This window comes from Coffea eugenioides, chromosome 6, assembly GCF_003713205.1.
Source record: "Coffea eugenioides isolate CCC68of chromosome 6, Ceug_1.0, whole genome shotgun sequence".
Classification (NCBI taxonomy): Eukaryota; Viridiplantae; Streptophyta; class Magnoliopsida; order Gentianales; family Rubiaceae; genus Coffea; species Coffea eugenioides.
This window is the reverse complement of record NC_040040.1, coordinates 43,003,591-43,075,679: the sequence shown is the minus strand read 5'-3', so window position 1 is coordinate 43,075,679 and position 72,089 is coordinate 43,003,591. Positions and strand designations below refer to the sequence as shown.

The following is a 72,089-nucleotide window of genomic DNA, read 5'->3' as shown; positions in this document are numbered from 1 at the left end:
TCATGCTAGAAGCTATATTATGGTTAGTGTTTGGTAAGTTTTGGGATTAATTTGGGAAAGGAATTTCGATTTTCTTGTAGGGAAAATAGGAGGTGGTTTATGTGTGTTTGGTTGGTATGAAGTTGGTTAGAAAACTTGCATGAGAACCATAGCAACGGACCATGCGTTTGCGATGTGCGAAACCGGTTAAACTGGAAAACAAGGCAGCCCAGAATCTGAACTTTGGCTACGTTTTTCTTTGTGCTACATACTGATTCAGGATTGTAGCTTCTTAAGTGCTTGTTGTGCCTACAAAATTTTAGGGCAAACGGATCTGTGTAGCCTGAGTTATGGCCAAAACCCTTGCTTCTATTCTAAACTCTGAATTGTGCTACGTTTCTTGATTTTGCTTCTGCCGTGCTCAGTTCACATTGATAACGAATGAACTGGGCATTGAGGTCTTCATAAGACTTGTAGATCTTTGTCTCAGTTTCAAAACGGTATAAAGTGCGTCCAAATCCGAGTTCCGTAGCTCTAGTTATATCCAAAACAAGATCGGGTGTCAGAACTGCCTTTGAAGTTGGACAGTTCTGACAGGAATTTTGGACCCATTTTTCCCTATGCTCTATACTGATTCAGCTTTTGGTCAAAACATAAAAGTTATAGCCTTATAAATGAGCTTTCCAATGCCTCTAGAATTTCTTGATTCTGATCTCTGAGTTATGAGTTATAGTCGTTCAAACAGGGCCTGCTCGGTAACCTGAATTGAAACGGCTGGGACTGTCTTGTGCATTTTTGTCCTAGTTTCATTGAGATCTGACTTGAGGTATCTTCATGAAAGTTGTAGCCGTTCTTCTTGGCCTCGCAACGGTACCTCATGCACTTCGATCCGATAATCGTAGCCTGAAATTTGATCAAAATAGTTCTAGGTGCCAAATCCGCCCGTTTCCGTTTGCCGACCGTTTCCGTTTTTGTTTGCCGTTTCCGCGTGTGCATGTGCCCGTTTTGCCGTTTTGCTTGATTTATGCATTTTAGTAGTCGTTTGTGTAGTAATGTGATGCAATCTTTTATTTCATATGGTGACGGGCTAGACGGTGCCAGTGGGTCCTACTACCTGTTACGTGACGTGATCTTCGCACTTTTGCTATACTTGCTCTCTGTGTAAGTATTCAGGTCGTTTTTTTGTGTAACTTGCTTATGTGCTTTGGTGTGGATAAGAGGGTACTTAGGCGAGAGTGTATTTGATCACACTCGACCTAAACCCCACTTTGCACCTGTGCTTCTTAATGAGATGTGTATATATGAATTATTTTGGTATTGAACCCTTGAGCTTGTAGTTCGGGGTGACTTTTGTGGGGCCCGATCTCAAGACTTAGACGGACTATTCGAGCCAGCGGGGGATTGGTCGAAACCAGTCCAACCTAGTCTTAAGGTCACCAAGTTTGTGGTTCTGTGAACCAAGTTTGTGAACAAAATTTGTGAACCGAGCTTGTGAATCAAGTTCAATTTCGTTTCGTTTGCTCGAAACATTTCGTGAGGTGACTGGCCAGTGAGGGTGATAAGGTGTTAGGTGGGAGTACAAGTGGAGTTTTACGGACCCTTACCGGTGGTCGACGGAATGTCGACAGGAGGTCACACATGACACATGACGTGGCTTTGGAGCCAACCTGTATCCTTAACTTGTATTGTTACTTTTATATTTTCGATTGGACATCTTTGTGACGTAATTGTTCGTCTTAATGTAAAATTTACGTTTTTATCCCTGTTTACTTACTAAGCATATAGCTTACCCCTCTCCTTTTGTTTTCCTTAATAGGGGTCGACGCGGGAAACTTTTGGCACTATCACTAGAATAGTTAGGCTTGATTTGTAATAGCCGGACAACTAAGATGCTTCTTCTTGTTTTGGTGATCTGTATAAGAACCCCTCTTTGGGTCTACTTTCTACTTTTGACTACTAGCATAGGATAATGTAGTAGTTTGGATAACTCCTTTTGAGGATGTAAATAGAACTCTTTTGGGGTTGTATATATTGTGAATAGTATGCTTTTGGGTTTATCTAGTTTTTATTACTTTGTGTTTTTGAGTCCTGGCGCGAGTTAGGCAGGCGTTCCGTCGATATCCTCGGGTTCGCCCTTGGGAGAAGTGGGGGCGTCACAGAATACCATTCTTTTCGCTATTAGAAGTTTGCAAAGGAATCCTTGGAATAAAGACCTTTTTTCCTTTATAGGGACCGGAGACAATTTCGGCAAAAATAGTGTGCTCACCCAATTCTCTACAATTAACCTTGTGACATTGCAAAGATCATCTGTTGGGTTCACATTTCTTAGAAGCATTATAAGACAATTTTCTTTCAACAAAAGTTCATGAGAATGTAGACCTTTTGGGTTCAAAGAATTTAGCAAGTCCTTATAATCTGCTTGATATCTCCTATCAATTGTTCTATCACAGCTTATATATCTATGAAGATTTTTATAAAATTTTTCAATCATCATCCCATTAATTTTATCCACTGAACTATTTTTTGGACAGAATATACATCTATTTATCATTTGATAAGGATCACATGAGTACAGATTTAAATCAGGAAAGACAGTTCCAAGTAACTAGAAGAATTTACATGTAATTAGGATAAATAGTAAAAATATACATAGGAAATGAACTATTTACAATACAATATATGATTTTAACTTGTCAAGCGATTCTTCCTTGTTATAGCAAGGAATAACCAGATGAGGTGCAAGAGATATCTGATCATGTTCATCAATAGGTTCAACACCTTCTCTTACTTTAAGCAAAAAATCTGAAAATGCTGGATCTAAGGCAGCTCTCATATTTGTCGTTAATTGTAGCTTATGCATATGAGACCATAAAGTTGAATATAGAAGACTTGATCTAATAAAATCTTTCTCACTTAGCTGTTCAACAACTGGCAGAGTTTGTCAGAAATTACAGCCAAAAACAATAGTCTTTCCTCCAAAAGGCAGATAAAATTTCATTATATCTGTAAGAAGACTATTAAATGCCTCTATTGTTTCTCTTTTTGCCATTGAAGCCTCATCCCATAAGATTAATTTAGCTTTAATGATCAGCTTGGCAACACCACTCTGTTTACTTAATTGACAAGTTTTTGTTTTGAAAAATTCAAAAAAATCTTAAACATGGAGTGCGCAGTCCTACCACCAGAGAGAACGGATGCTGCGACACTAGATGTGGCAAATGCAATTGCCACATATCCTTGCGAACCAAGAATTGCAAGAAGTTCTCGATACAAGAAAGTTTTACCTGTTCCACCTGACCCATCAATAAAAAAAGGCCCGACTTTTTGAGCTGAATATTGAATCTAGAATCAAATCAAATGCATGCTTCTGTTCAGCATTCAATTTTAAAGGAAGAAGCATATCTTCTGGATCAACCTGTATGTTTGTTTCACTTTGAATTTGTTTAGTCAGGCGCTCATTGTTAGAGCATGTAAAGCAGACCTCAAGAAAATGATAGTCATCAAAGTTTTTTCCCATGTGTTTCAATGTCCTGTTGATATCCTCAAGAACCTTCCTTTTAATGTCTACTGATGTACAATGAGCGTGCGTGCGGCTTCATCTATAATCAGAAGATAGCTCCTCTTCAAACATTTTCCAAAGATATTTAGGATTTTTTGGAGAACAATAGAACAGAAGCATGACAAATAAAGATCATAATAAATAAGGCATCTGGATATGAGTAGTTTCCTGTAAAGTTTCTTCTATATAGGAATCATATTCTAATTATCTTAACTGCAAACAAGTTTCTCTAAAAGAGCTCATTTTGTGACATCTAACCATAAGCAAGTCATCAAATGATGTTGGGGATGTTGGTCCTTGAGCATGTGTAAGTAGAAGTCTCAAGTAGTATCTTTCTCCTTCCCTAGACTCAATAGTTACCAGTCTTCCTATGATCTTTTTACGACTTCTCTTTGACTGTGTCTTTGTTTTTGGCGTCCATACAAAATGTTGAGAAAAATCTTTATATAAGCACTTCAAATTCTGAGTCGTAGCATTTGTTTTGGTCATTTTGAAAAACTCAGTCAGCAGTCTTTGAAAAATCAATTTTCTTCAAAAAGTACCACATATCTAAACCTTTCATCAAAAGAAACGAATTGTTGGTTAGGAAGATGAACCTGCAGGTATAAACTGATGGATTCATTTCTGTTGAAATTCATATATGCGCTAGAAAGCTTTTGAAGGTGAAACCCAACGTTCTTGTTGGAAGTAATTAATTTCACCATTATTACCAGTAGATTCTTGATCAACAACACTAAACTGACAAGACCATGACCTTTAAAAACATATTTATAAAGGTACTCAACAAGCTTAACATTATAGCAGATTTCAACATTAATGTGACAATCAAACAAAGCTAACAAGTATGGGTTGTAAGGTATCACCCATCTGTTGTTCAATTCATGCCGCACACCTTTTTTTTTTACTATCATTTCTTCTTCTATAACATGGATAGCTATCCTCACCATGAACTGTATAAGGTGCAAAATTCTTAGAATAATGATTTTTGCATGCACCATCCCTCATACAGGGGCTTTCTTATCCTTGTCATGACATGGTCCATGAATCATATGTGTAATTACAAGCAAATATAAATGCCAATTTTTGTCAGGATCAAGTATTTCAGCAGACACAATTTGTCGCATGACTCTGGATTCAACAACTTGGACCCTAGTTTAATTATCAGCAGTAAATGAGCATACGAAAAACCATGCTTTTGGAACTCAATGACATAGACACAAGTTGCAACCTCTCCAAAAATTTGTTTCTTAAGCAACTCTGCTTTTAACATCTCAAACTTAGCTCCAAATACTCTAGCCAATAAATTAGGCCTATCCTGTGATTTTTCATAAAATTGAAAATTATCTTGAATTTCCTTTCACATTGGATTGCAGGTCATGGTAAGAAATATGTCAAATTTTCTATACTTTTGAACTAAGGTCATTGCATCAAGATATCTCCACCTCATGTCCCTTGGGCAGCTGACAAATGAAGCTAGTAAGACTATTCGTCGACCAACTCTAGAACCCTCAATTTGGCCTATTGCAACACTGTCCATAATTCCTTGAAGGATCTCTGTTCTAATTCCATTTTCTTGCTTCCTATGAAAATCAAGCCTAGATGTCTCAATTTTTATATATGTGCCAACAACAAACTGCTGCAACAATTTTAAACTATGAACCAACATAGAATCGTCATTATCTCTCATTTGTAATCGGTAACAGTAGTACTCTCTAGCAGACATAGTTGAATCCGTATCTTTTTTCTATTGAGCAATTAAATAAAAACAAGAAAGGCATATTATAAGCGAATCTATTAAACACAATAACAGCATAAACATATAATTATAAGAAATAAACATGCCCATATCTTCCAAACTGAATAAGTTAGAAGGATTCTAACAGAAGAAAAATCAACATCAACATCAGCGTCACAAGTAGGATATTGAAGAGGATAGTATCATGCATAATATGATTGAACTCTATAACTTGTATTTGAATGGCTATAAATTTGAATGCACTTTTTGACTAACTCATCGTCTCAGTCCATATAGCAGCTACTTAAGAGGTAGTAGGAAGATTAAAAACATGATCAATCCAAGATAACTCTTAAGAATTATAGTATGGTTTTCGGAACATCCCTAAGATCTTTAAAAAATCTGGTATAAGGATTTTCCTGTAGAATTGGCATGAGTAGCTTGAGAGTACTCGGCCAAAGTTTATCAGAATTTTGAGTCCTCTTTGCAAGTTCTTCATCAGTGTCATAAAAGTACAATTGAACCCTGGACGATTTATCAGATAAAGAAATTAAACTATACAAAAAATGATAGACCTGATCCTGGACTCGATATGTATAAATCCCTTTTGCATTCTTTGTCAATTCACGTTCATACTTAGCACCATAAGATGTGAATGCTACATTATTATTATTATATGTATGAGATTTTTTCTTAAATGCTTGTATTCTTTGTCATCACCAATAAATAGACGTTTAAAAGCATAAGACATAGCAGGAGCAACAATAGAGATTTCACCTCTCGAGTAACAAAAAGAAGGAGGTTCTAAATAGAAGTGTTTAGCACTACAATGATCACAATTTAGAGCAGCAGAAAGAATAACAAACTGACTTAAAATCCTTTCTAGGTGTGCTAATTTTGAAGGTGGACGCTGAAGACTGATTCCTGGAAGGATTTTAGTATAATGACAAAACTATACAAATATGTCTAATGATTATAAACAGAAGCAGCTAGCTGTTTTAAAAAAATATTGACGAACCTAAAGGATTTCATCTGACATGCACTAAAACATAGTGAACAATTGTAGAAGTACTAATTTCAGTCTTTTGGCAACTCAGAAAACAGATGCCTTGTCTCGAGAATAAATAACAGATAAAAGTTTAAAGGATAAAAAGAAAATAGACAAAATGTCCATGACTAAGAAAGGTGAATGAAATATCTGGTACAAAGTACAAATGCACATGTAGAAGAGATATTCATGGCAAATACAAAGTCAAATAAACTTAAATAGGCGTTAAAAGGAATGAGTTTTTGACAGGCTGTTAACAGAAGAGAAATTTGAATAGATCACATGGAAGGAATTAACAAAGCTACATCTTGTAATAAGAAAATGAGATATAGGCATTCGAAGAATAACAAACTAGCACTATACCTCCAGAAAGAAGTGACGAAGTGCAGATTAGTGTAACAGAAGAACACGAGTGATTTTTCAATGGTAAATTACTAATAATACTATCTAATATTTGAATGACTGGATCCTTATTTGAGACTCCTCCAAAAGCGAAAGATGACTTGCACAAACCAACACAATCCGAAGTAACATGTTTAGATTGACTACTAAGTGAATTATTTCTATCATCACCTAAAAAGGCAGAAGTCGGCATATAACGAGTTGCATCATCAACTAAACAAACACCAGTTTGAACATAACCAAATGGAGTCCTAGAAAAATAATCTCTACTATTTTTTTTAGGCCTCTGAAATTGAATTGTCTCAAAAAGAAGAAGACATAGTAGCGTTTCTCCTCTTTGCAGTGTCACGTTCTCGTCGACGACAAAGGAGATCAGCTTTCTGACTATCCGGCATTGCCGCATACCTTTTATGCCTTCTAGCATTCTTATCCATCTTTGAATAATATATACCAAAAAGATAACAACACAAGAGGTAGGAATAGAAGAGTCTTTAAAAACAGATTTAAAAGACAACAGCAAACAGTATAATAGGAATTAAAAAATACATGCTTCTAAACAATTCTATAAAATGGGGGAAAAACAAAGCAGATAATCTAACAATAGCATCAAATGATCAAGAAAAAAAAGGTGCAGCAGCTAGTCGTAACAAGCAGAATAAAAAAATAAACAGTACTTCTTTTGAACGAAAGCACAAGAGTAAATATCTGAAATAATAAGTTCAACAAAGGAAAACAAAAAACGAGATGAAGCAGATAAAATAGATCTGTTTAAGAGAAATGAACCTAAAGTTAAAAATTATCAAGCGCAAAATTTGACCAAAGCAAAATTTATGATAGAACAATAAAGAGTTAAAAAAAAAGTCACAGACAACAATAAAGAATAAGGAAAAAATAAAGCAAAAAAAATTATAATACAATAGAAATAACAAGCTAATAGCAACACACAAAAGGCACTAAAAACACAGAAATAGAAGTGAAATACTAACAATCAGCAACAACTACAGGCATTGAACGAGCAATGAATCAAGTAACTGAAAAGCATAAAAATGATAAAAAGTTGAATAAACACAGAGCTAACAAAGAAACATAATGCAAAAATTCAATCAGTAAACGGTTATTTGCACGGTACGAATAATAAAGTTGAAAAAGTGATGTCTAAAAAGTAAACAAAAAAAGGTAATAAAAGCATAGTAAGTAAACAAAAAAAAATTAGACAAAAGGCAGGCATCTACCTATATTAATGCACATGTAGCAACCCTTTTATGAAGAGATTGGAAAGGGAAGTAACTAAAGTAAACAGAAGGAAACTAACGCAATAAACAAATAATGAAGGGTAAAACTGAACAATAACATATATCTGGCAAAATATGCATAAGTTAATTTAAGATATGAAAACGGCAAGAACCAAAGATTGAGGAAGAGAAAGGGAAAATATGTAGTAAATAGTAAAATAACTTTATAAAAAAGCAGAAGAGTTCACTCGATATTGTCAAGTGGTAAACAATAAGGAAGAGCAGTAACACCAAAATAGCCATTACCATACCAATTAGCTCTATAGTTGAAAAAACAGGGATAAGCAACGGCTTTCATCATCATAACCACCTAAACCTCGGGAAAGAATGAAAAAAATCCTGGAGAAAATGTACGGCTGCTCAACACAGAATTACCTTGCTGACTTTCCTGAAGAAGGAGCTGAATTTCTGGTTAACCAAATGAGATGTGACAAAGGCCACATTACTAATACACCCTTCAAAAAACAATGGAACAATAAAATATAATAAAAGTCTGAATGTAAATACGGACATAGTGAAGCACTAAAATGGTAATATCAACGGATTTATGAGCCTAACGACCACATTACCAAACAACTGCTTCACTGCTTGAGTAGGAACTACAAGGGCAAAACAGTTTGCAAAAAATTCATATAACAATTGGGGCACCACATGAAAGTCAAATGGCAAACAAAAAGGAGAAAGAGCTAGTGCAGAAAAGTCACTGACATATGAATTAAGAACAAAGGAAGTCAGAGAAACATCACGTTCACCTCCGGAAAGAAAGAAAAATCATGGGGAAAAGGTACGGTAAAACCCAGAACAGAGCTCCGCTGGCACGCTCACCAAAGAAGAAACTGAATTTCTGGTTAAGCAAACCGGATGCGATAAAAGGCACATTGCCAACACACCCTTGAAAAAACACCGAACTCCTAATAGTTAGAATAACAGTTCCGCATGTAAATAGGCTTTGACCAAAAGGCTAGAACCATAATATTAACTAATCTGTGAGCCCAAAACACATCACCAAACAACCACTTAATTGTTTGACCACACAAACGCAACAAACAATTGGAGACTACCAAAGCCAGCACAACATCCATGTCATCAGCAGTGAATCACCCGCCAACACATGTGTGGATGATGATAACAACGTGGTTGATGAGCTTCCACTTTTAGTCTATATGTTTGATAATTTTAACAACCTCTCATGAGTTTTTGATACTTTCACTGATCTCCTTTGAAATTTTAAAAATTATACTGACCTCTCCTGTCAAAAATTTAAACCCTATTGTTACACTAAGATATAGTGAAATTACTACTCTGCCCTAAGACATTATGCTTTATTATAAATGAATATTTGACCAAAAAAAGTTAAGGCACTAAATCAATGATATTGTAAACAAAAAAATGGCACCAATTGCTTGCCTAAGATGGTGTTATTTTAGTGATTGACATCACTTGACAATGATAAAAAAAAATAGACAACCTTACATAATTTGCATAGAAGGATTTTATGAACAAGAGAAATAGAAGGATTTTCCAATTGACATGTTTTATTGAATCTTTTGTCGAAACAATACTAATTCATGTTTTTATTGCTAATTTATTGACAAAGACCTGTATACTTTTTGCACTAATACTTTCTTTTCACCTTACTAACTACAACAAAAAAATTATTTTTTTACCACAGATTTAGATGCTTATACTGATAATTTTAGTAAATTTGTAGCGCTAGTTGTATCCTTTATATGCAATTGTAAAGGATAGAAAATATGGGCATTGCAATTTGCACTAGCTATTACAAATATCACTTGAGTATGTTTGGATAGGAGGTTATTTGAAATATAATTTAACATAATTAGTCTAATATTTTTTGTGGTATGATGTATGTGAAATAAAAAAAGGTAGTTGAAAAATAAAAAGTTAATTAAAAATTATGTTTATAATGTAAACAAAATAATATTTGGGATAAATATGCCATCCAAACACATTGTTATTTCAGGTTATTTCTGCTGCATCTTTTCAAACTTCACTTATACCTCTTGATTTTCATTAATTGTTTCAATCTTTACTAATACAGCTCGAGGACGATTAGAAAAGAGCATATATGGAATAAAATTATCATCTCACTCTTCAAAATACTTTTTCAATAGTACTTATTTTGACTTGGATTGGTTCAATTACTAAAAACTTAAATTCGAGAGAGACTAGTATAATTTTCAAAACCTCAAGGGAGGTCAATGAAACTGTTAGAAACCTCAAGGAGATTTCTAAAATTATCCCCATGTCTTATATGGTAAGTAACATCCAAATAGTTAGGAAAAAAGATAGGGATAATTTCAAAAATCTCCCTTGAAATTTCTGACACTTTTATTGACCTCCCTTGAGGTTTTAGAAATTACAATGATCTCTCTTGCCAGAAATTTGGCCTCATTGCTTACATGAGATGTGATGAAAGTACTACTTTGCCCCTAAGACATTATGCTTATTACAAATGGATATTTAATACAAAAATTAAAAGTTAAGGCACTATATAAATGAGATTAACTAATTAAAGTAGAATAATGGTACCAATTGCTATCCTAAGATAACGTCATTGTTGTGATTAACATCACTTGACAATGATAAGGACAGACAACCTTATACATATCACTTTACAATGACAAAGACATATAACCTTATACAATATGGTTGAACAATATTTATTTGAAAAATATAGAGGTTTGATAGCTAAGTTCTGATGTTGGACAATATTTGTGTGTCCTGTTAAATCTTGGTACCAGAGTACACTTGACATTCTATTTATCAAGTGTTTTCATGATCTATTTTGTGAGCTTATTCGGGTTAAGAAATATGTAATATGTTTTTGAGAGATAACTGGCTTGTTTTGTTAAATCTTGTGTCGAAATAAAATTGATTCATGCCTTCGTTGTTGATTTGTTGACTAAGACTCTTATGCTTTCCACACTAATACTTCACTTTTACCTTATCCACTACAACAAAAAGACCATTTTTTTTACTGCAAATTTAGACACTTATACTGATAATTTGATAACTTTTGTAGAGCTAGTTGCAACCTTTATATGTTGTTGTAAATAATAGAAAATATGGCCATTGCAATTTCCATTAACCATCACAAAGATTATTGTTACTTTAGCTTGTTGCTGCATCTATTCGAATTTCACTTATTACTCCTGACTTTTATGATTTGTTCCATTCTTCACTAATACAACTTGTGAACAATAAAAAAAAAGGCATATATAGAATAGAATTATCTTCTTACTGCTCAAAATATTTTTTAATAGTACTTTTTTTTTTGCTTAGACCGATTTTGTTACCAAAACTTTAAGTTCAAGAGGGGTCAGTGTAATTTTCGAAACCTCAAGAAAAGTTAATAAAGTCAATGAAATTGTTAGAAAACTTAATGGAGGTTTCTAAAATTATCTCAAAAAGACATTGACATGTTAAATTCATAAATATTTTCCAAGCTAACCACTGCAGCAAATTGAAGTAAAATTTGTCCACACAGCTCATCAAAAGTATCTTTTATTCAAAAAGGAAACATAAATATTATTACACATTACAAAAGTATCAACCAAATGACATTTCCTTATATTATATAAGAATGAGTTTTGATCAAAAGGAGGTTTTGAATTTTAACCGTATAAATGGAGGTACTTTGGAAATATGGGATTATTTGAAGTGAAGGTTCACTTTTAGGTACAAGATTGGGTAGCGTTAGCTTTGTTGTTGTTTCGTAAATACCTTTACATTATTTTTAGCTTATGGGCATTTTAAATATGTGAGCATACTTTAATCATCTTTTCAGCAGTGGGTACACGTCATGCGAACCTTATTTTTGGTGTGTTTCCTTAAATGCCCATTAAAGGCCTTAAAAAAGCTTGAAAAGAAGGAGGTTCTAATAGTTGTTGTTAAAGTGGTTTTTAATGTTTGAGCAATTGGTTTCAGCCATTTCTAAACCCTGTCCAATTGTATTTTCTTCCTCTTCTTTCTGTTATGCTTTTTTTGTCTTCAATGCTGATATTTGCTGTGGTCATTCTCTGCATTTTGAAATGGTTTTTGGGCCCAACTATTCTTGGTGGTTCAGCTTGAAGTGTGTTTGCTTTTTGGTTTGTTTTTCGTATTTTTTACAATCGAACAAAAGAATTCATACGTACTAATGGTTCTTGTTGTCCATTGGATGGTTTCATTGTGAATTGAATCGATTTGGGTGGAAAGAACAATAATTAGCGCTGAATTGAATTGGTTTGTTTTTGGTTAGTTACCTATCAACAAGGATCAATTGGTACGATTGGCCAATTGACTCTTAGATAAAGGAAACTAATTCTTCAATTCTGACCACCCCAATTCGCTAATAAGTTTAATAACTTGAATTTATCGTTGGTTAATTTTGCTAAGTATTCTCTCAGTGGAAAAGCACTTTAATCCACAATCCAAGCTACCTAATTGGACAACCAAATAATGTCTTGGCTTATCTTGTGGATTAGGACAAAAAACGGTTTATTAGGTGTCTTTAGAATAAGGTACGCAGCTCTTGAGTACTATTGATTATGAGAAATTGGTTTGATTTGTATGTCCTTAATTCTGAAATTGAGATTTTCCATGATAAGAAAGATAATTTTTTTTTTTTTAAAGTTGAGTTTGTTATCTAACATGCAATGGTCAACAATTAACAACTCCACAGCCATCCAAGAATTGCAAGAAGTTGAAAGACCATTCATTACAACTGTTTTCGTTTACTACCATAGAATTGCACTAACAAAAAATTTATATCCTCAGATTTTTTTTTTCACTTGAAGTATCCCAACCTTTCGATCAAACTAATCTCCTAAAATTGTATAGAGCCTTACTCCAAAGATACACAACAAAGTAGTATACGGGATCGAACACGAAACCTGCTAATAACTACCAGACTATGAAACCAGTCGAACTACCTGTGAGGTTTATATCCTTAGATCTAATGAGATGTGCACTTCGTATTCAGCCACATATTAGACAAGCAATAGTTGTCGATCAAAGGTTAAACTATCACCTACAAAAAAAAACACTATACAAATGTATTTTCATGAATGACTACATTAATAGATGCTGACAATTTATACTAACTCTCTGGAGTGAGCAACAATCCAAAGATGCCAATATAATCACCGAGTTAAATGATATCGACCCTGCCACAGCAATTCCCAAAGGCAAACCACCATCATACCATCGTAAGTATTCCACATTTTAACTACTAAAGTCAATTAAATTAATCTCACATATGTTATGATAATTTGGAAGGCAATCCTCAAACAAAAAACCAAAACATCTGCTACTCAAACTTCTACTGCTCAAGCTTACTTCTATCTTTTGGTCTAGTATACCGACAATAAGCAATTATGCAGGTCTCAATCTATCTACAAGATTATGAACAAATTCAAGACACTAGAAAAACTAAAACATGAAATATACTACCTATACTCTATCTACTGCTCAAGCTTCTACTTTAGGGGAAGTCACTTCTGCTACTAAAGGTTTTATCATAGAGGGGGCCTCGTAAATATTAGTATTTGATGCAACAATAATCAGCTTATCTTTTCATCCTTTTTGTATCTTCCAATTCTTTCTGGTGCAACAATGTTTTAAGATTGCAACAAGCTTCTTCACTACCATAAACTAATGATTCCATTTTCCCATATTACAAACTTTAATGAGTGAATGGCCCAAAAGATCACTAAACTATTAAAAATGGCACCTGTTGGTCACCAAACCTTTTTTGTGGCCGAAAAGGTCACTAAACTCACAAAATTTCTCCAGCGGAGTCATTTTATCGAATTTCAGTAGTTCCTCATCCGGTGGCATGAGCAATGGGGAATGGAGGAATATAGTCAAGGGGCAAAAATGTCCGAAAGGTTATTGGAACAGGTGAAGCCATAGATTGTCTCATTCCCAAACCACTTTTGAACCCATAGATTGACTTCGTCTTCTCCGACGGTAAAAATAGTCACTGTGACCACCTGTAAACCAAATCAAAACAGCAAATAACGAGATTTACAACCTAAACCCATCTAAAAAACAAGAGCAGCCGAGGAAATTGTGAAGCTAGTGATTTCAATGGACTGGGTGCAGCGACCGAGGGATGAGTATGCTGATCCGTACACGATGTATGGTAAGTTGCTATAAAATTTGTTTTGGTGAAAAAGAATGTTGGTAAAAGATAGTGCAAAGTCTGAAAATGTTAACACGAAATGCAAAAATGTCGAAGAGGTTTTAGGGTGGAATGGGTTATTTTATATATAACAAAGGGGGCATGAAAGGGATAGGAGAGAATGGTCCTCTCTTTTGTCGTTATAGTAGGTTACAAGGGGTCCTACATTCACATGTCATTAAGCTAAATTAATTAGGCAGAAAAAATGTGAATTTTCTCGTATTCGTTGACTAACTGGGGTATAATATTAAGGTTTTGTGTGGGGATTAGAAATGAACCTGTATTGAAGACTTAAAAATTAATTTCAGATTGTAGTTTTTATTAAAAGATTGGATATCTATCAATTAACAATACCTGCAACTATTTGATGTTTGTGATGCAGAGCATGGATGCTCATTATTTTCAGTTAAGATGCAGCATGGTGGTAGAATTGAAGGGGATAAATATAAGAGCTATGTTGGTGGAGAGGTAGACTATTTTGATCTTTGTGATGGTGATAGGATGTCAATGCATGAGATTAATGCTATAGTGAAAAAGTGTGGCTACAACAACGATGTCATATTGTACTATTATCTTGATCCAAGAAGTGATATCAACAATGGATTGAAAGAACTCCAAACTGACGAGCATATCAGACAGTTTTATAGTTGGGTGGAGCAGTTCAAGTTGATGGAAGTGATATGCGACCATGTTCCAGAAGATGAGGTGATAAAAATTCAAACAAAGACCATCGTAGAGCCACCAGATGTGCACAAGTCTACAGTGATCATTGAGGAAATTGATGATGGGAAGGAACGTCAAACAATGAATGCATGTAATAGTAAATCTGTGAAGAAAAAAGGTAAAATCCGTACACGATCATTTGCTGCTTTAGAGTGGAAGGATAACACTCTACAAAAACAAGCAGTGCATGGAGCTACTGACCAAGGTGATGCATCTACAATTGCAGCAGGCTTGCACTCAACTTCTAGAGATGGTGAACCGATTGACTCATAGAGAATTGAAAATGAGGGAGAAGGAGGCGAGTGTGATGATGGGGATGGAACATGTGATGAGAGGGAATTTGAACATTACACAGATTATTGTAGGGACGATGAAATGTATGAAATACAAAGTAGGCAGCAGCCTCCAACACAATGTGGTCAACCACATGAAACTCATGCTGAGTCAAGTGAAAGACAGCTAGAAAGTGAAATTGATGTTGGCGAAGGAGATAGTGAAAGGCAGCCAAGTGAGCAACCAAGCCAGGCAGGAACTCAAGCATCAAAAAGTACAAATTTGAGGAGGAGTTCTAGGTTGAGCAGCAAACGGAAAAGTGATGCCAATGTCCCTAAAACTGCACGGGAAGTGAAGACCGTGGCCTTCAAACTACACAGCAAACACGGGCAGCCAATGCTAGCAATGAAAATCCACTTTTGAATGATGGAATGGAGATGGAACTCAACAGCAATAATGGGTCGTCTGGCGAGAAAATCGAAGAGGTAATAGTGAATTATACTAACTTTGCTATGGAGAAATTTATGAAAAATCCTGAATTTGAGATTGGTATGAAATTTGGAAGTAAGGGTCTGTTTAGAGAAGCTATTAGGAATTACTTGATTCTTACTGGGAGACCCGTATTTATGTACACAAATGACAAATCTAGATTGAGGGCAAAATGTGTGGCACCCTATCCTTGGTTTGTGTATGCTTCTAAAGTTACAACCTTAACAATATGGATTTTGTTTTGAAGACATTAAATGATGTTCACAATCATTGTAGTCATGCATGGAAAAACAAGCACATGTCTATATCTTAGTTGGCAAACAGATATGAAGATCAAATAAAGTTAAATATGGATATGCCAGCTAAGCAAATTAGACAGGCTGTGGATGAACAATATAAGTGTGAGATTAGTAGAAGTATGGCTTACAAGGCAAGGAGTAAGGTTAGGAAGAATATTAAGGAAAGTGTAGCCGAACAATATGCTTTTGTTTGGGAATATGCTGCTGAATTACAGAGGACCCACCCAAATACAACAATTGACATTCAATACAATCCGAGAAGTGGTCCTGATGGGAGGCTTACATTTATCCGATTCTATTGCTGTTTAGGACCTCTCAAAAAGGGGTTTAATGATGGCTGTAGGCCCATTATAGCACTTGATGGGTGTCACACAAAAGGAGCATATCTGGGACAATTGTTGACAGCCATTGGGACAGAACCCAATAATGGATGGTGGCCCATTACTTGGGTTGTTGTTGAAAAGGAGGCAAGAGAGCAGTGGCATTGGTTCCTGAGCTTATTGATTGAAGACTTACAAATAGCTACTGCCAGCAGTCATTACACATTTATTTCGGACCAGCAAAAGGTGAAGCACTGCTATCTTATCATTGTTGTTGATATTAGTTACTGTTTGGTCTATTAGAGTTGACCAATTTTTCACCCTTTTTTATTGTAGGGGCTTGATAGTGCATTTTTGGAACTTCTTCCATATTGTGAACACAGATTCTGTGTTCAACACATGTACAAGAATTTCAAGAAAAAATATCCTGGGCAGGTTTTAAAAGATAGACTATGGAGCATTGCAGCAGCTACAACTGTTGAGTTGTATGAAGCAGAACTTGAAGACTTAAAAGAGTATGACCAGTTTGCATATGCATGGGTCAAAAGGGCACCACCACCACAGCATTGGTGCAAGGCATTCTTTCCTCATCATGTTAAATCTGATATGTTAGTTAATAATCTCTGTGAGACGTTTAATGCAAGAATATTAGAATACAGGGATTTACCTATTATTGGAATGATAGAAGGAATTAGGGAGTATTTAATGGGTAGAATAGGAGATGGGGCGGCTTGGATGAAAAAATGCCCTAGTGCTGTTGGTCCAACTATTAAGGAGTTGATTGCAAAAAGGGCAAAACAGTCTAGGAAATGGAAAACTGTGGCAAATGGTGATGGGGGTTATCAAGTCAAAGGGCCTAAAGGGGAACAATATGTTGTGTATGTACAAGAAAGAACATGTACTTGTAATTTATGACAAGTTAGTGGGTTGCCATGTTGCCATTCCATTGCAACACTTCATCGAATGAGTGAGGATCCATGCATGTATACTGATGGGTGTTAATCCAGGGAACTATTTTTGAAAATTTATGAGAATGTCCTCTACCCCATCAGTGGAAAAACACTTTGGCCAACTAGTACAAATCCGGTGTTAGGCCCTCCAATACCATGTGTGCAAGCGGGAAAACCTAGAAAGGCAAGAAGAAAAGATGTTACAGAGAATAGAAGCCACTATGGGTCACAAAATGCAACTGTCCATAAAATGAAAAAACATGTTGTTATTCATTGTAGAAAGTGTGATTTGCCAGGTCATAATCGAGCTACATGCAAAGCTCAAGATAGTGCTGGAACTGAGCATTTAAGACAGCAAAATGCAACTAGCCAACCAGACAAAGTTGTAGCTCCGGATTGTAGTGAAGAGGGGGCTGTTCCCAGATCTGGGGAAGATAGTGTTATGCATGGATCTGGTGAAGAGAATGTTGAAAATGTTAACATTGAAGTTGGCAATTTTTTCCAGCAACATGACAATATTGCTGTTCAGCCATCAACTTTAGAAAGTGCACAACAATCAATGGAAGGAGGAGCAAATGTTGCTGCAGAAGGTGACACTGATAATCCCACAAAAATGTTGAGGCCGATTGCCAGTCCAACTGCTAAGAGGCAAATCAGAAAGATGAAGACCCCTGTTAGCTATCAACCTTTCTAACTATTGTTATTGTATATTGTAATTGTAGTTCTTGGAATAGCTGAGTGAAATGTTATCTGGTTTTTGTGATCAGGTCCGGCGAATTCGACCAGATGCTGCCAGAACAACAAGAAGTCAAAAAGACCCTCGTTTGGCTGCATCTACTGATAATACACAGAAAATGGTGGTCCAAAAAAAGAGAAAATTGACGGATGCCGAAAAGGGTGCGATTAATGCCAATTATGCATATTTGGGAAAAGAACCACCATTCAAGGTTGGAAATTGGACAGGAAGATCATTTGGAAAAGGACGTGCAACTTAATGATAAGATGTTAAATAGCATTTGTAGTTTTTTTGATGTACTAAACCATGTAATAGCTTTCTGTTGCCATTTTGTGGGAGTCAGACATGCCTTTTCTCCACCAATTGTAATACAACCAATTCTATGATCCAATGCAATGACTCTTTTATTTGCCGTTCACTACTTAATCACTGGAATGGGCTATTGTTCTTGTCAAATTAATTGATTAGTCAACAGCAGAACTCATAATTAACATTTTCAAAGATCCAAAGTCAACATAATTGCTAGCTTCATTAAGTACAATTACATTGTACATACCAGCAATCCAAAATATCTATATTCTACAAACTAGTGACTTGCAACATTCCTTTTATACACTAGCAATTTGCAACCTCTTCGAATTTGGCATTGTTGGCTCCTGCATCCATATTAACCACACTGTAACAATCACCCCAATCACAAAAACACTTTTTGCTAGCTTTCTTGTCCTTTGCTTTCTTTCCAATTGCTCATTTTGTCTTTTTATCTCCAGTGTCATTTCGTTTGCTTTGCTTTGCCATCCCCGAACCTCCTTTTGTAGAGCTTCATTCTCAGTTTCTAATTTGTTCTTACTTCTTAAGAAGTCAGGTATTACTTGCTTAGTCCTCTCACAAATTTCTTCTTCATACCAGTCCCAAAACCCACACCCTCTAACCTGCAGCAACAAATATTTACATTTTATCCATCTTGTAATAACACAAATAACCATTTAGTAATAATTATCTTACCTGATCTTGACCATATTCAATATATCTTTGCGCTGGATTTCTTTCTGTCCATGAGGTCTTCAAAATGGTTCTAGTTCCACACTTGCAGAATGGGATCGGGTTATTGCGTCTTGCCATGGGTCATTGGACAAGATGAAATGGAAGGAGATTTTCTCTTGAATAGATGAAAGAAGATTTGTCTCTCAACAAATGAAAAGAGAACTCAACGAAGTTCTAGATCTAAGGGCATGGCTTGCGAGGGAAAAAAAAGTTGACCATATTTTGTTTGACATTTTTGCCCCTTTACTATATTCCTCCGCTTCACATTGCCCATGCCACCGGATGAGAAATCGCTGAAATTCGGTGAAATAACTCCGCTGAAGAGATTTTATGAGTTTAGTGACCTTTTCGGCCACAAAAAAAAGTTTGGTAACCAACAGGTGCCATTTTTAATAGTTTAGTGACCTTTTGGACTATTCACTCAACTTTAATTACCAACAACCCTCAACAATAGGCTCTGAACTCCCGCGCGACGTCGCGCCCCTCTAGTATTAGAAGAAAAAGCCCAAAGGAAGAGCAGCCCAAAACAGAAAATGGTACAACTCTCAACAAGAAATCTTTCAAATTTAGTGTATGACCCAAGGCCCAACAATTATTGAATGTCTATCATTTCCAAGCTCATCATGTCATATTAAACTGAAGTTATGATATTTACTTTACGTTGACTGATTCAGAATACTCGTGTTTATTTCGTCAATTAAATGATTAAGCATACATTGAAGTTACTTTTGAATTAATTTTGGCTAGAGAAGACTTTTTTGTCTTCTTCGTGAGCTAGACGTGTAGATTTTAGTCCTCTTTCTAGAAGTCCTTATAACAAAGATTGACCCGCAGCTGCTCAGATGAAGGCCAAAACTCACGGCTGGGTTAATGTGTACTCCTGTTTCAGTATCAAATACAGAACATTAGCACAGATGAGGAGAAAGGCCAAAAAAAGAGAGAGAGAGATAGGAAAAAAAAATAGATCTACAAGCCGACCACGGGAATAAGGAGAAAACTTTCAGCTTTAGGTTGAAAGATAAAAGGATGAAGCGGCCCAGGGAAATCGAATTCTAGAGCAACATTTTAAGGGGTTGAAGAAACAATTTCTACATCAACAGTTATCTAACAGTAGAATAACATTGCTTGAAAAGAAGAACCAAGATAACACCAATAATACCTGTTCTTTAAACAAAAATCACTAATAAATTGGTGCAGACCCGGAAAGGAAGCAGTAGGATAACATCTCTTGAAAAGAAAATCCAAAACTATCCCTCTTTCCCACATTAAAATCACCAAAAACTGGCGCACACCAGAATAGATATAGTAACCATTCTGAGTCTAGAGAGCATGGCAATAATATGAAAGCAGAAAAACCAGTGCTACACCTTAATCAACTGTGGATAGATGGGAAACATGGCACCCCAAACTAAATGAAAATTTTCTCCCAAAACATGCAGGAAGAAACTACTGTCCAGGATAGTAGACATGCTAAGAAGGAAGAATTAAAGCAACAAGAAGGAAAAATACTCAGAAGACACCTCTCAAGATCTACTAAACAATGCAAAACAGGATTAAACGGCTGATGGAATAGGAAATGAAAAGGAAGAAAAAGATGGAGAAGTGGAGACAAACCTGAGACACCAGCAGTGCAGTAGACAAGTGCAAAGATCATATTGCTGAAAGCCCGAGCAATCCATTGAATACCAACAGAAGCTCACTTGTTTGGTGTACTGCCAACCCCCAGAACAGTCAAGACAGTGATGTACAAGAACAGAAGGGTGGCCATGAACTCAGCAATACCAGCCCTATAAAAGGACCAGGAACTCAATTCCCCTGGCTTAAAGAGGGATACTGGTGATCGCTCCTTCTAGTCCTGGTCTGATTGAGCTGCTGCCTTCAATTACTGCCTCTCCTTGAACTTGTTTGCAACAAGCTTAACATCTACTTCCTTGCTCTCTGCCATTTCTTCTCTTGATTTTCTTCTTCACACTCCAGTCTCAACTGAGCATTCTTGCGCTCTCTCTTTTTGTGCCCTTGAACAGTGTTGGAGGAGGAAAAGTAGTCAAGTTGTGAATTTTAAATAGGGTGTGCGCTATTTTATACTATTCAAAATATAAATAATAAGAATGTCTATGGAATCAAAATATACATAATAAGAGTGTCTTTTGTGCTGCATTTCCTTATTTTTATTAACTTGGGCTAGTAATCATTGGCCTGCTCTAATGTTTCTTAAGGCCAAATCACAATGATTTTCCACAAGGTTTGTCCTAATTATATAATTCTATTTTCTGTGAGGCCCTAGGTGATATCTAAAATGTGGTCTTGTCAAAAAATTGCATAAAAATGAACCAGAAAAAGAATTTTTAGAAATATAGCAGCTACCTTGCATCTCAACATATGAAGGAATCTAAATGTGCCCTAATAACATAAATTAGGATATTCTTCTGTGAGGCCTTAAGGGGGAAAGTAGCAACTTGATTTCAAACAGAAGGGGAATACATGTCTGTGTGTGTTCTGGGGTCCTAATCAAATAACAGATGTCACTAAGACTTGTGAAGTCATTAACTGAACACATTATCACACTATTTTATCTCAAAAGTTCATGGAATAGAAGCATTCTAACATCAAAAAGCATCAAACTACCATATGGAGTACTATGCTACCATATTGTATGCTAACATGTTCTTTACCTGTCCCAAGTCATGTATTTTCTGAAGGCAGGACACCAAAGCAACAAGAGCTACTACAGAAACAAGGCAGTCCTTGCTTCTTAAGCCTGATATCCCCATAACTAAATTTAAGCTCTTCATTGTTTTTTATATCTCTGGAAGAAAAAAAGCATACGCGAGGAAGTACAGATCCAGTGCTTCGCAATATTATTGTATCAAGGTTCCCACCATCACAAGAATGGTTGATGAATCTAGCTACGTTTCCAACTCTAGTGGCATCAACATTTATCCTCATACACACATCTCTAGATGGAAGATGTTCCTTCACGACCAGAAGAGCAGGAGACAGCTGGCCACTTGATGCAAGTTGATCATATATTTGCTGCCTTGATTGTGCTTCTTTAGTTACCAATAGTTCTCCTATTGCACAAAATAACACCATATAGAAAAATCAATTATGCATCAAAGGATGTGCTGAAGAGAGCAAAAGTAAAATAATGTCATCAACTCTTCAAAAGAGTCCAATACAGAAATTGCAGACTTTGACCAAGAAACAAAATGACAAGAATCAACAGCGTAAACAACCAATTTATAAAAAAAAACGAAGAGCATAGCCCAACAATGGACTCTTGAAATGCTAGAACATTGCGGATAAAGCAAGAATAAGAACCAGTGGACAAATTTACCAAAGCAGTAAGCTTACAGCACTAATGACTTGTCTGAGATTATTTGGTAACTGCAAGTCCTTAAATTCAAGTGCCAGCAATTTACTGCTACAATTTAACTTCGTTAAAATAACAAACAGCATAACTTCTACGAGAAAGGACTCTAGTCCAAAAAGATATAGATGAGAAAATAAGAACAAAATTTCCATCGCTAAGTTTCAAATTGGGGCTCTGAATTACATAATAACTTTGTTATTCCTCTCTCTAGAAAGGAATCAATTCTTACTTACTCAAAGGAGATGAACAGGCATAATCTTATAGTTGCCTGAGAAACCCCAAATAGAAGTTCCTTCACAAAAATGAAATGAAAAGACTGGAATACTGCTTTCAAATTTGACTCTCAATTTCCTCAAGAGTGTTGTTATTCCTCTCCTTCCATAATACCCATGCAATGGCTAGAGGGATTAGATGTTATGCCTTGATTGCTTTATTTCCTGTTTTCCTTTCTCCAGCATATGGAGAGAATCTGCAGAATCCGTAATTAACCAGACGAGCACCATCCAGGTTCAAAATCATGCCAAAAAGTCAAATTGCAATTTACGAAAATATGCTCATCCCACTAACATTTATTTACCACAAGCTAACCAGAATCCTTTCCCCTTAAATTTTCTGCACTTATTATAGCTCCTAAACAGGCATATCAAGTAAAGAAAACAAATCAAGTTTAAGTGTAAGTCTCCCAAACAACTTCCTGGGAACTCCAACAATTTAATATCAGAGCTTAGGTGTAAAGAGGCTTCAGTGTGAATACACTTGTCTTTGCTGTCTTCCATGTCTTTCTCTAGGATTTTGCTTAAGATTTTGAGATGTTATTTCATATTTCCTGCAAGGACTGTGGTTCCAAATTCTCCTGTGACTGTTGAAATCAATATCAGATGTAGAAGCCATCAGAGATACAAAGGCTTTTCAAGATTTTTCTCAAATTTACAAATCTTCCCCACCAAAAAGTAATGGTCACTTTTCTGACACCTCTAGTTTTAAATTCCAAATGTCCAAAGAATCGTTAGGCCATATCAAGCGTTGTTCCATACTTCAGCTGTACATGAGTAACCCTATTACATACACAAATTTGCTTACATAGATGTAAATTTCTTCACATTAATAAAATTCTATTCAGCTTTTGCATGAAAAAATTGATAAACAATGAATGAATGACAAGTAGACTAAAATTTCTATTTAAACAAAGAAGGGGAAAAAAAAACTACCTGCATATTCACAGATGAACTGCCCTTTGGGAATAAATTCACCAGCATATAAACCCCAACCTGTCCTCCTATCTTTCACAATCTTCAGCTTGACCAATATCCCACTCTGACTAACCCGGTTCCCACAGTCCGGCCCGCACTGACAACCCGGCCCGCACTCCCAAGCCCCGAATTCCACATTATCCAAACACGGACACCCGGAGCTCCTATCACATCCCCTCTCGCACCTACACCCCTTCGCACCCTCGACCCGGAAAAGAAACGGGTCGTAGCAACGACCCGGATTAATCAGATAGGGTCTGGTATCTGGGTCATAACCCCATGGCTGCCGCGGATGAACGGCGGTGGAGAGAATCTGATTCCGGTTGTAGATAAAGTATGAGTAGCTCTGATTGTCGATTGAATTGATGAATGGGATCGGAAACTTCTCCAAGCTCCGAGAAGCGTCGGATGATCTTCTGAGAGTGATGGAATTGGAGATCTTGTTTAGGGTTTTGCAGGTTGATGACGTGGAGGCGAGATCGGCCGGGTGGAGATAAGGAAGTATGAGCTCGGCGCACTGGATTAATGCGCTATCGTTTTGGTTGTTGGTTGTTTTCTCCCGTTTATTGTTGTTCATTGCAAAACAGGGAAGATAACGGAACTTCTTTTTCCGGTAGAAATATGGCCGTTGGGTTCAAAGCATCAGAACGGACTCGGAATTTGGGAAATTTAAGCAGTAGGGCAAAATTGGTTCAATGCGATGTCGTTTACTTTGTATTTTACAAGATGCATGCGGAACTATAGAATTGATTTTGGGATGTTGCTGCAGTATGTTTAGTAATCAAAGAAGAGGTGTGGAAAGTAAAGCATATGGCAAAGAAGCAGGCACGTGGAAAGGTAAAGAATATGTCAAAGAAACTGACATGTACGGATCAAGAAGGGTTATTTTTACAAAAGTAAGTAGTGACCTATAACCGGGATTTGGAAATGTTGCGTACTGCAGAAGCTAAAAGTGTGTTGGGATGTCACGGAATTAACATAAATATAAAGGGCCTAAGAATAAAACATTTGTGAAGAAGCGTAAGCAGTACTAATTACTAAACAAAGCCATCCTGGGGCCACCGATTATGGGCATTACATCAACAAAATACTATCTATTTATTGGCATTTTACTCTGAATCATTATATTTATGTAAAATACATAAATATTTTGGATAGCACGGATATTCACACTAGCTATCCTTGTACTAAGTTTTATGAGCATTTTACTCTGAATCATTACATTTTGGATACTACTTTGATTAGAATTTAGTTTAAAGACATTCACTGGAGTTTGGACGCATCCAAAGAGCACCGATCGATGTATGTTCAAGCGTAAATTGAAATAAATATGCAACTTAAATTTTTTAAAAATAAATTACTACTGCATATCAGAAATTTACTTTTTGGAGAGTAGGTTTAGTTCATACTATTTTTCATAGTATTTTAAAATATATAAGTACAACAAATTTTAAATTATACCTATAATAATGTATTATACGAGTATATTATGAGTACTTACTAACTAAGGTACTAAGTTTTAATCATTGATAAAACATCTTATCGTTATTTCAAATAAACTTCCTAATATTAGTTTGAAATAAGTTTTAAAGTAAAATAGTACATGCGTCCCATAAATCAATAAATCTTGATTATTAATCAAATTTGCTATGTTATCAGTAATAATTACTATTTATGTATAAAAACTTACTATTACTTGAATTAAACTTACTAAGGTATATTATGAGTGCTTACTAACTAAGGTACTAAGTTTTAATCATTAATAAAAACATCTTATCATTATTTCAAATAAACTTCCTAATACTACTTTGAGATAAGGTTTTAATGTAAAAATTGTACATGCATTCCAAAAAATGGTAAATTTTGATCCTTAATCATTTTTATTGCCATGTTATTAGTAAGAATTACTATTTATGTATAAAAACTTACTGTTATTTGAACTAAACTTACTCTTTTAAAAGTAAGTTTGGGATATCAAGTAGTAATCTATTTATTTAAAAATTAAGTTTAATATTTATTCCAATTTACCTTTGAGGTATAAAAGTTACTAATCTATTACACTTAACTTACTATTTTAGATAGGAAACTTACTTCCATAATTTTAGGTGTTATTTTATTTAGGTGAATAGGTCCAACAATAAATCAAATGATCGCTAAAAGTGCAACAACATGTTATATCAGGTAAAAACTATTTCGCTATCATAACTATCGTTTAGTATCTATATCTATATGTATTGCTGAGGGGGTTTTGGATAAGGAGCTTCCAAAATTATCAAAAGTCTGGATGCTATTTTAATAGAATTTTACATTTTTATAATTAAAAAATATTTATCTCTTAACTAATCATGTAACCGGCCCTACAAATCCTATAATCATGCTTATATTTTTTCCACATTTCCCTCATGTTTTTTCCACTATCCCATAAAATTCAAACTCCTAAACTTTAACTAACGGATAATAACCACCCCTGTAAAATGATATCTGCAAATTCCAATTCACATCTCACATTTATTACTGACACTTATCATATCACTTAGAGTAATAACTAACCGTTAATTTAAGAAATTCGTAACTACGAAAGTCAAATATCCAAAATTTAGGAGCCTGTTTAAATTACAATTTTCACAATTCAACGTATCTTATTGTCATAATATATTTTACTCTCACAATCATTCACAAATTATAAAAGCATTAAAAATAAATAATTTTTTTAATAAAAATTAATTCAAAGGTAGTTAATTCACACACACATATACATATATATATATTCTCATAATGCATATATATATAAGATTATCAAATCGAATGCATAATATTGGTAAGTATTTCATTTTAAAATAAAAAAACATGCAATTACATTTATTTCTATCCATATATCATTCATTTTATAATATAAATTATTATTATTATTTTAAGATCCATCTTTTGCAAAAACACAATTCTTGAATGATTTACAGTTTTTTTTCATACTTTGAACTATTGTTAGATAAATCTTAAATTTTAATTATGTTGGTATAATTTTTTTTAACTTTTTTCAAATTAAAATGGTATAATCTTTTGATTAATTTTAATAATGTAAGCACCGTGGGTAGTACGGATATTCACACTAGCTGTCCTTGTATGACCGAGCCTGAGAGTTTGAGCATGTTTTGGTTGAATGTTATAATTCAAAATTTGGGGTTTGGAGGGAATAGCTTATATCTATTGTAATCAAAACTCAAACAAATGTAGGGATAAACCTGATTGTCACAACAAACTATACAAATGTGGGGATAAATCTTAGTTAGTAAGTACTCATAATATACCTGTATAATAAATGATTATAGGTATAATTTAATATTTTTTGTATTTATATATTTTAAAATACTATGAAAAGTAACCTTGTAAAATATATAATAAAATTTTGTCTTATCATAAGTTTGTATTCATTTTCAATTTTTGAAAAGTTTGAAAGTTTGGATAACAATAACAACAAATCTTCCTAGTTACACGTAGAATATCACTTGTTTCTATATCACAATTTTTATAATTTAACACCTATGAATATAATAAAATAAAATTATTATTTTATAATACGATAAAATTTTATTATTTTCTAAGGTTATGTGAAAGGTCAAAATATTTTTCACAGAATATTTTAAAATATATAAGTACAAAAGAATATTAAATTATACATATAATCATGCATTATACAAGTATGTTACGAGTACTTACTAACTAATGTACTAAGTTTTAATCATTTATAAAATATTTTATTGTTATTTCAAATAAGCTTTCTAGTATTAATTTGGTATAAGCCATAAAGGATTGAGTGATTTGAGTCAGTTGCTTCTGTGTTAATTTTGACTGTAGTTAACGAATTCAATGATTTAGTCCGTCTACCTTAGGTTAGTGGGAAAATGGGTCACAGTTGGCTGGAATAAAATTGTAATAAACCCGTTTTCCAATAAAAAATCAATTCTTTATCGCTTTCCTCCATTATAAGAACAAAGTACCCCTTTTCCTAAAAAAAAATTATTTATCGGATAAAATAAAAATAAACCCGTTTTTCAATAAAATTCTAACTCTTTATGCCTTTCCTCTATTATAAGAATTGTGCACCCATTTTGCCATAAACAAATTTATTTATCAAATAAAAAAATTTATTTATCGAAAAAATAAAAATAAGCCCGTTTCTCAATAAAACATCAGCTCTTTATGGCTTTCTTCCCTTATAAGAAAAGAGTATTCATTTTGCCATAAACAAATTTGTTTATCAAATAAAATAAAAATAAACTCTTTTTTCAATAAAAAACTAGTTCTTTATGACTTTCCTCCATTATAAGAATATAGTACCCATTTTTCTAAAAAAATATTATTTATCGAATAAAATAAAAATGAACCTGTTTTTTCAATAAAACACCAACTCTTTATAGTTTTCCTCTATTATAAGAACAAAGTACCCATTTTTTCATAAATAAATTTATTTATTGGTTGAAAAAATAAATATATTTTTCAATAAAACACCAATTCTTTATAGTTTTCCTTCGTTCACTACAACAAAAAAGGGTATTAGCGACAACAACTTTAGCAAGAAGTAGAAAGATTGACACTATTAAGAGGCTTATAGCAAGGAAAAGGACAATACTTCACCAAAAATTGAAGCCATCATATACTCTGCGAGGGCAAGGACTTTTTTCGGTTAAAATTCTTACCAAACAGGGGCGGAGCCAGAAAAAATTCTTAGTGGGGGCAAAGCAACACTAAAATCTTTTACCTACTCTTTTTCTAGTTTTTTAAGCAAAAAAAAAAAAAAATCACCAACAAGTACAAATGATGCATATATTCCATGAAAAACATAAAAAGACAAATTCAAAATTATTAATGTAATAATAATTTTATTTCAAAAACAAATTAAACTATTTACAATTGCTCACTTTGAGTTTTATATTTTGATAACTAATTTGGTTGTGGAAGTAAGAATGACTCTCGGTTGTGGAGGAAAATGGGGGACCAGTGGAGGGAAGGGAAATTGGGAAGTGGGGATGAAGGAAGTGAATGATATGATTGGATGAATTGATCAAGAGAAAGAGTAGCTAGCTGCTTGGTTGTGGAAGGTAGTGGCTCTCGATTGTAAGGGGAAAATGAGGGACCAGAGGAGGGAAGGGAAATTGGGAAGTAGGGTCCAAAGAAAGTAAATGATATGATTGGTACTTGCTAGTTAAAATAAAAAGATTTTTTTTAGCTTATTTTAAATAGAATTTATGCCCCACGTATTTTTTTAGAATTTTAATTTATGAACTAATTTAAAAAATCACGTAATTCTTTCACATCCTTTCTAAAAAAACTCTGGAGACACACTTAAAATTATATTAAAATTGTACAAGTACTATAGGAATTTAAAGGAGGCCCCACTGCCCCCACCTTAAATCCACCCCTGTAATGCCAAAAGAAGTGCGGGAAAGCTTCCCTCCAACTCTACTGAATAATATAAGTACAGTCCAAGCCTCCAAATTTGTCTGAAACCCGTTGCTGATTTTTCCTCCTCTCAAAACTCCTCCAACCACCAAACTTTACTGTCCTTTTTTCCCCTCTTGATTCTTCCATCTCCAACGGAATCAAGCTTCATAATAAGAGGGGCTTTGTCTTAAAATCATACATTTTTTTGATTAGCTATTTAGCACAGTTTTTTCAGATTCTGGTAAGTTTTTTCTCAGCAGCTGTCCTTTGCTGAATTCTACTGCTGAAGTTATTTTTGATGCAAGCTTCTTTTGTGGGGTTGAAGGTTTCTGTGAATTTGATTGTTTTAAGCTTGATTTTAAGTTTCAAATAAAAACCATTTTACAGAATTTAATGGGTTTTACATGTTTAATTGAGCGCAAGGTAAATTTTTGGGCTAAAAGTAATGGAGTTCCTTTGTTTTGATGGTTTAGGAGGGGAAAAGGTTCAGACTTTGGAGATAAAATGGCGACGGGAGCAGTTCCGGCTGCTTTTACAGGTCTAAAGAGTAGGGAAAATGGACTGGGTTTTGCAAAAAGCATGGAGTTTGTTAGAGTTTCCAACACTCAAAGGGTTAAATTTCGTCGAACCAAGGTTTCCGTAATAAAAGATTCAAATCCTGGACAGGAAATTGTTGAGCTTCAGCCTGCATCCGAAGGGAGTCCACTATTAGGTATAATTTTTCAAAATGGACTATGCTAAGATGGAGTTTTGTGAAAATTTATATTCGCAGTTTACTTGCTTAATTAATTTAGATGTCTTGATTCGTAACATTCTTTATCAAAACAGATTGTATTACATGGTGATTTATGTGATGAGGCTTGAGACTGGAAGACCTTATACTTACGTATAGTTTGATCTTAAAAGTGAATGAGTAGTTCTTTTTACAAAAAAAAAACTTCTGTATGCTGACTGTTGCTACATTCCTCTGGATTTATCATCATCATATGAAGTGGAACCTCGTCATTTTCTATTCATTTCATATTTTCTCTAACCCAATATGATGTCCCTAACATCAATGCTAGAATGATTCTTTTTGTCACTGCTATTTTTGTGGCAGATGCTACTACAGATTTGCCGTCCGATTCTGCAAGCAAATTACCAGTGCTGCAGATGGGTACATCACTGGCTGTTTCCTTCGCTATATGCAAGGCTTCCACTTCTCTTACCAGATTTTTTGGAATTCAAAATTGTGATCTTCCTGTAATCACCACAATTGTTGTGATTTTAGCAACTTCTTTCCCTGGTTATTTTCGCCCCATCGCACCTACTGCTGATGCCATTGCTGTGGTCTTAATGCAGGTAAACATAAAGCTGCTCTAAGTAGTCTCCTTTTTCTTGCATACCTCCTTGGATTATTGCTTGAAACATTAACCAACCTATGAATGTCAATACTCCATTGAGAAATGCTTTTGGTTCTCTGGAAGGAGATGTAACTTCTAATATGAGCAACAAGTGTTCTTGAGCTCCACAATATTGAAAGAAGGGGAAACATGCAGTCCTGCAAGTGTTTTTTTCATCTTGCCTTTGAATGACATATTATTTGCAAAGTCATTACTTTTTATTCAGACACGTTCTTCCTCGGTCACTTGATCCAACTTCCAATGTACTTTATCCAGGGCTCAGTTTAAGGCCATTAAATGTGAAACTCAAAAGCCCCATCCAAGTCATAAGCTCAATGAATTGCTTCATTTTGTGAGTAGGGTCAGATTTATTTAGTTCCATGTTGTGGATAATTAATCCGCTGCTTCTGCGTAGTTGTTCAATCAATGACTCCTTTTTCTTTCTTTTAATTTTTATTTTTTCCCAATTGGGGTTAAACTGTGAACAGGTATTTTTTGCTGTTGTGGGCGCTGGAGGGAGCATATGGAATGTCATCAATACTGCTCCAAGCATTTTTATGTTTGCATTTGTTCAAGTAACCGTCCATCTCATATTGATACTCGGACTAGGAAAACTATTTTGCGTCGATCTAAAGCTGTTGCTTCTGGCATCAAATGCTAATATTGGAGGTCCTACAACAGCATGTGGTATGGCCAAGGCCAAAGCATGGGACTCTCTGGTTGTTCCCGGGATTCTAGCAGGAATATTTGGGGTATCCATTGCAACATTTTTAGGAATTGGGTTTGGAATTCTAGTTCTTAAACACTTGTAACTTGTTTTCTCATGGCCAAGGCCAAACAAAGAATGGGACTCTTTGGTTGTTCCCCGGATTCTAGCTGGGATATCCATTGCAACATTTTTAGGACTTGCGTTTGGAATTCTACTTGAAACACTTGTTTTCTCTGCGGCCTTTATATTAATTGTTTTCTATGGTACCTAAGAGCATCCCTATGTTACTCTGTAGTTTCAAATGTGATGACAAAAAGCTTCCGCTCTTGTAAATTGCGCATTAAAATCAGATGCTGCACCATATCCAAGTCTTACCACAGGGATAGTCGACTTGCACTTTTTTGGCAGCTTCACTGCAGATTGTACACTAAGGTATGCATTATTGTACGCTAAAGGCAGCCGCCCCTAGAAACTTCCACAGGCTTAATATATATATAAAAAAAAAAAAATCAAACATTCATATCCTACCTCCCATTACAATCTCGAGAGAGAGAGAGTTGGTGGGCCATGACAAGCAAAAAATACCAAGGCCCTAGCGCATTAATCAAACAAGGAGAGCCGAGCACTTCAACCCATCAGCGAAATCAGATTTTTCAAATTTCGTCCGCGAAAGAGAGGAAAAAAGAAGGGGGGGAAAGGAAAAAACGCATTCAAAGGAATTGAATTTCTAACTAGCAGCCTTCACCCAAAGAGGAACAAGGCAGTTCGCGACACGCCATGTTCATTCTCTTCCCGGTGATGGCAAATACACCAGCTTGGAGAATGAGTTTATTTTTATTTTATCCGATAAACAAATTTCTTTTTGCCGTCAAAATGGGTACTCTGTTCTTCTAATGGAGGAAAGTCATAAAGAGTTGGTGTTTTATTGAAAAAACGGGTTTATTATTATTTTATCTGATAAATAAATTTGTTTATGGAAAAATGGGTACTCTGTTCTTATAATATAGGAAAGTCATAAAGAGCTGATTTTTTATTAGAAAATGGATTTATTTTTATTTTATTCGATAAATAAATTTAGTTATGAAAAAATGGGTATTCTGTTCTTATAATGGAGGAAAGCCATAAAGAGCTGGTCTTTTTTGGGAAAGTGATACTTTACACAAAGTGACCGCGATTTGGTTTATGAAATAATCCCAAATAAAAATTTAGAATGAATTTATTTGTTTTGAAAGTTGTATAACGGTTGTTAAAATTTTAAAGATTGGCAAAAAAATTTTGGGGTTACAGAAAGGCAGAGCGAAGAAGGAGAAGAATTGAGTTTTTTGTCCGTTGCAATTGTTCTGTTAAAAATGGCTCTATTCGGTTTTACCCATTTTTTGTTGGGTAAAATCGTTGGTTCTAATAATTAATTCTTCATTTCCCGTCAATTGTCCTTAATTGGCAAAAATTACGAAACTTTGAGGATGCAATATGTTTGGGGTGAAATTTTGAGGATGAAATTGGCCAACCACCCAAATTTTGAGAATGAAAAGTGCATTTTTTCGTATAAGATATTTAATCAAATGTTATTTCTTGTCTTAATTTTAGTTATGACTATGCTACATATTTATTAAATAGACATACCTTTATAATTAAAGTTAATATTTGATATTTTAGGATGTCATATATTTAAATAGATGAAAATTATTTTGAACATAACATATTAAAATAATTTTATTTATCAATCATTTTGGCCCTTCCATCAAGGAAAAAATCTTGGTTTCGTCACTGCCTAAGAGGAAATTGGGGTCTATTGCTAACAAAAGATTGTGAAAATTTACCTTTATATCCTAATTATTTGAAAAAAATATCCAATGAACAAATTTTGCAAAAGAAACCTTGTTTCTTACCAACAAATTAAGTAACTAATAAAATCACCTTTAATATTGCTTTAACATATTTAATTTATGTTAAATACAAATTTTACCAGTTTCTCTTTTGTAAAAATATAAGTATATTACTTTTTCAATTTTAGTTACAAACATTTATGTATTTTATGTAAATGTAGTGATTCAGAGTAAAATGCCCATAAATAGCTAGTATTTTGTTGATGTAATGCAAAAAAATCCATAAAGAGCTGGTATATTATGGGCGCAATCTTTTTTACTTTCAAATATTTAAAATTTGTTAAATGCAAAATCTACTAGTTTTCCTTTCGTAAAAGTATAAGTATAATACTTTTTCAATTTTAGTTACAAACATATATGTATTTTATATAAATGTAATAATTCAGAATAAAATACCCATAAATAGTTAGTATTTTGTTGATGTAATGCAAAAAACTCATAAAGAGCTGGTATGTTATGGGCAAAAATTTTTTACTTTCACATATTTAAAATTTGTTTAATATAAAATTTACTAGTTTCCCTTTCGTAAAAATGGCTCTATTCGATTTTACCCGTTTTTTGTTGGATAAAATCGTTGGTTCTAACTAGGGGTGTGCAAAATCGAAAAATTCCGATTTACCGACCGAATTCGAATTGAATTCGGAATTTTCGAAATCGGTAAATCGGAAATCGGAATCGAATTCGGATTTTCCGAATTCATATATTTCGAATTTGGTTCGAATTCGGTAATGGAGTTTTTCAAATCGGAATTTCCGATTTCGAATTCACAATTCGAAATCGGAATTCGAATTCCGATTTCGATTTCAAATTCGTTTTTAAGATATAAATATATTTTTTATACATGTAATATAAAATTTATACTATATAATATAATATAAAATTTATAAAATTTATAAAATATAATATAATATAATATAAAATTTATATAATATTATATATTATTATAAATTTTATATTATATAATAATATATAAATTTTTCCGAATTCGGTGAAATCGGTGAAATCGGAATTTACCGAATTCCGAATTGAATTCGGTACGAATTCGAATTCGGAATTGGTGAATTCGAAATCGAATTCGGTCGAATTACCAGGTACCAAAATTTCGAAAAATTCCGAATTCAAACTTCCGAATTACCGAATTCGAATTCGATGCACACCCCTAGTTCTAACGATCAATTCTTCATTTCCCGTCAATTGTCCTTAATTGGCCAAAATTACGAAACTTTGAGGATGCTATATGTTTGGGGTGAAACTTTGAGGATGAAAAGTGCATTTTTTCCTATAAAATATTTAATCAAATGTTATTTCTTGTCTTAATTTTTGTTATGACTATATTATATATTTATTAAATAGACATACCTTTATAATTAAAATTAAAATTTGATATTTTAGGATGCCATATATTTAAATAGATGAAAATTATTTTGAATATAACATATTAAAATAATTTTATTTGTCAATCATTTTGGCCCCCCCTCCAAGGAAAAAATATTGATTTCGTCACTGCTTAGGAAGAAATTGGGGTCTATTGCTAATAAAAGATTGTGAAAATTTACCTTTATATCCTAATTATTTGAAAAAATCTAATGAACAAATTTTGCAAAAAAAAAAACCTTGTTTCTTACCAACAAATTAAGTAACTAATAAAATCACCTGTAATGTTGTTTTAACATATTTAATTTATGTTAAATACAAATTTTACCAGTTTCTCTTTCGTAAAAATATATGTATAATACCTTTTCAATTTTAGTTACAAACATTTATTTATTTTACATAAATGTAGTGATTCAGAATAAAATACCCATAAATAGCTAGTATTTTGTTAATGTAATGCAAAAAATTCATAAAGAGCTGGTATGTTATGGGCGCAATCTTTTTTACTTTCACATATTTAAATTATGTTAAATACAAAATCTACCAGTTTCCCTTTTGTAAAAATATAAGTATAATACTTTTTCAATTTTAGTTACAAACATTTATGTATTTTACATAAATATAATGATTCAGAGTAAAATACCCATAAATAATTAGTATTTTGTTGATGTAATGCAAAAAACTCATAAAGAGCTAGTATGTTATGGGCAAAAATTTTTTTACTTTCACATATTTAAAAATTTTTAAATACAAAATTTACTAGTTTCCTTTTTGTAAAAATATTAGTGTAACACTTTTTCAATTTTAGTTACAAACATTTATGTATTTTACATAAATGTAACGATTCAGAGTAAAATGTCCATAAATAGCTAGTATTTTGTTGATATAATGCAAAAAAAATTATAAAGAGCAAGTATGTTATGGGCAATTTGTTTTTTACTTTCAAAATCAGTTTATGCTAAATACAGGACAATCAGTTTACCTTTCACAAAAATATTAGTGTAACAGTTTTTCAATTTTAGTTATAAACATTTATTTATTTTACATAATTGTAGTTATTCAGAGTAAAATGCCCATAAATAGATAGTATTTTGTTGATGTAATACCCATAATCGGGAGAATCAATTGGAATCCACTATTCCTCAGTCTTGGACGCTTTATGTAAAGTAGAGATATTTGTATTCAATTAAATATGAAACATGCAACAATCTGTCTTCCCATGAACCCAGTTTCCACAAATGTTAATATTTTACTAATATAACAATTAAAATCAATTTCAATAATTCAAATTTAGTAGGTTAGATAAAAGTTGTTAGAAAAGTGAGAAACCAAAAGAAAAATAACTCAAATTTATTAAAAGTCCTAAAAGAATTTAGTACTTTAGCTCTAGAAATCCTCCAAATGACTATATATTAGAACAGCGATAATCAAAATAGATTACATAATTAAAAAACTTAATATTTCAAACATTTATTTTCTGAAGTTTCACTTTTTAAAGGCTCTCAACTCGTTATTCAATAATGTCCATATGTTGCTTCAAAACCAAGCATGGCTGTGTTTAGTACTGCTTACCCTTTCTCTTCGGTGTTTTATTTCTAGACCCATTATATATATGTTAATTCCGTGACACCCCAATACATTTTCAGCTTCTGCCATACACAACATTTCCAAACCGGCCCGTGCCTGTTATAGGTCACCATTTGCTTTTGTAAACATATTCCTTTCATCATCCGTACATGTCAGTTTCTTTGACATATTCTTTACCTTTCCACGTGCCTGCTTCTTTGCCATATAATTTGCTTTCCACACCTGTCTTTGAAATATGTGAATACACTACAGAATTTACCTTGATTTTGTATTTTACCCCTAAAGTATTGATCGTAGTACTTTAACGTGGTATTATTAATTTTTTTGGAACAGTGGTTGAATTATTTTATAACTTAGTAATTTTACAAGGTATTTTTGAATAAAGATATTTTGTCCAACAAAAAAATTATTAGGGAAGTCTTTTTAGTTAGACAAATCTATTAATTTTAAATTTATTAAATCAACAATATGTCAAAATCGTTATTGTAGACTTGTAGTATATTCAAGTGATGCTACAACTAATAATTCGAGAGACAACTCAAATGATACATCAATTAGTAACTTGCAATTAATTAGCAAAGTTTGGTTAAATTTAACTTGTTTCGTCCCAATTTTAGGTTTATACCTAACTTTAGCATAAACAATCATAAAATGTGTAATTGCGCATTCTTACAAATTGTATACGACAACTGTTTTTTTTATGAAATTTGACCTAAATTAAGATCTAACGCAATGATAACGGGAATTTTCCTTTTCATTTTTTTATTTTTAAAAAAAACCCCAAAATAAAGGGCAAAAGAGCCCCACATCTACACTTGTTACTTGGCATAAACTTCTATAGATTTTTTTTTTGTGTTAATAATGCCTTGAAATTGTAGAACTAGTTGGAATCCTCCAAATAACTGAAATTCCCAAGGAAACTCGTAAAAATAGTAATAATGATAACACTAGGAAACTCTATACACAATGGAAAAGAAAATAGGAATGCTAAAGACTTCGGGAAAAAGGATTAGAAAAAGGAAAGTGAAAAACCTTTTCAAGTTGGGCACTGAATTTGAAAATTGGAAGGACTGTGTAGCTGATCTGCTGCAGAAACACCAGTTAGAAACGGAAAGGACTACTTTTCCAACAAGGAAAGGGAGTCCCCATTGCCTATATATAGCATCGATCCATCCCATCAAATATTTCACTCCAATTTAATTCAACAGAATTAGTCTGATAATTAGCACAGCAGCCATGAGTAATCAACAAACAAAGAGGGATTTCAGTACAGCGATTTTAGAGAGGAAGAAATCGCCACACAGGCTTCTGGTTGATGAAGCAATCGATGATGATAGCTCTGTGGTGGCTCTGCACCCGGAAACCATGGAGAAGCTGAAGTTTTTCCATGGAGATACCATCTTGATCAAGGGGAAGAAAAGAAGAGACACAATCTGCATTGCCGTTGCGGATGTCAATTGTGAAGAACCAAGGATTCGGATGAACAAGGTTGTCAGGTCAAACCTCAGGGTTAGGCTTGGAGATGCGGTTTCCGTCCATGAATGTCCTGATGTGAAATATGGGAGTAGAGTTCACATACTACCCATTGATGACACCATTGAAGGGATTACTGGAAATCTTTTCGATGCTTATCTACAGCCTTATTTCTCTGAGGCATATCGTCCGGTTAGGAAGGGTGACCTTTTTCTTGTTAGGGGAGGAATGAGGAGCGTCGAATTCAAGGTCATTGAAACTGACCCTCCTGAGTACTGTATTGTTACTCCTGATACTGAGATCTTTTTTGAGGGAGAGCCTGTGAGGCGGGAGGATGAGGAGCGGCTGGATGAGGTCGGTTATGATGATGTTGGAGGAGTTCGTAAACAGATGGCTCAAATTCGTGAACTTGTGGAGTTGCCTTTGAGGCATCCACAGCTCTTTAAATCTATTGGCGTCAAACCCCCCAAGGGAATTCTGCTTTACGGTCCTCCAGGAACTGGAAAGACCTTGATAGCCAGAGCTGTGGCTAACGAAACTGGTGCTTTCTTCCTCTGTATTAATGGACCCGAAATAATGTCAAAGATGGCAGGAGAAAGCGAAGGCAATCTTAGAAAAGCATTTGAGGAAGCTGAGACGAATGCTCCATCAATTATCTTTCTTGATGAAATAGATTCCATTGCTCCTAAGCGAGAGAAGACGGGGGGAGAAGTTGAGAGAAGAATTGTCTCGCAGCTCTTGACCCTTATGGATGGGCTCAAATCCCGTGCCCATGTCATTGTTATTGGTGCTACTAACCGCCCCAATAGCATTGATCCTGCTTTGAGACGGTTTGGAAGATTTGATAGAGAAATAGACATCGGTGTTCCAGATGAAGTTGGACGGCTGGAAGTTCTTCATATTCATACCAAGAACATGAAGCTCGCTGAAGACGTGGATTTGGAAAAGATTTCCAAGAATACTCATGGTTTTGTTGGTGCTGACTTAGCAGCTTTGTGCACTGAGGCTGCGCTACAGTGCATCAGGGAGAAGATGGATGTGATTGACCTAGAAGATGAGACTATTGATGCAGAAATACTCAACTCAATGGCTGTAACGAATGACCACTTGCAGAGTGCACTAGGGACAATAAATCCCTCTGCTCTGCGTGAAACTCTGGTGGAAGTTCCGAATGTCAGCTGGGACGATGTTGGAGGCCTTGAGAATGTGAAGCAAGAGCTCCAAGAGACTGTTCAATATCCAGTGGAGCATCCTGAGAAGTTCGAGAAGTTTGGCATGTCTCCATCAAAGGGAGTTCTTTTCTACGGTCCACCAGGTTGTGGCAAAACTTTGCTGGCGAAGGCCATTGCCAATGAGTGTCAAGCCAACTTCATAAGCATCAAGGGACCCGAATTGCTTAGCATGTGGTTTGGAGAGGCTGAGGCCAACGTCAGAGATTTATTTGACAAGGCTCGCCAATCTGCACCTTGTGTGCTCTTCTTTGATGAACTGGATTCAATTGCCACTCAGAGAGGTAGTAGTGTAGGAGATGCTGGAGGTGCTGCTGATAGAGTTTTGAATCAACTTCTGACTGAGATGGACGGAATGAATGCAAAGAAAACTGTTTTCATCATTGGTGCGACAAACAGGCCTGATATTATTGACCCTGCACTTCTGCGGCCTGGCCGTCTTGATCAACTAATCTATATCCCTCTCCCTGATGAAGGTTCCAGACATCAAATTTTCAAGGCATGCCTTAGGAAATCTCCTGTTTCTCATCATGTACACTTGAGGGAACTTGCCAAGCACACTGAAGGATTCAGCGGCGCTGATATTACAGAAATATGTCAACGTGCATGCAAATATGCTATCAGACAGGATATCGAGATAGATATTGAGAGAAAGATGAGAGGAGATAATCCTGAGGCCATGGAAGATGATGGTTCGTATGACATTTCTGAAATTGAGGCTGCCCACTTTGAAGAATCAATGAAGTTCGCTCGTAGGAGTGTTAGTGATGCTGACATACGTAAGTATGAAGCATTTGCCCATACATTGCAGCAGTCTAGAGGAATTGGTGCAGAATTCCGATTCTCCGCGACCAGTTCAGGAGCTGCAGGATCTGACCCTTTCTCAACATCTGCCACTGGGGCTGATGAAGAAGCGCTGTACAATTAGGACGTCTTTACTGATTGATAACTCTGAGATGTTTAACGTCTACGTACTTTACTGTATTCCTTTTTTTTTTTTTTTTCCAGTTTTACCTTGTAAAATGGGTTTCAAAAGATGCTTATTATTCAGCTTATATTATTGTTCATTAAGTGCTTATTACTCTGCAATCTTTTTTCCCAGTTTTACTTATTGCTGCAGTAATATCTCTCGAGGCTGCTGATGAATGTTGTTGATGTTGCTAGGTTATAATGGGTATATGCATGCTTTGTAAAACAGAATTAAAATTGTCAAGTACTTTGTTTTGATACCTTCATGCACAGCAGGTTATGCTCAAAAGATTTTCATCTCCTTGCAATGCTCATCCAGGCAGCTAAACATTGGTAAAATCTAGTTTTAATTGTTGCCAACCAATAGTTACTTTTTGCTACTTTCCAGTACAACCCAAGTATGGACAAATTTTACTGCAATTCCAATAATGCAAGTTTGGATATCACACTTGAACACCTCACTTGATATCCAAACTTACATTATTGGAATTGCAATAAAATTTGCCCATGGCCCATCAGGAGTATCAGTGAAATAGAGAATCAAAGATGCAAGATTGCCACTGTGTTGTTTTTCTTTACACTGAGAATTTAGGAATAAATTGACACTACTAGTTGGCTGTATTTGCTTAAATAAATCAATCTTCTTTGTCTTCTTTTTGAGCTAGCAATCTAGATTTTGATCCTATTTCTTTTACAAGTCATTCTAACCAAAATTGACAAAAGATTCTTCACACGGTTTTACTAGCATAATTCTGTTTTATGGGAGGTCATAGGTGAGAGCCAAGTCTGTTTGACATTCTCCTCTCCTCACTTGACTACCTAGTGTCTGACCAACTACCTTTAGGATAGTTGGCCATCGGAAAGAGTCGTAAAATTCTTCTTGGATGTAGGTCAAAGGATCAAATCACTTGACTTGCATTCATCTCTAAAATTTTCTAAAAATTTCACCAGTGGATATAAAGGCATTCGTTTGATTCGATGGTGATTCAGTCATCTTCGAGTTCTCCCTTGGTCCATTTGGACCCACTCCCTCTCCCTTATGATAGAGTAGGAATAGGAGTAAAATAGAAAAGTTATCGTGTCGACAAAAAAAAAAAAGACTACCTAGCATCTATCGAGGGCACGATAATTGCTACAACAGAGGTGTTTTCTGAATTTTTTTTGGTTGTTACTTTTGCATTGGTCTAGCATTTGCTTGGTTTGTAGTCATGTACAAAGTCTGCTGTGTTCAGAAAAAATACCATACGGGCTGTGTTGAGTTTCAAAATCTAAAGGAACATTGGTCTTCCCTGATCCAGTTGCTATGAACACGATTTTTCGGTCAATTCAAATTGGTAAATAGAAACTTGATTTGTTGCTTTTTGGATTAAAAAGAAAAAAAGTCAACAAAAAGAGGAGATTCACCCCATTCCAAGGCCAAGACATGTCATTTGCAAGATTATTCGGTGTTTCAGCTAGCAACGAAGCTCGAACCCGAGCGCTTTTAATAAAAGCGGGCGTTGGAACAAATTTTTTTTTTTTTTTTTGGTTACCTCTCATTCCTCGCCATACCTTTCCCACGCTGTCAATACAAGGGTGCATTGGAACAATTTTTTTGTTTGCTACGGAAGGGAATTGTAATTTCAAAACTTTTCTGGCTTTTGATTATTTCATTTGTAATTATTAACGTTAATTAACATTATTAACTCTTACCATTTCCTTACATATAAATAGTCTAATTTAAGATGATAAACCATATTTATTTAATATTTGACCAATAAACTATACAATTACGTTGGTGTTGAAGGGTTCTTTCGAAAGTTAGGGCTTGTCATGACTTGAGTCCAAAGTTGGTCCAAGTAACTTTTTGGCCCGAAATTTCCTAACCCAAAATAATTAATCCAAGTTACTATGTAGTCATTAGACCCAAGCTCTTAAACCCATCCCATTCCCTTTCACTTCAGATGTGGGATACTACAGGGCTAATGGCCAACTTCAACCTTGAGCATTTTTCCTAAAGCTGATTTAGTTTCTAGACTTTAGTTTTGGCCAATATGGTTCTTACACTAAATTTCCAAGTCCAATTAACACTCTTTACGAAGGCACAATCATTTAAAATCTTCCCTACCAGCCTTTTTACCTATCTCTAATATCTCCTCTCACTTTTCCAACTACCCCACCACTGTGTTGCCCACCTCTCCAATCCAAACCCACCACCCTTCCCACTCTGCAGCCACCATCCTGTCGCCCTTTCCCCTCCCCTCTTCTTTGCCTTCATCAAACTGCTATCAAAGTTTCCAAATTACCCTTTCTTGGTTGATAAAGTAGGAGCATAGCCGGTTTTAGGCAGCAGTGCTATAGTAAAGGGATTTTATTGGACTTGAAAATTAAGTTTAAGGACCATATTTGCCAAACCTAAAGTTTAGAGACTACATTGGCATTAGCAAAAATGTGACGTAATTGCCTATTTTCCATAAATCTTATAACTGTTACCAAATATTTTTGCTAATTGAGTAGATTGATATTCTATTTCCACAGAGAGATTATTTCCTTCGTTTTACTTAGGTAACTCAGAAGTAAGGTCCAAGAATAGTCTCTTTCACTTCCAAGATTGTCTTTCTGTTAAGGAAGTGATGGAGAGAAAATGGCCACTTCTACATAAATTTATCAGCTTCCTTTTTTGTAACATTATTGTTTCCTACCTTCCAATCTATGGCTAACATATAAATCTACACCAATGTAGGCATATAAAAGTATACTACATGGTTTCTTCCGGCGCCTCAAACCTTGACCTATTAGTCATGAATCAAGAATTAACAATCAACCGGTCCATGTTTCGAATTTTCGCATCAATTCTTAGCAAACTACCTTCTTGTTCTTGTTACTGATTCCAGATTGTTTGCCGCCCAAAACTTCCCATCTTCTTTCGCTTTAATTTGCTATTAAATATGAATTATGGCCACAATGGTTGAGGCTGCTAGCATACCATTACTAGAAATTCATGGGATTGAAAATTTCCAAGGAAGATTTGGGTTGAATCAAAGAAGCTTTGGTGCATTGTTGGTCCTGCCATTTTCAGTCTTCTTGCTTCCTACACCATGTTTGTCATCACCCTAGCCTCTGCTGGCCACCTTGGAAACATTGAACTCGCTGCGATGTCTCTGGCCGGCAATGTCATTCTTGCCCTCGATTTTGGATTCATGGTAATGGTAAACTCAGACTCTGCCCCCCCCCCCCCTCTCTACCAAAACCTCACAAAAAACCCTTTTTCCCGGTTTAACCAAGCATAATGTGATAAAATGTTACTAATGGGATTTCGGATTTCACGTGGTTTCTATCAAAATTCGAATAATTTGAACCAAAAGCATGTCACGTATATATACATATATTGTGGATATAATTTTGTCACAAATTTCAGAAAGTGTGTATAAAATTCTTACTATGAATTTTTGTTTAGTAGCATGAATGTTGAATGCGATGGTTAATTTTGACCATTTGAGTGTAAACTGATTTACACGTCAAGTTTAGTAGTTAATATTCATCATTAAATCACAAATCTTTTTTAATATCGTCATCACTAATCGGTATTACAATTTTAACTTAAATATTATCATCTTGTTCTTTATAAGAATTTTTTTTTTTTTGCTTTTTTGCCGTTCTAAAAAATAATATGTTTGTTGCATCTCAGCAAATAGGATTTATACTTGTAAAAGGAGATTGGCTTATTTATTTTTAAATATAATTCCTTGACATAGTGCAACAATTTGAGATACATCCCTGCTTGTTTTATTAAGCTCTGAAGATAATAGATACAAGAATGTAATTATTTAGACTAACAATTATGCACAATTTATACGCTCCTTTTTTTTTTTTGGTGGGGTGCTAAAGGAGGTACTTTAACTTCTTTATTTGATATCATCCAATGCACATTATTTAACGTAACAAGCAATTTAACTTAACTATACACTGTTCATAACATAAACAATTTTCTCAGGACGAAAAGTTCCTGATCTATCTGAGGGTATGACTAACTTGAAATTTTTTTTCTAATATAAATAATTAGTCTCCATCCATAAAAAAAAACACAATGTTCATGATCTGAGATAAATTGTAGTTCTTTTACAATATTAAATAGTTAAGGGTTTAAGTTCCTGTCTAATGTTGTTTCTAACATGTTAATAAGTCCTTCTATCTAAATATCACAAGCACATAAAAATCGTCAACCATAATATCGCAAAAAGGAATTTTTTTTGGTTTTATTCCATTCTTTTTTTATTTTTTTTGGTTTATTTATTCTACTTCTTCTGATTTATTTCCAGTTGGGAATGGCTAGTGCATTGGAAACTCTATGCGGACAAGCGTTTGGGGCAAAAAACTATCCCATGTTAGGCATATATCTGCAGCGTTCTTGGGTAGTTCTTTTCTTGTGTTGTGTGGTTACATGATTGCCTTTGTATATCTTCACAACGCCGATTTTGAAGCTTTTGGGGCAGCCCCAAAATGTGGCTGAGCTCTCTGGGATTGTGTGTTTGTGTTTTATTCCGCTTCATTTCAGCTTCGCCTTTCAGTTTCCCCTCCAGAGGTTTCTGCAGAGCCAGCTGAAAAATAGTGTGATTGCCTGGGTGCAGTTTTTGGCTCTGATCCTGCATTTGCTGTTGAATTGGTTAGTGGTGATCAAGCTTCAGCTTGGATTGGCAGGAATAGCCCTTGCTTTGAGCTTTTCTTGGTGGATTGTAGTGTTTGGTTTGCTTGGTTATAGTATTTGTGGTGCGTGCCATCATATACATGGACAGGCTTCTCTTTTGAAGCATTTTCGGGTCTCTGGCAATTTCTTCAACTTTCTGTTTCTTGTGGTGTAATGATATGGTAAGACTCAAATCTTTTGATTTTGTTTTAGATTACTTTTATTGTCTGGCCAAAAGTTGTGGAAGGAATGTTAGAAAAAATTATTTTATTAGGTATGATTTTGGGATTGTCACTTAGCAATGTGCACATATTGATACTTTACTTACTATTGTTACTAGTGCTAAATACACACTAGATACGTGTGCAATAGAGAACTGCATAGTATTAGTATTTATAGTGAATGCATTTTATATAAAATTTTTATTGCTAAAACAAACTTATGTTTTAACTTTGTTCGTGAAATAATTGTGATATTGGTCAATATAATGTTTAGGACTGGTTGTATCGAAAAGTATGCTTAAATAGTTAAAGTAAACAATGCATATGGATCTTTGTTTGAGTAGTTAAAGTAAAAATAATTTTTATAAAGATAAAAATGAAAATTTATATAAAGTTGAAACAAATGTTTGCACCAAACTCTCTCCTCATTATCGCTGCCTTGTATGAAATTTTCAGTTTCTTACTCTGCCACTAGTTATAATTCTTATGATCCTCATTCTCATTTATCATTATTAAAGAAAAAAGGAAGTTTGCAATTTTTTTCCTTACTTCAATTCGATTGTTGAATGGAACAGCTTGGAGAATTAGTATTTCCAAATACTAATACTAATTACAGGACATGTTGCCAACTCAGAAGTTGCTTTTGATGCTTTATCTATATGGTAAGGAAATTCCGCTAAGCTTTCACAAAGTCATGTTTGCTAAATTCAATTCTTGGTGGCTGCATTTGCAACGAAACATGTTTATTGATACAAAATATGTTTAGGAACCATCATTTACATTGTTTTTAATCTCAATTTTCAGCATGAATATCAATGAGTGGGACAGCATGATTCCAATTGGATTCTTCACAGGAACAGGGTACTCTTAATTGCCATTTTTTATTGGGATAATTTCAGAAACCTCCCTTGAGGTTTTTGACAATTTCACTCAGCTCCCCTTAGGTTTACATAATTACATTGATCTCCCTTGGTGCAACAAAATTACTAGAATGTCCTTCATTTAATTAGTTGATTCATAAAGAAAAATACCATACCACTACAATCAGCAAAACATTCCCAATTGTCGTATAATCTGTAGTCGCCGCCTTTCACCTCTCTCTCTAACTCCTCTCCTTCATCTCATATTATGTATCACTAGATTCATAGCCACCACCTAAACCACCATACTCACCACCATTCCCTCTCATTTCCAATTTCTATTCCAAATTCTGCTATCTCTTTGTTCTTATTTTATTACTTGATTCCTTTCTTTCTTCACATTCTATTGCAAATATTAGCAAATGCTGATTCAATAGAGAGCAAAGAACAGAAAAAAGAATTTCTTCATTATCAAATTAAATAAGAAGAGGATGGCAAATATAAAGAATAAATTTGAAACCAATAGCTGAAAGTAATAGGGACCGGATGATTGGTATATTGTTGTGTCTATTTATTCAAAAATTTTATTAGATATCCATAAAAAATTTAATAGATATCCATAACTGAATTTGTTTCCGAAAAAATGAAAAACAAAAATGAAAAATGCAACTTTCTATTTTTTATTTGCTATTGTGAACAATGGTTTTTTTTTTAATGGAGATAGGATTAGTCCTAATTGAGGTTTATGGAGTAATAATGGGCTATTCTTTGGGTCATGGTGACATTGCTCCTAGTATCCATGTAGGTGGTGATGGGCTAGATTAGCTATTGCTAGTGGGTTGAGAAAGTTGCGGGCAAGCTTTTAGGTTTTTTTAAGTGGGGTTATATTTGAGCTCATAGTTTTTAGTGAAAGCCTTTGGGAAGCAAAATGATTCTAAATCTGCAAATATTGTTAAAATCACTTGAAATGGAGACTGAGTTATAAATGATAGTTTGTTCGATTGGCTTGGTATGGTGGCATGTTTGTGGTGGTTTTAGAAAAAGAAAATGTACGTGATTAAACTAACTTTTTCTCTTTGTTGTTATGTCAATAAGGGTATATTAGGATTTTTTAAGAGAAATGTAGCACATTGGGTCTATATAGTTACCTAAACAGTAAAAGTAGGGGAGGTAAGTGTAATTTTAAAACTTAAGGGGAGGTGACTGCAATTGTTATAAACCTGAGGAGAGGTTTGTGAAATTATCCCTTTTTTATTTTGTTTTTGTGATTTTTGATCCACCAAATAAAAGCTACAAATCAATAGAATAATTTTTTTTTTTCAATTTTGGTTTGCACAGAGTTAGAGTTGCAAATGATCTAGGAGCAGGCAATGGAAAAAAGCCAAGTTTGCTACTATAGTAGCAGTGACAGAATCAATAGCATTTGGTCAATTTTTCTGGTTACAAATAAGATTATTCCACAATGAAATGGCATTAATATTCACAACTGGCAATTCATTGCTGGAAGAAGTAAACAAGCGATTACTACTCCTGGCTTTCACAGTTCTCCTCAATAGTGTTCAACTAGTTCTTTCTGGTAAACTATATCATACTCATGGGAAAAAATGTCATCAGTTTCTTAATTTTAATCTGATCTTAATTTGTCAAAAATAAATAAAAATAAATTTCTTGTAACCATACAAGGAGTTGCTGTTGGATCTGGATGGCAATCACACGTGGCATACATAAATTTGGGTTGCTATTATTTGGTTGGAGTACCACTTGGAGTATTGATGGGTTGGTTTTCAAGCAAGGAGTAATGGTAATTTTTCTTGGGCAATATTACAATTTTTCTCATTTGAATGATGAACAATGAGTGAAGAATATAGAAAAAAAATTTGCACTTAAATGAACAGATTATCTTATTAAGTAAACCTTATATATACTGATAGTATACACTACCACCATTGGATCCATGACATATGTGCAAAAATTGAATTTTATATTCAAATTTTATATAGTTGTCATTTATCTAACGTTGACAGTATATACACTGTCAGGGTACGAAATATTAAACCTATCTTATTTTATTGATACTTTTGTGTAGGGAATCTGGGTAGGAATGATTTTTGGTGGAACTGCAATTCAAACTATAATATTGGCCATCATTACCGTTAGATGCAACTGGGAAAAGGAGGTATGAATACTTTAATATTATTTAACAAATTCATCTCTTATAAATTTCCTACAAGAAGAAAATAATTTGATTGATCTTTTACCTAAGTACCTTTATTAAAGAATCTCTTTTTTTTTTCTTATTTTATTACTTGATTCCTTTCTTTCGTCACATTCTATTGCAAATATTAGCAAATGCTGATTCAATAGAGAGCAAAGAATAGAAAAAATAATTTCTTCATTATGAAATTAAATAAGGAGAGGATGGCAAATATAAAGAATAAATTTGAAACCAATAGCTGAAAGTAAGAGGGACCGGATGATTGGTATATTGTTGTGTCTATTTATTCAAAAAAATTTATTAGATATCCATAAGAATATTTAATAGATATCCATAACTGCATTTGTTGCCAAAAAAATGAAAAACAAAAATGAAAAATGCATCTTTCTGTTTTTGATTTGCTACTGAATAGTGGTTTTTTTTTCATGGAGATAGGATTAGTCTCCAATGGAGATGATGGAGTAATAATGGGTTATTCTTTGGGTCAAGGTGGCATTGCTCCTACTATCCATATAGATGGTGATGGGCTAGATTAGCTATTTCTAGTGGGTTGAGAATGTTGTAGGTAAGCTTTTAGGTTTTTTAAGTGGGGTTATATTTGTGAGGACTCGATTTTTTACTTATTTTAATCTTATTTTAATGGTTTAATTAATTATTTATTCACCGATTTTCTCCGAATAATTTATTTCAACCATTTTAAATCCATTTACACGAAACAATGTCTCACTTTCGTTTTTAAAACGTTTCGTTAGAAAATTTTATTTTTCGGATGCTCGTTTGGAAAGGAATAATGAGTACACTTTTTTTGATATAAATTCGGTCCGAGAGTGCATTAGTCTTGGAGAATTAAGAATGAATAATAATAGACTAAGAAAAGTTAGTTGAGACATTAGTGGTGAATGAGTTCAAAAAATTTCGTTTTATCACGCGCGAATTAAAAATTCACGTATATCGAGCTGGAACGGCTAAGAGGAGATTAAGAAACTTATTTTAGACTACTAAGAGTGAATAATTATAATGTTAAAGGAAGTACATTAAAGGTATAGTGCACAATTGAAACGAACCCGAGAGAAAACAGCGGTACGAAACCCTCGCGCGACCACTAGTGAGAGTTGACTTTTTGCACACAACCTAAAGCTACTATTTCATTCTTTCTCTCCAAGTTTCATCACCCAAACAAACCCTCATCTCTCTCTCCTCACTCCCTCATTTTCGGCCAGCAACTTCAAGGGAAGAAGAAAGAACGCTCTCCACTCCATTTTTGCTCATTCTTGCTCCAAAACACTTCCAACTTTGCATCCAACCTCAAAATCACTTGGAGATTAACCTTGGCCTGGAGGTAAGCTTCATCTTGGGGGTTTTCTTGGGAGTTTTAGTGGTGAAATTTCTGGTTTCTTCAAGAGCTAAGAGGTAGCCTTCATACACTTCAAATCTTTCCATTTTCTTGGCTTTAATGGTTTTAGGTTTTGACTACGAAGCTTGTAGCTTCGATATTGTTGTTGTTATTTGGATTGAAAAGGTTGAAGTGGGCTTTATGAAATTTCACCTTGATGATATAGGACTGATATGATGATGGTAAGTGTTATTTGTGTTAATTCTGTGATAAACAAGATGAGACTTGTTGAAAAAGTGAAAGGAAAACCAAAGGAATTGCATAGGAAGCTTAGCCGAAAATCTTCCCTGTTTTTCTTGAAGCTTGGTTCGAATTTTTGATGTGTGGAAAGTTTCCACCAAAAATCACTTGATTTGGTTGAAAAAAAAATTGAGTTTTGGCAAGAATAATTCTGAAAAATCGCAAAGCAGGGGTCCTCTGGCAGTAATTTTTGAACGAACATATCTCTCTGTACGGAGGTCAGAATTGAGTGCCATCAGTGGCATTCGAAAATAGACATCCGTAGTTTTCTAACGGTGTAAAATGGACCCTCTGATTCGAACTGAGTGAGCCGTAGTAGTTCACCAAAGTTAGCTATTCTGTTCTGCTGTGCTGTGCGAGTGACAGTGATAAGCTGCAGTTTGTCGCTTGAATTCGAGCTAGCTATGAACTGATTTTCAAAATGATTTCTTCAGATAAAATGTAACCTTTTAAATCTAATTTCAAACGCCACCAACCTTTCTCAATTTTAAGTTGGATTGAGTGAGATATGGTCTAATTACAGAACTGCACCAAAGCTGGAAATCTAGAAAATCCTTCTTTCTTGCTAGCCGACTGGTCTAATTTGATTTGGGACATGTTGTTTCGAAAATTTTAGTGTCAATCACCTACTAAATGTATAATAGATGTTTTTAGGACCTTGGTTTCACAAATGAACCAAAATGGGACTGATTTCATGGTGCAAAATATTTTGAAAAGAAAGGAAAGCAAGAAGACAAATTTGCTTTGAAACATTTTATGAAATTCAGTCATTTTGTTAACTGCCTTCCCACCTAAGTTTTTGAATGAAATTTGATAGAGAAGTAGTTCTCATATGGAAGTTGAAGTATACCAATTTTGGTGTCATTCTAAGACTGTTTTGATATACAAATAAGATCCCAAAATTACCTTTCAAATCTGGAAAAATGGACCGAGCGGTCCTTGTTTTTAACTAACTTTGAGCTACTATATCTTGGCGCTCAAAACTCCGATTCTAATTCCGTTTGTTATGTTTAAAACTTTGATTGGAATTCTAATAGTGTTGCGAATTTCAGAGGTTAGTTCACTTTCTGTGAATTTTTCCGAATTTTCAAAGTTTACCAAAAACCAAGACTGAAACTGTCTTACAGGTTCAAGTCAGCTACTTTAAGCTGAAATTTGAATATCTTCCGTTTAGAATTTTAGAAAAGTGTTTTCTAGGAACTTTTAGTACTTCGAACAAAGATTCCAACGGTGTAAAGTTTTCCATATTTTGAAATGCCAAACTCCAGATTCGATTTTCCAAAGACTGTCGTGCAAAGCTGAAATTTGCCGATTATTTAGAAAATGCAATTTCGGGAACTTGACTTCTTTTCTCGATATCGATTGAACGTTTTGAAGTCGATTTCATGGAAGATGCTAGTCTCTCTTTGGACTTTAAAACTTCACTCTTGAATCTCAAGTTGAGAGAATTAAATCTCTCTTTTAAGACTTTAATTTAGTCTAAATGAGTATGCATCCTTTCTTGGTAAATGCATGATTGTGAGTGAAGTTAATTATTATTTGCTCAGGCGCTCAAGGGGACCTTCAAGAGGAACTCGAAACGGACGCCTAAACACTTGTTTGAGCACTTATTCACTTGTTTTGAATTGGTGAGTGTTACATATAGGAGTACGTGATTTGAATAGTTTTACGACATGTTTACTCTATGGTCATTATGTGTTTAACTATTAAGTGCTGCCGATAATTGCTCCTATGAACTTTTTCACTGTTTTAAGGCGAGTGTGTACTTTATCTCACTCGACCTACTAAAATGACAAATTTCTACCGTCCAACCGATTTACCAATTTATCGATTACCGATTTACCATTCAACCGATCTACCGTTTACCGATTTACTTGATTACTTGATTACCGTAAATTCCGTGTTCATATGAAATTACGACATTTTGTTTACGTGTTTAAGTGTTAAGTGTTACCTATAATTGCTCTTATGAAATTGCCACCGTTTTAAGGCGAGTGTGTACTTCATCTCACTCGACCTACTAAAATGACAAATTTCTACCGTTCAACCGATTTACTTGATTTCTTGCGCATGTTGTAAGGTCTAAGCTGAACTAGATCCTGCTCTTGGTTACTAACCTGTTCGAGCCAGGACTGGGTTCGGTCGGGTAGGTTGGAATCTTGGGCCACCGTTTCGGTATACTCGAGTATTACCATTGGAGGAATAAGGTGATGGCCAGACAAATCGAGGGGATCTGAAGTTATAAGGTGAAGTTGACCGAAATGGTTCCACTGGAACACCGTATCCTTCAATATGTGTTTATTTCTGTATAATGATAACTGTTTCATGTTAATGTGCCAATGTGCAAACTTGAATCATACATGTATTATGCTCAAATTACTTGATTTGTTAGAACTGCTAGAGTGTTTTGGAACCTCACTGGGTTATTTAGCTCATTCCACGTTTTTGTTTTTCTTAACAGGGTTCAAGGCTGAGAGTGCTCGTGAATAGTACTAAGTTGTTTCCTTTTTGAGACTTTAAATTGTATTATAGTAGATGACTATGGTACATATTCCGTTGGGTTGTATTTAGGTTTGAAAGTTAACTAATTGTAAGTATAAAATGTTTTGGAATACTTTAAATATATATGTTGAAATTATTTGAAGTATTCCTAGTTTTGAACCATGAATTGTAGTGTGTCCCGACGAGAGATGGGCAGGCATTCCGCGGATACCCTTGAGTTCGCCCTTGGGAGAAGTGGGGGCGTCACAGTTGGTATCAGAGTTTAGGTTTCAGATCTTTGTAGTGTATCCTAGACTTAAAAGTTTAGGATGCCGGACTATGGGACTGGTTTAAAAGTTAAGTGACCGCTTGTAGGGATAAAAATCAGAGCCGCTTCGTGTGATATCTGCGCGGGGTAAGCTTGAGTCAAGTGGTGTTATGGTCCTTATTATATGAATGAGTAAAAGTTTAAGTACTCTTCTAGATCGTAAGTTGTGAATCATGAATGTGATAGGTATAAACCCTTCATCTTGATACTTGGGGAAAATTAGATATGTATGTTGGGTAGAAATCTTAACTTGGATGATTTACACTTGGAAGCGTACGCCCTGAGTTGTGAATTATCTTATTTCGGATTCTTGTACCCAAATACTTAAGAGTTGAGGGCAATGTTAAGGACTTGAGATCTCCATTTGCAAGGAATAAGAATGAATCAATATTTCACGTGAATAGTTACAAGAAACCAATAGTCGTTTGACTAAGATGTCACAAAAATTAAGAAAGAGAGGTAGAGAAAGATTAATGGATGGTCCTATGTAACTCAATAGGATCCTAGTGTTTGATATGAGTCGGAAAAGAACGAGAAGATTAGACCTACCGGTGTTTTAAAAGATTAACTTAGTTGGGTACCTAGTGAGGTTTTCTCCTGTGAAAATTTTAATAATTGTTCTACACATATCTTGTGATTGGTCCTATGGACATGTTTCAGTTTTTATGAACGTTTGAACTTCCAAAATATTGCGTTGGTTATTCTTGAGGTGACTTGATCTCATTACCTAATTATTTTAATTGAATAAAAGCACTTTCAATTTTTCTTGACCATTATTATATGTAATTATATGCCTGCTATTCCTTTTCCCGTAAATATCTAAATATATGTATATACATTTTGAACTCGCCTAAAAATTGAAAATCAGGCAGAGCTTAGGCTTGGATCTTTCCTTAAGAATAAGAATAAATATTTGCTGTGAATTGGAGAGTAAAATGACAGAACTTTATGTACTATTAAAGTTAGCCCTCGAATTAGAGGTAAAGGGTGATAAAGGTGTTGGATCGAAGTTTATGCATATATGAACTCGCATGTTTACTTATCTTTCTTAAAAGTGTTTTCTTACTCAAATGCAGCTCTTAACTCAAAATTTTGAAAGAATTTTTGAAATATCCTCCATGTATATGTTATTTATTATATATGTGTTTTGATATCCACGCATTGAGTTGCATGATTAATTTTCTTAAACGTATCTGAGGAAATTGCAATATGTGTTGATGATGGTGGCAAAACACATTATTTGAAATTTCTTAATAAGAAAATTTAATTTCGGATCATGAAGAAAAGTTTGTATCTTTAACCCTAATTTTGAAATTTTGAATCGTATTCTGTCACATACATATCTAAAATACATTAAAACCCTCGATTTTATCTCGCATGTTATGATTGACTTGATTTTGACAAATTAAGTCCGAAAATTTTGGTAAACTTAGTCTTCTATTGAAAATATATCATCTATTCGAGTTTTGAACTACAAAATTGAATCTTTTAAATTGGAGTTTTAATTGACACTGGAGCCAATTATTCTTGTGTAAACCTTAGTTTCATGAATGGTATAAGTCAAGTGTGATCGTTTGTCCTACGACTTGGAAGTAAAACGCCTATTGCGAGAATTAAAGTTGATTACTAATTGGATGAATGGAAATTGTGAGATATGGATTGGAAAGTGTAAGTTGTTGATTGATTTGATAAATATAACTCTTAAGACATATGATATTATCCTAAGTGTGAATTTCGAGTACAAAATTCTTTTTAAGGAGGGAAAGATGTGAGAACCCGAATTTTTAATTATTTTAATCTTATTTTAATGGCTTAATTAATTATTTATTCTCCCGTTTTCTCCGAATAATTTATTTCAACCATTTTAAATCCATTTACATGAAACAATGTCTCACTTTCGTTTTTAAAACGTTTCATTAGAAAATTTTATTTTTCGGATGCTCGTTTGGTAAGGAATAACAAGTACACTTTTTTTGAGATAAATTCGATCCGAGAGTGCATTAGTTTTGGAGAATTAAGAATGAATAATAATAGACTAAGAAAAGTTAGTTGAGACATTAGTGGTGAATGAGTTCAAAAAATTTCGCTTTATCACGCGCGAATTAAAAATTCACGTATATCGAGCCAGAACGGCTAAGAGGAGATTAAGAAACTTATTTTAGACTACTAAGAGTGAATAATTATAATGTTAAAGGAAGTACATTAAAGGTATAATGCATAATTGAAACGAACCCGAGAGAAAACAGCGGTACGAAACCCTCGCGACCACTAGTGAGAGTTGACTTTTTGCACACAACCTAAAGTTAGTATTTCATTCTTTCTCTCCAAGTTTCATTACCCAAACAAACCCTCGTCTCTCTCTCCTCACTCCCTCATTTTCGGCTAGCAACTTCAAGGGAAGAAGAAAGAACGCTCTCCACTCCATTTTTGCTCATTCTTGCTCCAAAACACTTCCAACTTTGCATCCAACCTCAAAATCACTTGGAGATTAACCTTGGCCTGGAGGTAAGCTTCATCTTGGGGGTTTTTTGAGAGTTTTAGTGGTGAAATTTCTGGTTTCTTCAAGAGCTAAGAGGTAGCCTTCATCCACTTCAAATCTTTCCATTTTCTTGGCTTTAATGGGTTTAGGTTTTGACTACGAAGCTTGTAGCTTCGATATTGTTGTTGTTATTTGGATTGAAAAGGTTGAAGTGGGCTTTATGAAATTTCACCTTGATGATATAGGACTGATATGATGATGGTAAGTGTTATTTGTGTTAATTCTGTGATAAACAAGATGAGACTTGTTGAAAAAGTGAAAGGAAAACCAAAGGAATTGCATAGGAAGCTTAGCCAAAAATTTGCCCTGTTTTTCTTGAAGCTTGGTTCGAATTTTTGATGCTCAAATGACCTTAAATCTGATGTAGATATGTTGTATAAGATGTGTGGAAAGTTTCCACCAAAAATCACTTGATTTGGTTGAGAAAAAAATTGAGTTTTGGCAAGAACAATTCTGGAAAATCGCATAGCAGGGGTCCTCTGGCAGTAATTTTTGAACGAACATATCTCTCTGTACGGAGCTTGGAATTGAGTGTAATCAGTGGCATTCAAAAATAGACATCCGTAGTTTTCTAACGGTGTAAAATACACCCTCTGATTCGAACTGAGTGAGCCGTAGTAGTTTACCAAAATTACCTATTCTATTTTGCTATGCTGTGCGAGTGACAGTGAGAAGCTGCGGTTTTTCGCTTGAATTCGAGCTAGCTATGAACTAATTTTCAAAATGATTTCTCTGATGAAATGTAGCCTTTTGAATTTAGTTTCAAACGCCACCAACCATTCTCAATTTTAAGTTGTATTGAGTGAGATATGGTCCAATTACAGAACTGCACCAAAGCTGGAAATCTGGAAAATCCTTCTTTCTTGCTAGCCAACTGGTCTAATTTGATTTGGAACATGTTGTTTCGAAAATTTTGGTGTCAATCACCTACCAAATGTATAATAGATGTTTCTAGAACCTTGGTTTCACAAATGAACCAAAATGAGACTGATTTCATGGTGCAAAATGTTTTGAAAAGAAAGGAAAGCAAGAAGATAGATTTGCTTTGAAACCTTTTACGAAATTCAGTCATTTTGTTAACTGCCTTCCCACGTAAGTTTTTGAATGAAATTTGATAGAGGAGTAGTCCTCATACGGAAGTTGAAGTGTACCAATTTTGGTGTCATTCTAAAACTGTTTTGATATACAAATAAAATCCCAAAGTTACCTTTCAAATATGGAAAAATGGATCAAGCGGTCCTTGTTTTTAACTAACTTTGATTTACTATATCTTGACGCTCAAAACTCTGATTCTAGTTCTGTTTGTTCTGTTTAAAACTGTAATAGTGTTGCGAATTTCAGAGGCTGGTTTGCTTTCTGTGAATTTTGCCGAATTTCCAAAGTTTACCAAAAACCAAGACTGAAACTGTCTTATAGGTTCAAGTCAGCCAATTTAAGCTGAAATTTGAATATCTTCCGTTTAGAATCTTAGAAAAGTGTCTTGAACTTTTAGTACTTCAAACAAAGATTCCAACGGTGTAAAGCTTTCCATTTTTTGACATGCTAAACTCCAGATTCGATTTTCCAAAGATTGTCGTGCAAAACTGAAATTTGCCGATTACTTAGAAAATACAATTTCGGGAACTTGACTTCTTTTCTCGATATCGATTGAACATTTTGAACTCGATTTCATGGAAGATGCTAGTCTCTCTTTGGACTTTAAAACTTCACTCTTCAACCTCGAGTTGAGAGAATTAAAGCTCTCTTTTAAGACTTTAATTTAGTCTAAATGAGTATGCATCATTTCTTGGTAAATGCATGATTGTGAGTGAATTTAATTATTATTTGCTTAGGCGCTCAAGGGGACCTTCAAGATGAACTCGAAACGGACGCCTAAACACTTGTTTGAGCACTTACTCACTTGTTTTGAATTGGTGAGTGTTACATATAGGAGTACGTGATTTGAATAATTTTACGACATGTTTACTCCATGGTCATTATGTGTTTAACTATTAAGTGCTGCCGATAATTGCTCCTATGAACTTTTTCAATGTTTTAAGGCGAGTGTATACTTTATCTCACTCGACCTACTAAAATGACAAATTTCTACCGTCCAACCGATTTACCGATTTATCGATTACCAATTTACTGTTCAACCGATCTACCGTTTACCGATTTACTTGATTACCTGCTTACTTGATTACTTGATCACCGTAAATTCCGTGTTCGTATGAAATTACGGCATTTTGTTTACGTGTTTAAGTGTTAAGTGTTACCTATAATTGCTCTTATGAAATTGCCACCGTTTTAAGGCGAGTGTGTACTTCATCTCACTCGACCTACTAAAATGACAAATTTCTACCGTTCAACCGATTTACTTGATTTCTTGCGCATGTTGTAAGCTCTAAGCTGAACTAGATCCTGCCCTTGGTTACTAACCTGTTCGAGCCAGAACTGGGCTCGGTCGGGTAGGTTGGAATCTTGGGCCACCGTTTCGGTATACTCGAGTATTACCACTGGAGGGATAAGGTGATGCCAGACAAATCGAGGGGATCTGAAGTTATAAGATGATGTTGATCGAAATGATTTCACTGGAACACCGTATCCTTCAATATGTGTTTATTTCTATATAATGATAACTGTTTCATGTTAATGTGCCAATGTGCAATCTTGAATCATACATGTATTATGCTCAAATTACTTGATTTATTAGAACTGTTAGAGTGTCTTGGAACCTCACTAGGCTGTTTAGCTCATTCCACGTTTTTATTTTCCTTAACAGGATTCAAGATCGAGAGTGCTTGTGAATAGTACTAAGTTATTTCTTTTTTGAGACTTTAAGTTGTATTCTAGTAGATGACTATGGTACATATTCCGTTGGATTGTATTTAGGTTTGAAAGTTAACTAGTTGTAAGTATGAAATGTTTTGGAGTACTTTAAATATATATATTGAAATTATTTGAAGTATTTCTAGTTTTGAACCATGAATTGTAGTGAGTCCCGGAGAGAGTTGGGCAGGCGTTCTGAGAATACCCTTGGGTTCGCTCTTGGAAGAAGTGGGGGCATCACAATATTTGATCTCGTAGTTTTTAGTGAAAGCCTTTAGGAAGAAAAATGATTCTACGGCTGCAAATATTGTTGAAATCACTTGAAACGGAGATTGAGCTATAAATAATAGTTTGCTCGATTGGCTTGGTGTGAGGACCCGAAAAAAAAATATTTTAAATTTTCTCCTATTTTTGAAAGATTAATTTATATTTCCTTTAAATTTACTTTACTTGCTTATTTGCTAGTCTTAATATGATAATGATTTAAAAGGTTAAGTTAAGATTTTTATTACTCTTTTTTTTGTATTTTAGTGTATGTTAAGTTTTATAAAATATTAAGATAGTTTGACCGACTAGTGAGATATGTGCGTTATATTTGGTGGACGAAAACGAGTGTGGTACTAGAGGAGTTATGTGATTAAAAGTGTTAAGAGTGTATTAGAGAAACACAAGATAGATTAGTTATCAAAAACACAAGAGAGACAAAGAGATAGGAATGGAACTTGATCTTGACACTTGTCAACCATCCAACCCAACTTTGACCAAGACTATCCTATGCCTTTATCTTGAAAATTGAAGAAAATTCCATCACTTTCTTGCTCCTCTTGGCCGACCCTCTTAAGGAAGAAAAGAGAGAAAATTTCTCCTAGTTTCATCTTGATTCCTAACTTGATTTTGTGGGGAAATCAACCTTAAACCCTAAGTTCATCCGTAGAAGGTTGCAACAAGGAAAGAAAAAACTTGGTGTGGTGTGATTTTGAGGGAAGAAAGTTGTGATTTGCTACTCTCCTTAGGAATTGAAGGTAATCTTGGTAAAGAATTACTTTTTCCCTTTAATCTTACATTTAAGTGGGTATATGACTTGAATATGGAAGTTTTGTGGTTGGTTTCATGGATTTGTGATGTTGTTGGAATTTTTTAGCTTTCATTTATATTTTCCAGCCATGAATTGGGAGTTTCTAGCTTTGATTTGGATATGAAAGTTTGGATATGAAGATTTCTAGCTTTGGTATGAAATTTTACCTTCAAAATAGGATTTTCCAGCTTTAGTTGTGAATTTCCAGCCTAGGGTTTAACTTTTCCAGCTTGAGTATGTGATAGTTATATGCTATGTATATGCTTGATTTAGTGAGTTTGTGGCCTGGTATGTATATGCTTGATTTGAGGCTGTTTTGTAGTGAGAATGAATCATTGAAAATGGCTGGAAATTAGGGAAAATAAGGGGAAGTGCTGCTGAAAATTTTTCCCGCAGAAGATTTTGAGCAGTCTTGAAAAATCTGTTATATCTTGGTGTAGAAAAATCCAAATTGAGTTCCGTTTATTGCATTTGAAACTAGACTCATAGATCTTTTAACCATATAAAAATCAGGGGTTGGTTCAACTCCTATAAATACCAGCAAATTTACAAACTTTCTTAAAAAACCCTAACTGTTCTGTTTTGCACATGAGACAGTAGTGATTTTGAACTGAAAATTTGACTAACCGATGAGTTGAATATCATGAAGATGTTTTCTAAAGTCTATTAGTACTTTGAATCTATTTTCTAATGACATAATTTTTGTGATTTTTTGACCTACAGAACTCAAGTTATATTTTTTCAAAAAATGTCGCCAAAGCTGGAAAAATTTGTCAAATGAATTAAGTGGAACTTGAAAAACTTTGAGAAAACTTTTCTAGATCTTAAAGTTTAATTGGTGTGATTTTGGACAATTTTGTGACCTTAAAAAAGTACTTTATAGCTCTAGAATGCACTTGGACATTTTTCGATTGGCTTTCAAGTTTGTCTTTGAGTTTTGTGTTTTGAGGGGCCGATTTTAGATAGGTGTATGGCTCATGATTAAGGTTAAAGTGAGCACCTTATTAACCTAAGTTTTGAATGATCGGACCATGACATCTTGTCTTGATAACTTTTAGGGTTTAACGGTGGGAATGAGCACAACCCAGAGTCGAACGTTTAGCTTTGGTTTACTTTAAAAGGTGAGTGTTCCTTGCATGTGTATGCTTTAAATGACTATGTGAAATGTTGTGAATGTTACAGGAATGTTAAATGCCTTCCAATGATTGCTAAATGGATTTTCAATAGACGAATGTGTACTTTATTGTATTCGACCCAAGCAAAAGTGAATTTTCAATGATTGAATGCTACTTGTGCATGAATGTCAGTCTTTTGGCTGAACTGGGCCCTTGTCCTTCGTTGCCAGTCGACTCGAGCCAAAAGAGGATTCAGTCGGGTGGCTGGTGACCCTGGGACAATGTTTGGTATACTCGAGTATTACCACGAAGTTTGGTGGAGAACTGGCTAGCGAATTCAATGCAATGAAATCAATGAATGAATGACATGAACATTGAAGGAGTTTTCACTTGCAAATATTTTCTAATATCGGAGGGATAAGGAAAATAGTTGACGAATGAATGAATGAATGGCTCCAAGTGAAAATGTATCCTTTCAATGAATGAATGATTGATTCTTGAATGACTACTTATTACTATGCCAAGTGTGCAAAGTGCTATGTGTAAATGTTCCCATGTTTACCTGCTTGTTTGCTTGTTTGGAAACCTCACTGAGTTTTTAACTCATCCCATTAATTTGTTTTCCTTACAAGAGTGGAGACTGTAGCAAGTAGCCGTGAACTAGTGTAGATAATCTCTCGTACTTGTACTTTTGTAGATGAGATGTATTTGGAATCTTTAGAAATGTAATCCTATGTTTTACTCTTGGATTGTAAATTAAGTTTGAATTGTTGGTTGGAAATGAAACTTTTATGTTAATTTCGAGACTTGAACGGCTATTTTAAGAACGTTAGTGAGTGAGTCCTAGCGAGTGTTGGGCAGGGGATTCACTAAACCCTTGGGTACGTCCTAGGGGGAGGTGGGATCGTCACACTTGGTACGCTGACAGGTTTGCAGTGGTTTTAGAAAAAGGAAATGTACATGATTGTACTAACTTTTTCTCTTTATTGTTATGTCAATAAGGGTATACTAGGATTTTTGCAGAGAAATGTAGTATATTGGGTCTATATAGTTACCTAAAGTAAGGGAGGTAGGTGTAATTTTTAAAACTTAAGAGGGGTGACTGCAATTGTTATAAACCTTGGGGGGTTTGTGAAATTATCCCTTTTTTATTTTGTTTTTGTGATTTTTGATCTACCAAATAAAAGCTACAAATCAATAGAATAATTTTTTTTCAATTTTGGTTTGCACAGAGTTAGAGTTGCAAATGAGCTAGGAGTAGACAATGGAAAAAAAGCCAAGTTTGCTACTATAGTAGCAGTGACAGAATCAATAGCAGTTGGTCTATTTTTTTGGTTACTAAAAGGGCGTTTCATAAAAGGGTTTCGGAATGAAGTTATGGAATAAATCCCATGATTCATGTTCGGTTCACTACTATCGGAATTGAAATTTTGGAATGATGTTTAAAAATTTAGTATTCCTCCATTCCTTAGTAAGTTGGTGGTTTGTCCAAAACCCAAGTCTGATTCCCAAATCTTATAATTATATAATATTAGTATAAGTAATATTTATATTTATATTATATATTTATATTTATATTTAATTATAATATATACATATATATAATATATTATAATTATAATATTTTATTATAAAATTAGTATATTATTTAAATATATATTATAATTATTTAGTTAAATATAATTATATTTATATAATATATATTATAATTTATTAATATTATATAATAATATATTTATAATATATATGTATATTTATATATGTATATTATATGTGCATATAATTATAATATATATATGTATATAATATTAATAAATTAATAAATTATATTTATATTTCTTATTTTAAATATAATAATATGTAATAATAACTATATTTAATATGTATAAAATATTAGTATAACTAATACTAGTATGTAACTATATTTTAACATTATATTTATATAAAATATTAGTATAACTAATATTTATCTATATTATATAATTATAATTATATATTTATATTATAATGTTTGTATAATTATATTTAATTATATATGTAATATTTAATTTTATTAGTTAAAACTTATAATAATGATATTATTATATTATTTAAATATATATTATAATTATTTATTTAAATATAATTTTATTTAAATAATATATATTATAAATTTATTAATATTATATAATAATATATTTATAATATATATGTATATTTATAAATGTATATTATATGTGCATATAATTATAAAATATACATGTATATAATATTAATAAATTATATAAGTATAAATATAATTATTATTTTAAATATAATAATATATATTAATAACTATATTTAATATGTAATATACATTATATTTATATAAAATACTAGTATAATTAATATTTTTATATATTATATAATTATAATTATATGTTTATATTATAAAATTTGTATAACTATATTTAATTATATATATAATATTTAATTTAATTAGTTACAAACTTATAATAATGATATTATTAGTTATATGTATTATATAATGTATATTAATCTATGTAATATAATTGATATTATCAATTATATTAATAATTATACATGTTTACTAATAGAAATTATTAATTAGTTATACTAAATTTACTAATATATTTAATTAGTGAAAATTTCTTATATCTCATTTACAAAGAACCAACGAACCAAACATTAACTATAGTAATGGTATACAATTCTGGCACTGAACCAAACAAATATATTGTAATGATTGATTCCATTCCAAATCCAGGATGTCATGATGTCCATGCATTAGAGGAAGATACAATGGTCACTGAGTTGCACAGTGATGCTAGCTCCTCGGATGAAGAGAATATTGATGACTGGAAGAATAGGTATGTTGACTTCAATCCGGAAAGACATCTGAAAGACCCTAATTTTGAGTTTCACATAGGAATGAAGTTTGAATCAACTGAACAGCTAAAATTAGCTGTAAGAACATATTCCGTCATGAAAGGAAAACTAGTAAAGCCATACACAAATGAAAAAAAAATGTTTAGAGCAAAATGCAAGCCTCCTTGCCAATGGTTTGTTTATGCATCAGTTGAGACTGCTCTTGGGACAGATGATTTGGTTGTTAAGACCATGAATAATTAGCACACAAACTGTTAGCATGCATGGAAGAACAAGAATATTTCTGCCAAGTGGCTTGCAAACAAGTACATGGAGAGGTTTAGATGCAATGTTGAAATGCCTCCAAGGTTATTGAGACAAACAGTTGATAATGACTTCAAAGCAGAAATTTCGAAATGGGTGGCATACAATGCAAGGGCAATTGCTAAAAAGGAGATTCAAGGAAATGCAGAGTAGCAATATAAGGACATATGGAGATATTGTGCAAAAATTGAGAAGACACCCAAATACCACATATATGGTCAAAAGGTCAATGTTGGAAAGAACTTATCTTCTCTTTCCTAAAATGATTATTTTAATCATATATTTTGAATTAGGTTGAAAATGTTACAAAACTTTAAAAATATGGGACACAAGTGATTTTTTTAAACTTTAGAAGGATTAAATGATATTATCAAAAAGTTCAGGAGGAGTTTCTTAAATTATAACTAGTACAAAACTATAAATACGCACAACTACTAAACTACAAATATGCACAGCTACTTTAGGATTTCTTCACGCCTTTGTGTAATCTTTTGCATTCTTAGTTTCATCAAACTACTACTTTTTTTTTAACCCAACAAAAATTTTCCTATGGATTTACCAAAAAGAAAGAAAATCCCTAAAGAAAAAAAAATCTTTTGTAATTTGAAAACATCTTGAGTGAACTTTTATTATTTGTGTTTGTACTTTAAAAAGCATGTTGTTTATGATTGTAGTTGTTATATTTTTTTCTCTTCATGCTCATGTTTTCTATTTTTGTTTACTTTCGAATAATCTGCTTTCAATTTTGTAAAATAGTAGGGCAACAAAAGTGCAATGTTGGAAAGCTTTTATCTTCTCTTTATTAAAATGAGTATTTTAGTCACATATTTTAAATTGAGCTGAAAATGTTACAAAAATTTAAAAATATGGGATGCAAGTGATTTTTTAAAACTTCAAGGTGGTTAAGTGATACTGTCAAAAATTTTAGGGGAAGTTACTAAAATTATCCCTAGTACAAATACTCACAACTAGTTCAAGATTTTTTTCACACCTCTGTATAATTGTGGTTGAACTATTCCATATAAAAGAACTTGTAATGCATTTGATTTCTGATAAAAATAATGGCAAAAGCTTTTGCATTCTAGTTTCATCAAGTTACTCTTTTTTTTCACCCAACAAAATTTTTGTTGCAGATTCGCCAAAAAAAAATGAAAAAAAATTTCTACTATAGATGACTCAAAGGGTTTCTTTCACTTCTCAAATTGGTACAGTAAAAATTTCTCACTTGGCATCCCTTGTCGAGCTGCATTTTTACTTCTTTCAAATTAACTAATATTCTTTAGCCAGTGAATCTAATTTTTGAGTACTCTTTGTATGTGTTAAATCAACTTTTGGCACTTATATCTGCCCATTTCTGGACATGCATACTTGCCTTGATTGCCTGTGAAAATTCAATAGTAAAGGTACTTAGGTAAAAGATCAATCAAATTATTTTCTTCTTGTTGGAAATTTATAAGAGATGAATTTGTCAAATTAAATTAAAGTATTCATACCTCCTTTTCCCAGTTGCATCTAATGGTAATGATGGCCAATATTACAGTTTGAATTGCAGTTCCACCAAAAATCATTCCTGCCCAGATTCCCTACACAAAAGTATCAATAAAATAAGATAGGTTTAATCTTTCGTATCCTGACAGTGTATACACTGTCAACGTTGGATAAATAACAACTATACAAAATTTGAATATAAAATTTAACTTTTGCACATATGTCATGGATCCAATGGTAGTAGTGTATGCTATCAGTGTATATAAGGTTTACTCAATAAGATAATATGTTTATTTAAGCAGAAAGTTTCTTTTTTTTTTCTTATATTCTTCACTCATTGTTCATCATTCAAATGAGAAAAATTGTAATATTGCCCAAGAAAAATGACCATTACTCCTTGCTTGAAAACCCAACTCATCAATACTCCAAGTGGAACTCCAACCAAATAATAGCAACCCAAATTTATGTATGCCACATGTGATTGCCATCCAGATCCAACAGCAACTCCTATATGGTTACAAGAAATTTATTTTTATTTATTCTTGACAAATTAAGATCAGATTAAAATTAAGAAACTGATGACACTTTTTCCCATGACTATGATATAGTTTACCAGAAAGAACTGGTTGAACACTATTGAGGAGAACTGTGAAAGCCAGGAGTAGTGATAGCTTGTTAACTTCTTCCAGCAATGGATTGCTCATTGTGAATATTAATGCCATTTCATTGTGGAATAATCTTATTAGGTGGCGTTTGGTTTGCATGTTAGAATCGGATTCGGATTCGGATTCGGAATCATTCATCCTGGATTTGGAATGGAATCAATCATTACAATATATTTGTTTGGTTCAGTGCCAGAAATGTATACCATTACTATAGTTGATGTTTGGTTCGTTGGTTCTTTGTAAATGAGATATAAGAAATTTTCACTAATTAAATATATTAGTAAATTTAGTATAACTAATTAATAATTTCTATTAGTAAACATGTATAATTATTAATATAATTGATAATATCAATTATATTACATAGATTAATATACATTATATAATACATATAACTAATAATATCATTATTATAAGTTTGTAACTAATTAAATTAAATATTATATATATAAAATTAAATATAGTTATACAAATGTTATAATATAAATATATAATTATATAATATATAAAAATATTAATTATACTAGTATTTTATATAAATATAATGTATATTACATATTAAATATAGTTATTATTATATATTATTATATTTAAAATAATAATTATATTTATACTTATATAATTTATTAATATTATATACATGTATATATTATAATTATATGCACATATAATATACATTTATAAATATACATATATATTATAAATATATTATTATATAATATTAATAAATTTATAATATATATTATATAAATAAAATTATATTTAACTAAATAATTATAATATATATTTATATAACATAATAATATCATTATTATAAGTTTGTAACTAATAAAATTAAATATTACATATATAATTAAATATAATTATACAAACATTATAATATAAATATATAATTATAATTATATAATATAGATAAATATTAGTTATACTAATATTTTATATAAATATAATGTATAAAATATAGTTACATACTAGTATTAGTTATACTAATATTTTATACATATTAAATATAGTTATTATTACATATTATTATATTTAAAATAAGAAATATAAATGTAGTTATATAATTTATTAATATTATATACATGTATATATTATAATTATATGCACATATAATATACATTTATAAATATACATATATATTATAAATATATTATTATATAATATTAATAAATTATAATATAAATTATATAATTATAATTATATTTAACTAAATAATTATAATATATATTTAAATAATATACTAATTTTATAATAAAATATTATAATTATAATATATTATATATATGTATATATTATAATTAAATATAAATATAAATATATGCTAGGAACTTGATGAAAATGGAAATGTTATTAGGGAATCTAGCTTTGAACTAGTGCCATTGACAAAATTGTTTGACAAGATAGATGCTAGGAACTGTTATAGAGAGAATTCCATGAATAATTTCATCAGTTTCTTAATTTTAATCTGATCTTAATTTGTCAAAAACAAATAAAAATAAATTTCTTGTAACCATATAGGAGTTGCTGTTGGATCTGGATGGCAATCACATGTGGCATACATAAATTTGGGTTGCTATTATTTGGTTGGAGTACCACTTGGAGTATTGATGAGTTGGGTTTTCAAGCAAGGAGTAATGGTCATTTTTCTTGGGCAATATTACAATTTTTCTCATTTGAATGATGAACAATGAGTGAAGAATATAAGAAAAAAAAAGAAACTTTCTGCTTAAATAAACATATTATCTTATTGAGTAAACCTTATATACACTGATAGCATACACTACTACCATTGGATCCATGACATATGTGCAAAAGTTAAATTTTATATTCAAATTTTGTATAGTTGTTATTTATCCAACGTTGACAGTGTATACACTGTCAGGATACGAAAGATTAAACCTATCTTATTTTATTGATACTTTTGTGTAGGGAATCTGGGCAGGAATGATTTTTGGTGGAACTGCAATTCAAACTGTAATATTGGCCATCATTACCATTAGATGCAACTGGGAAAAGGAGGTATGAATACTTTAATTTAATTTGACAAATTCGTCTCTTATAAATTTCCAACAAGAAGAAAATAATTTGATTGATCTTTTACCTAAGTACCTTTACTATTGAATTTTCACAGGCAATCAAGGCAAGTATGTATGTCCAGAAATGGGCAGATATAAGTGCCAAAAGTTGATTTAACACATACAAAGAGTACTCAAAAATTAGATTCACTGGCTAAAGAATATTAGTTAATTTGAAAGAAGCAAAATTGCAGCTCGACAAGGGATGCCAAGTGAGAAATTTTTACTGTACCAATTTGAGAAGTGAAAGAAACCCTTTGAGTCATCTATAGTAGAAATTTATTTTCATTTTTTTTTGGCGAATCTGCAACAAAAATTTTGTTGGGTGAAAAAAAAGAGTAACTTGATGAAACTAGAATGCAAAAGCTTTTGCCATTATTTTTATTAGAAATCAAATGCATTACAAGTTCTTTTATATGGAATAGTTCAACCACAATTATACAGAGGTGTGAAAAAAATCTTGAACTAGTTGTGAGTATTTGTACTAGGGATAATTTTAGTAACTTCCCCTAAAATTTTTGACAGTATCACTTAACCACCTTGAAGTTTTAAAAAATCACTTGCATCCCATATTTTTAAATTTTTGTAACATTTTCAGCTCAATTTAAAATATGTGACTAAAATACTCATTTTAATAAAGAGAAGATAAAAGCTTTCTGACATTGCACTTTTGTTGCCCTACTATTTTACAAAATTGAAAGCAGATTATTTGAAAGTAAACAAAAATAGAAAACATGAGCATGAAGAGAAAAAAACATAACAACTACAATCATAAACAACATGCTTTTTAAAGTACAAACACAAATAATAAAAGTTCACTCAAGATGTTTTCAAATTACAAAAGATTTTTTTTTTCTATAGGGATTTTCTTTCTTTTTTGGTAAATCCATAGGAAATTTTTTGTTGGGTTAAAAAAAAAGTAGTAGTTTGATGAAACTAAGAATGCAAAAGATTACACAAAGGCGTGAAGAAATCCTAAAGTAGCTGTGCATATTTGTAGTTTAGTAGCTGTGCGTATTTATAGTTTTGTACTAGTTATAATTTCAGAAACTTCTCCTGAACTTTTTGATAATATCATTTAATCCTTCTAAAGTTTAAAAAATCACTTGTGTCCCATATTTTAAAGTTTTGTAACATTTTCAACCCAATTCAAAATATATGATTAAAATAATCATTTTAGGAAAGAGAAGATAAGTTCTTTCCAACATTGACCTTTTGACCATATATGTGGTATTTGGGTGTCTTCTCAATTTTTGCACAATATCTCCATATGTCCTTATATTGCTGCTCTGCATTTCCTTGAATCTCCTTTTTAGCAATTGCCCTTGCATTGTATGCCACCCATTTCGAAATTTCTGCTTTGAAGTCATTATCAACTGTTTGTCTCAATAACCTTGGAGGCATTTCAACATTGCATCTAAACCTCTCCATGTACTTGTTTGCAAGCCACTTGGCAGAAATATTCTTGTTCTTCCATGCATGCTAACAGTTTGTGTGCTAATTATTCATGGTCTTAACAACCAAATCATCTGTCCCAAGAGCAGTCTCAACTGACGCATAAACAAACCATTGGCAAGGAGGCTTGCATTTTGCTCTAAACATTATTTTTTTCATTTGTGTATGGCTTTACTGGTTTTCCTTTCATGACGGAATATGTTCTTACAGCTAATTTTAGCTGTTCAGCTTATTCAAACTTTATTCCTATGTGAAACTCAAAATTAGGGTCTTTCAGATCTCTTTCCAGATTGAAGTCAACATACCTATTCTTCCAGTCATCAATATTCTCTTCATCCGAGGAGCTAGCATCACTGTGCAACTCAGTGACCATTGTATCTTCCTCTAATGCATGGACATCAGCTACATGGGGGTCTACCTCTTCACTATGTGTTGTAGAGGTGTTTCTTCTCCTTCTAACTTGCTTCTTCTTCCGAGATTGCTGGTTTCTAGTTTCCAAATGTATAGGTTGTTCTTCATTTGTCTCAAGGTGCTGCTAATGTTCGAATTCAGTTTCAACTCCTGATTGTTGTGACAACTGATCCACCCCTATTGGTTACTGTTGTGAGCATTACTTATCTACAACTGATCCTTGCTGTTGTGAATCATCATTAGAAGTGGGATACTGCTTTGAAGATCTAGGTTGTTCTGGATTAGAAGAATCGAATGCCTCATGATCTACACTAGATTTTGGACCCTCAACAATCAATTCTTCCAACATTTCTTCATCTCTATAGAAATCCCTATCATTACTAAAGCGACCACAGTCTCTATCTGAATCAGTATCAGTCTCACTTGCCCATATACATTTCCTCTATCATTTTCATCCCCATCATCCCCATTATTCATGGAATTCTCTCTATAACAGTTCCTAGCATCTATCCTGTCAAACAATTTTGTCAATGGCACTAGTTCAAAGCTAGATTCCCTAATAACATTTCCATTTTCATCAAGTTCCTCAATGGTGAGTCCAGGTTTTTTAATCAGTTCCAGATCAGAAGGAAGGGATTTCGTGGCCATCCTCTTGATTTCATTCTTTGTCTTGTGGTCACAGTACACCTCCATGATTTTATGCTTATAAGCCCAGTTGAAAAATGCATTAATGGCTTTATCAATAGATAATTCCTTCAACCCACTTCAAAAATCTTTTCCAGGCTCAAGATAGTAATACACAATACATTCGTAATGCCCTAATTTATCCACCATGTAGTTTATTTCATGCACATACATTGTTTTCGCATCATATAGATCAACATAATCGACTTGCCCATCAATGTATTTGTAATTTTTCCAATTGAATTTACCCCCATGGTACATCTGTATGGTGAAAAGAGAAGAATTTGGCACTGCATGCTATATGATTAGTTAGAAAAATTAAAATTTCAGTCAACCCTAGTAAATCCAAAATGAATGAATGAATTATTATTAACCCCTTAAGCTAGCATTAAGAATACTTTAATCAGTGTACTATATATAGTTATATACTTTTTTCCAAAAAGCCAAAACAACGGTAAAAGGTAGGACCATGTAGGAAAGGAACAAGCTATTCTGAACCACTATAACTAAACAATAATCATCTTCCTATGACTCTTAATTAACACTAATAACCATACATACATTACTCAAAGTTAGGGATTTTAAACTTTACTGTATGCTCTGGACGGATCAAAATGCTGGCCCCTTGGTCTAATCACCCAATCCATTGTTCCAGGAAATGAAGATCCTGTTTTTCAACCCCTCCTGTTGACTCTCAATCCCTTCTTTCACTTCGTTGTTTTGTTTTTTTTTTCATTTCTCAAATGTTTGATGTTTGGGTTTAAGCAGTAATAGAAGGAAGTCGAAGAACCAGATCCATAGCAGAGGAAGAAGTGGTACAAGTGCTCTTTTCAACTTCCTAAATTGTCCCTTTCTTTTGTCTTGAAAATCGTGCGGGTAGTCAGATCGGCAAACTTAATGACTAAATCTAACATAATGATCTCGAGCCTTAACTTTATACATTTTGGTGGTCAAAATCAGACTTTTAATAGTTCAGTAGCCAAAACTCGACCATTCCAAAAGTTTAGTGGCCATCTAGATAATTTGCTCTTAGAGTTATTTAATTCATGTATATGTCTTGTATATTGCAATGATTCATTCAATTAAATTGTGCCATGTCATATGTCTTTATAAGTCTAGCCAATCAAGAAAATATTTATTAATATTATCTTTTTATTAATAAATATAAAATAAAGAGATAACATTTAAAGTGGTACAGTCCTGATATGACTTCATATCTTACATGACAAATAAAGTGGCATACATGTCTTCAAATTCTATCATATTTTATAACTATAAATAGGGGTTCTTTCCATCAAAATTCACACATAACATATCTCATATTCTTGTATCTTCTTGAAACTCTAAGACTATGAAGGCTCTGTATCTTCAAGTTTTTCAAGTCTTCCTCATATCAAGATTTGAATCAAAACTTGAATCTTCAAATATTCGAGTTCATCAAGTTCTTCAAGTATTTTATATCAAGTTTGAAGGAATCGACGATTGATCCAAGAACAAGTTGCGGAACCCTTGGATTAACGTTTAAGGCGAAGAATAAAAGAAAACTCTCTACAAATTAGAGAAAATGTCAAAGATTGAAACTCACATATTTTCTTAAAATCTATATAATTCATATTTATCACATACTTTTCTTGTTTTATAATTTTCTTACAGACTTGAATTTTAACACGTACAATAGATTGAAGCAAAAAATTAAAAAAAAAGGAATAACTGCAAGAATCACCAAATCTCTGTTCCAAAAAAAAAGAAGTAAAGATACTGAAAAAAGTTATAAAGATCTAACTTTGAGTTTGATATAATTTTCGAGTCCTTCCTTTTCTTACTTCCTCAGTAAGGTTCAGAATTTCCTTTAAAAAAATGACTGAGGCTACATGATTTTGACAAATATATATTTCCCTCTCATCAATAAGAAACAAATATTGTATATATTTCTCACAAATGAATCTCGATCTATTGAATTACGTTAAATCAGAAGAACATTCTCATAGTTTAAAAAATCTCAATTAAATTGACTTCAAGTAAAAGTTTAATTAGTCCAAAACTAAGAGTAAGAAGTAATTCTAGTTCTAACCACTAGATTAGTTTGGAATAGCGAATTACCCAAACCTACCCGAAAATGGAGTAAATGTTGCAAATCTCGAAAAAGTTTACAATCTTTTAGGGTTTTAGGTGATGATCGTTGTGGTGATTTGTTGGGAGGCAACATAGAGAAGAAGTTGGGATCACAGATTACAGGGTGCAAAATTATTATTTAATTTATGATTATTTTTCCTTTGATTTTAGCCAAATATTGCATTAATTAATATATTCTATTTATATTTGATTAATGGTGCTAATTGTAGGAAAATGTGCAAAAAGTGATAAAATGGGCGATTTTTTAGCATGTCAAGAATTAATTTGGTGGTGGCACGTCGAGACATGCTTTCAAGTCCAAAAGATTCGAGATTTGCGCGCAGAGGTTTCCTAATTCGAGTCAAACTCTGGACAGC

At 33.3% G+C, this 72,089-nt stretch overlaps 2 protein-coding genes and 2 pseudogenes across 2 annotated transcripts; 3 read left to right on the top strand and 1 right to left on the bottom strand.

Moving 5' to 3' along the window:
• Window positions 1-19,650: 19,650 nt before the first annotated feature.
• LOC113775681 (histone-lysine N-methyltransferase SUVR3) lies at window positions 19,651-24,392 on the bottom strand. Its single transcript, XM_027320661.1, has 4 exons — window positions 23,621-24,392; window positions 21,712-22,110; window positions 20,654-21,054; window positions 19,651-19,919 (listed from the first exon to the last, which is right to left on the bottom strand). Exons 1-2 carry the CDS (start codon window positions 24,237-24,239, stop codon window positions 21,722-21,724), a joined length of 1,008 nt encoding a protein of 335 aa, XP_027176462.1. The 5' UTR covers window positions 24,240-24,392; the 3' UTR covers window positions 19,651-19,919; window positions 20,654-21,054; window positions 21,712-21,721.
• Window positions 24,393-29,236: 4,844 nt separating this feature from the next.
• Window positions 29,237-31,468, top strand: LOC113775588 (uncharacterized membrane protein YjcL-like). The gene is made up of 4 exons (XM_027320531.1): window positions 29,237-29,342; window positions 29,575-29,813; window positions 30,201-30,442; window positions 30,972-31,468. Exons 2-4 carry the CDS (start codon window positions 29,606-29,608, stop codon window positions 31,293-31,295), a joined length of 774 nt encoding a protein of 257 aa, XP_027176332.1. The 5' UTR covers window positions 29,237-29,342; window positions 29,575-29,605; the 3' UTR covers window positions 31,296-31,468.
• Window positions 31,469-37,005: 5,537 nt separating this feature from the next.
• Window positions 37,006-39,669, top strand: LOC113774196 (annotated as a pseudogene).
• A 2,782-nt stretch (window positions 39,670-42,451) lies between these two features.
• Window positions 42,452-67,163, top strand: LOC113774195 (annotated as a pseudogene).
• Window positions 67,164-72,089: the final 4,926 nt, after the last annotated feature.

Coding starts and splice junctions, on each gene's coding strand:
- LOC113775681 (XM_027320661.1), bottom strand. CDS start 24,239: ATGAACAACAATAAACGGGAGAAAACAACCAACAACCAAAACGATAGC. Junction 22,111..23,620: donor GTTCATCTGTGAATATGCAG/GTAGTTTTTTTT, acceptor TTTGTGCAATAG/GAGAACTATTGGTAACTAAA.
- LOC113775588 (XM_027320531.1), top strand. CDS start 29,606: ATGGCGACGGGAGCAGTTCCGGCTGCTTTTACAGGTCTAAAGAGTAGG. Junction 29,814..30,200: donor CGAAGGGAGTCCACTATTAG/GTATAATTTTTC, acceptor TTTTTGTGGCAG/ATGCTACTACAGATTTGCCG. Junction 30,443..30,971: donor TTGCTGTGGTCTTAATGCAG/GTAAACATAAAG, acceptor AACTGTGAACAG/GTATTTTTTGCTGTTGTGGG.